The sequence below is a fragment of the Electrona antarctica genome (genome assembly GCF_951216825.1).
Source record: "Electrona antarctica genome assembly, chromosome: 5".
NCBI lineage: Eukaryota > Metazoa > Chordata > Actinopteri > Myctophiformes > Myctophidae > Electrona > Electrona antarctica.
In genome coordinates, this window is record NC_136810.1 from 28,992,713 (window position 1) to 29,064,325 (window position 71,613).

Genomic DNA, 71,613 nt, shown 5'->3' on the forward strand with positions numbered 1-71,613 from the left:
TTGTGTTACGCAATGTTTGTGTTTAGACAAACACTCAAAATTGTCCATTTATTGGCAATGGCATTTAATGTTTGTGTAGGACAAAGTTTGTGTTTGCACACACTAAAATCTGGACATATCGCCCCTCAAAAAATGTAAACGATTTCTGAGATATTTTTATTAGACTATTATATATTTTATTCATTGTTTTATTAAAATATATAATAGTCTAATAAAAATATCTCAGAAATCTTTTTTTTTTTTTTAAAGATTGCAGTTTCTCAAAGGATGCTTCAAAAGGTCAAAGACTCTCCCCACCTACCAATCCATGCAGACATATTCAACTCACCCCATCAGCTGACTTCACCATCCAATCAGCTTGGAAAAGGGAATGGGAGTCCAATGAGGTCCCAAACAAACACCTGGTGTCAGACCCCAACCAACAGGTCCCTGGCACCACCTTCCCAAGGAGACAGTGGTGTTCAGGACTGGCCATGGCCCCTGCTTGGCCAACCTTCACAAATGGGGCAGTAGCCCAAGCCCACTGTGTGCGTGTGGTGAGGAGCAAACCATGGAGCACATCATTGAAGTTTGCCCTTTCCAAAGACTAGAAGGAGGATTAGTCACCCTCCATACAGCAAACCAGGAGGCAACCGCTTGGCTTAAGGACTTTGCATTCGCTAAATACATTGTTGTATTTATTTTGTGTACGAAAGAAAGGTTAAAAGGGGATATGCAATGAACCAAAATGGGTCCCTCACACACAACACACACAGATGGACAGGGTGGGTGTGTGCGTGTGCGTGTGGGGTGGGGGGGGGTTGACCATTATTTGACCGATCCGATTGGTTTTGGCAATCTGGTGGTAACCAACCAAAACCATCTAATTTACATGTTAACAATGCATCATGGGACATACTGCGGTTGGAATGATGCGGTTAAACTAAGTTCATGTTAAAAACAACGTTTATCAGAACTACATTTAACATAAGTGCCATGGTCAACACTATACACTTGACTACAGTCGATGTATATATTTTTAAATGGACAATATTTAACCATGACCGGGAGTAGTTGGAAGGTCGAGAGGCATAAATACCTGCGGGACGAGTTCCTTCGTTCGGATGTGAGGGCGATCTGGCTGCGACATCTGTCACCTCTTTGATGCTAGGGTTTATTCAGCTCATCTGGCCATGGGTGTCCCCTTCCTCCCTCACCGCACCACGGGCGTCCCCTCCCGAAGCTCCGCGCTCGGCGATAGAGGACGCGATTCCTGGCGCACACATCGTTGGTATACCAGTAGCTCCATTCCCTGCCCTCAACCTTCAAGTAAGCTCAACAAGCCCATTGTAGGAGACGTAGGGAAGTCGAGTTCCAAGACTTCAACACATCCAAATACGGCACTGCACGTGGCAGTCTGCCTTTCTTTTTCATTTGGAACTAAATTGCAAGTTTGGTTTTTATTAGTAACAGTAGGGAGTAGGCGGGTAGACGGGTTGCAATGTTGCATCTAGATTTACAGCTTGCTTTAAATTATTCCATCATGAAAAGTTTGGATCGCACATGTCAAACTTCCTCTCACGTGACTGACGTTACGCGCAGGACAGGACAGGTTTAATCAACCAGAGCTACAACACAGCCTCATCTGAATTGAAAACACAGCCACCTAGGACACTATAAGGACAGGTGTTTTGTTTTTCTTGCCTCAAGTTGCCTGGCGGTCAAATCTGGCTCAATGATAGGCTTGTCAATGTGGTAAATATTATAAACAATCACACCCGTGTGAAGTGAGGGGCGCTTTACCAACCCTTATCATTTTACATCATCGAGGGTTCGCGATATAACATAACATCATATGCCGCTTTGCTCAGTGACAGACAAAACAAACATTAAACTCTGTTCATTGTTAATTGCATTTAATGATTGTGTTAGTGACAAAACAAACATTAAACTGTCCATTGACAATGGCGTTTTTAATGTTTGTGTAGGAAAGACAAACATTAAACCTGTATATAGGAGTCCCTCAACAAACGAACAAATAAATAAAAACTACAATATCTGTTAGGCCTATCCTCAGTCCGTTGTATTACTTGTCTTTTATCTTCTAACAGGATATTAAACTCGTAAATGATATACTGAACATATTAATGTAGAGTCTACATTGTAGACCTATGAGTGAGCAGACATGAAACTAATTGGACACATTTCCTACTAGAAAAAGTGCCCCTCTGGGCACAGGTCTCCACCAGGATAGGAGCGTTTGTGATGTTTGGACAAAATGTGCACAGTAATATAGCCTAAATTGTTTTTTATTTGCAATAATATGTCTCCTGGTGGTTCTATAACAGGGCAATATTAAAGATATAACAAACAGTATATGCAGGGCTTGACATTAACTTTTTGCCTAACTGTAAGTTGATTTTGTTGAGTACATGTTTGAATATTAGATGAATATTCTCAGTTTACAAGTTAACACCCCTAGAATGTGATCTTACATACATTTCATGTATTCCAAATACACAACCATACATTGATCCTATCCGAACACGGTTACTATAATGATCTCATCAGCATTTAAACTTGTACCACTGTGTCTGCAATCACCCAATAATGAATTCCTAAGATTTGGAGTAGTTTTGGGGACTAGTTTCATATTCATTTGAAAGATCTGGCAGAAAACGTGTAGTCAAATAACTCCACTTTTCCATGAGCATGTACACGGACGACATTCTCTCCGGTGAGGGGCCCGGAATGAGTGCAGGACTGAACATATCAAAACTTCCTTTAGGAATCACAAATGTATGGGACACACAATATAGGCACATGAAAACGCAACACACCTGTCAATTGTGTGCCCCATACATTTGTGCATCCCAAACATCAACTGTTCCCAAAGGACGTTTTCATATTTTCAGTCTAGCTTTTCCTCCTGGATATGAAACTAGAGGACAATATCTGACTCCAAGTCTTTGGAATGAATTACTGGGTGAGTACACACGCAGTGCTACAAGTTTAAATGCCAACGTGGTCAGTCTGCTAACCATGCACGGATAGGACCGATCTGTGGCTGGAATACATTTGGAATACATGAAATGTATGTAAGATCACAGACATTCTAGGGCTATTTACAGTATTGGAAAGGTGATTATTAGGAAAGCCAGATAATAATGCCAGACAATATTGTTGGCTGCTAGGAGAGCCACAGAAACACGGTGTACCCGGTCGCTGCCCGCACAGAATACAAAACTCTGATGTTGGCATTTAAAGCAACCAAAGGTATGGCTCCCCCATATCTTGCCAGCATGATTGAACCCTACAAACCCTCCCGCGCACTCAGATCAGCCAACGCAGGGAAGCTGGAAGTACCCTCACTAAAAACGCCGGGACAACGCTCCACACGTCCCAAACTCTTCTCCCTTCTGGCCCCAAAACTGTGGAATGCACTTCCCGTTGCAATCAGAACTGCAGCATCACTCCCGATCTTCCGCCGTAGTCTGAAAACCCACCTTTTCAGACTCCATCATGGCCCATAGCACTTACCCTACCCCCTTAGACAGCACTTCTTAGACTTATATAGCATTTGAAACAGACTTATAGCATGTCATGTAGACAGCACAATAAGTGCATTGTATGTAGTCATAGCACTTCATAGTATATATGTACAGCATAGTATAGCACATATGTGTAGTTTATATGTATAGTGTCATTATATAGATATGTTCTAGTTATAGTTTATATGTATAGTGTCATTATATAGATATGTTCTAGTCACGGTCTTAGCTTACGCATGTTTCGCGATAAATGCATTTTGTTACATATGTGATGTATTCCCATGCTTTTTGTTCTTGCCTATTGTAAGTCGCTCTGGATTAAGAGCGTCTGCTAAATGCCTAAATTGTAATTGTAAATTGTAAATTGAAACACGTGAAACCAAGAGTCAAAACCAATTTTAATGCACTTGTCCGGAAAGATTTATTACTTGTCCCGGACAAGCCTTAATGTCAAGCCCTGATATGCATAATGCTTAGTAAAGTTATAAAATATAAATTAATGCATGTTGTGTTTTCAATAAATGACTGGCATACATTATACATGACATATCAGTCTTGATTACATGTTACACATGATCATGTGTACCGACTTGTGATATTTGGATAAAATCTGAAGGACTGATAAAAAATGTGTTGCACCATAAGTCGGCATCCTGGTGGCGCTCTAAAAGGCAAAATTGAAAAATGCACGCCAGATGTTTTTCCTTGGCCTCTAGGGAGTGTGCATAAAAAGGTTTACGCAGATCGGTGCAGTTATAGGAAAAGGTTTTTAAAAAATCTGACACTACCACCTTGAGGCTGATTTGGAAATGTTCAAGTGGCATTTCTTCCTCGGCCTAGTGGAAATGTGCGTGCAAAACATCTCACGCTGTGGTCATGATTAGAGGGTCTTTGTTCAAAACAGAGTACACCTGCAAACTTTGGAAGCCAACCTTAGCCAATCAGGATGGAGAAGGCTATGAAAAATCTGAAAGACTTGTTTCGTTTAATGGCTATAGATATAGAGAGCTGAGAGACTGTGTACAGATTTGTGTGATGTTTGGACAAAATCTGTATAGGTGGACTGTCAAAACTGTCCATGTGAAAAACTTGGGGCGGAGGTTCAGCTCTGGCATCTGTGTGCAGAGTTTGGCTCTGATCAAGCCAACGGTACCGGAGACTAGCTGTTCACAGGTGGACAGACACATATGGACAGAAGGAGTGCAAAACATACTCTCCCGGTCTCCCCAGGCCTTTGGCCTGGTGGAGACAATAAAGATGACTCAACCAGGCTATCTGGTGCACTTCCCCTTCTTGAGATATCCGCCATTTTATTCTGAGGAATTCTGACAACAAGCACCTGACCTATGTGAACGCGTACGTCCGAGCATAGACATGGTAACGCCCCGCCTGCCTCTGATTGGCCTACCGACACTGCCGGCCTTACCAGACTTTCCTCTGAGGTGGATAGCTATTTCTGCCGCCAGGTTACTCCGTGGTGGGAAATAAATAAATAATACAAGTACTTGTGCTGGGTGGAGATACTTGCAGGGACCCCTTTTCTTGAGATTCTATTAACTCCCTTTTCTGAGGAATTCTGACTTCCCAGAATCAGCGTATCTGCTTGTCCTGCTCTCTGAACTCAGTGAGATAAGATCATGTAGAGATAAGAATAGATAATGTCGTCTTGGGAGGAAGTTCATCTTCATTGATTTGACCTTAGACTGAAAATCGAGAGGTAGAGAGAGGGCTTTACCTGTTGAGGACCATACATTTTGTATTAATACGTAAAATAGTTAATATCATAAAACAACAACATTGAGTATTTGGATACGTAATTTAAGTTATTGCATAGGGTATTATATAGAGTATTCATCAACAGGGCTACACCTGAACAAAACATTACAAATACACAACAGTCAAAACATTCTGGGGAACAACCAATTCCAATTGACTTTGATAGCTTTATTTATGTTAACTTTAACATCTTGTGATGAGGCCAGGGTAGTAACACCCAGGGGAAAAGAACAAAGGAAAAGTGTATGAATAAAATAGTTATTTAAATCAAACTTACAGAAGGCCTCCAAGCTTAAATCCGCCTTTAAAGAAAGACGGAAACTAGCACACATACATAACAATACAACATATAGAGTTGCCACCAACACAAGGGCAAAAGTCCACACAACCACACACTGCCTCAACTTCCCCAGATCTTTAACTATCAGGCCCTGATGAGATGAATGGACACCAGTGTGATTAATCACTCAGTGCAACTTTACACTGACTAACATCATTGCAGAGCAGACATAACAGTAGTAAATTACAGTGACCTCCGGCCTCCTGAACCAAGGTTCAAGGTTATCTTTATTATCCTACTATGGAAGAATTGTTTTGCAGACACAGTTAGTGACATAAAGATGTCACTAAATTTGAACATATAACAGGAGGGCTAAAATAGCCATGGAGCCCAAAGGTTAATCATTTATATTGATATTATTTTCATTCCGCTGAATAATTTGACTGCCATATATTAACTGAAGTTAATCAATTTAACAAAGTCCAGTGTCAGACACTTAAGTGCTAATGTATACTAGACTCCGGTTTTATCAATCCGTTATCATTTTGGCCATGTTGAACAGTGGTCATAAACTATAGAGCAATCCTAGGAACATAGCTCCATAAACTGAAAACATAAAAGGATTATCAGACCGGTATAGACTTGAAATGATGAGTGGGTCAAAAGCGAGTCATTTTCGATCTGCTCAGCATTCAACTTGAAACACAGAACCAAAGATGCTGGGATACAAGCAAAGTGTGTTTCTCCTCCGCTCCTGTGGACGGTTTCTCCAAATAGAATGCACTGGTTTACATCGTAGAGGAAATGCCAAACTGTTTGGTCTGGCTCCTCAAAGGACTATGACGTACAACATGAACATTGTGAGTATGCATGAGAGCAGGTTTTCACCATAGTCATTAGTCTAAAATCAAGATTTCTTCATCTGCTACAAGTGTAATGTTTCATACTTTAATAGCTGTTTAAATAAGCTGATCTGACTTGATATGGATGGTTTATTGTGGTTTGAAATATCTCTGATCTGATTACTGGATATCACTGTGGTTCGAAATATCTCTGATCTGATTACTGGATATCACCGTGGTTCGAAATATCTCTGATCTGATTACTGGATATCACAGAAGATTGCCTGTTGAACTTTAATGGTGTTGACAACATAAATGCCATTGCTGCAGTATCAAAAACTAAATTATATTACTTTATTTGCTGATGATGCCAATCTTATTTCACATGAATAATAATGAAATGATTATTAATTGTTAAGAAATCCAACTTCATCATTGTTGCTGGTTAAAATAAATACAAAACTCAGCATTGAAGAAAAACACATTCCTTCAGTAGATTCCTGGGGGTACTTATTGAACTTTATTAGAACTAGCATATTGATTTATGGAATCCATTGTACTGTAGGCTTTACTAGGCTATAAGGAATTTGCTCTCTAAATAAAACTCTCCTTTTAACGTTTTACTGTAAGTATTAGTTGCATATCATTCACAATTTCACATATACTGTATGTACCCCACCTTCAAAAATATTGCTAATCCTTAAAAACAAGGAGAAAGAAATGTTAACTGCTAACTTCTCAAAGATGTCTCATGTCTGAACCACAGAAATTTAACTTCCTGGCAAATCTTGATGTCAGCATCTTCCAACATGTGTATTTAAGCCCCAATTTCACCCCTATACAGTACAAGACCCTTAACCTAGATTAGAAAACTGCAAGTCATCTCCTAACCTGACTCCGCCAGATGGGGCAGCAGACTTGATGCCCGGCCACAAAACGGCCTGGCCAATCAGCAGCAGCTAAAAGCTAGAAGCTGCTGCTAGAAGCTGCTAGAAGCTGCTGCTGATTGGCCAGGCCGTTTTGTGGCTGGGCATCAAGTCTGCCTGAGAGTTCCCAGATGGGAGCAGGAGGGGGGAACCCAGTGTACTCTCTGCTGCCCCATCTGGCGGAGGTTAGTCATCTCCCACCTTAAGCCGAATTTGTCGAACCTTAATAAGACCATTTTAAATTTGATATGGTCGAACTTTAGAATAAGTATTTCTCAGACCAAATATCCTGCAGATTTATCCTATTGCATGTATGCATGTATAATGTGTACAACTTCATAGACAAAGTATTTGTGATCCTACTCCTACCCGCACGCACGCGGGTTCTGAATCCACAAACCAGTATTACAATACAAAGGCCGGGCCTTTGCACAGGCTACTTTTCAGCCTTTCAATTTGCATATTTGTACAACTATCTTCGCTTCTCGGCTGAGGGCATGAGAAGAATTGTCAGAAAATTAGCAAGATCAGCTTATTGAAGCCGACTGATGCCACAGGTAAGACACTTGTGTGTGTGTGTGTGTGTGTGTGTGTGTGTGTGTGTGTGTGTGTGTGTGTGTGTGTGTGTGTGTGTGTGTGTGTGTGTGTGTGTGTGTGTGTGTGTGTGTGTGTGTGTGTGTGTGTGTGTGTGTGTGTGTGTGTGTGTGTGTGTGTGTAAAAAAATCTGGCTATATTCTAATATTACTCATACATGGGTTTAATGATTATTAAAATATGCAAGCATCAGTATCAGTTATTTTGTGAATCTTTGCTCAATTTCTGCTTACATAGACATTGGTTATGGTTATGTTTGCCTCATTTCAAACGACTGTCTTGCCTTCTCAGTTGAACACCGTGAAGACTGAAGTCTGCAGAGAATGAGCTGGATCATATCATTGGACATGATTGGAGCCACCCAAGGGCACAGGTCAGCTACATTGTTGTCCTATTAACCCTGTAATACATAGAATGCACTATAGTCACATGTAGTGCGTGGGTAATCAAATCCACATTTCACATAGCTCTGCTGTCTGGAAGAAACCACCTAACTCCAACATTTTTCAGGAAATGAAAAACAAACATTTTTCAGGAAACAAAGAAAACCTTATATTTTGAAAACAAAGCAATACTGCCTCATCAAAGTTGGTGTTGTGACTTTATATATTGTCTTATTGCTTGCATGAGAGGGGAAGAGGTGGTGGAGTTAGCTGCTTTAGCAGACAGTTTGAGTTGAGAATTTTTGCCCGAAGCACTTTTTAATACTTTCCATTGGTTCAATCTTTTTTTAACCAACACACAGACATAAAGGGTGTTCAATAGCACAGATAGCATAGATTTGTGCAAAAATAAATAATCAAAAATTGAGTTAGGTGGTTTCCTCCCGACAGCAACGATACTATATGTAAACATTTTTAAGGTTGACACCTTCCCTGACCTCCAGAATGGATATGGTGACAAATAGAACCTTCTCAGAGGCAGTGTATACACTCCTCTGAACAAGGGTATATCAGAGAACATCAACAACAGCTGCTTGGCTGAGTTCCATGGAGAATGTACATTCTACTCTTCAGCTGACTCAATTATGTTCCTCAATTCACTGACACTTTCTGGAGTCCCTGGCCAGAAAATGAAGCTGAAAGTAGGAGCAACAGTCATGCTACGTAGGAAACGCCAAGCCGGTTCTCCTGACCGGACTCTACAGAATGGCATCATAATGGTGATGGTGCAGCTGATGGACAAGGTGGTTGAGTGACTGCTGAAGAGACAAAACAGGGGTGTAAAGAAAATCTTCCTGCCAAGTGCCAAGGATCCCTGAGTCACCACCAGGTCAGGTGCAAGAGATGAGTTGGAATCTCTGCCTATATGTTCACTCATGCCAGGTTTCCACAGCCTTCTCCAGGGGAAATTGAACCAGCACCATACGTTTTCGTTGTGGGTGATGGGGAGGAAAAACTGAAAACATTGGAGCTCCTGTAATTATCTGTACATGATCTTCAAACCTTATATTTATTTTTATGATAAAATAACGTAACACTGTGCATTCGTAACTATTGCTTTTCTATGTTAATAAAAACATTCTGCATTCATAACATTCCCCAAGTATAAGGCCTTTTTTAATACAACCACATTGCTTGCTACTACAGTATGTTTACAACTTAGCCATCTATACATGATCAATATAGGGGTTCATATAGGAAGGGGGCAAACCATAATGGTCCGACTCGTACAAGGCTTTTTTCTATTTCCTATAAAATGAAGAATGACCTGGCTGTTGTAATAACTAAAACTAGACAGGAGAGGGGGCTATTTAGATGCTGTTGCTTCAGCAGAAGTCAGAGATAAGGCCATAAAGTTATGGATAAGGCATAAATGCAGCCACAATCTCCATCCCTGAGAACGTTTCATTTACAATAACCCAGTTATCTTCCACCGACCACACGGTCCACAGTCAAGTAAACAGACAAAATAAAAGGAGCAGCATTTGCCTGGGCTAATATTTCATTAAGGATAGATTATAGTCTTTAATATAATATCCTATAAAATGTTAAAATCTTGGAGGGATTTGAAGCTTAGATTCTAAGGCATGTTGCACTTTAAGTTAATTTAATATAGGCTCTGTTCCATAGCTCTAATGCCTTCATTCTTCACTCTAATGAAGGCATATGGATCAGAGCTAGGCCTAGGGTTATACCAGAGTTGGACCAGATGGAATATATTGAAATGCATTGCATAGTATAGTCAGTTAATGGGCTAAAATTACATGCCAATTTTAATAGGAATCTAATCAAATTAATTCACAATCAAACATAGAAGATATTTCACTCACACATTTTCGAGTTCCAAATAGGCCGTACTGTACTCTTTGCTTTAATCATGTTAGCATTTACAAATAAAGGATTTTGAATATTCAGCATTTACAGTTGAGTAGGCTAACTAAGTGCATTCACTTGAGTAATATATTTAAGTAATTTGTTCTGTGCTGTATATTGTTTATAGGACTTACATTTCAATGAAAATATTGTAGCCTACTTTCGACTCCACAGCTCCAATACATTTCTACAAAATAATTATGAATTAAGTCAATTAACCACTTAAGCCTATTTCACATATTGTGAAAATAGCAGATCTACAAGCTCACACTATCCAATTTGTGACTGTGAGACAGATTTGGCTTTCAGATGTCGATCTTGATGTTCCAATGAGTGGAAAATGTTTTTTTTTTTTTTTAAATCAAACTTATTTAGCCATTGAGACCTTGTCCAGTCCTTGGTTAGAGTGGGTGACAATGTTATCACACGTAAAGATGAAATTACCTACCTAGGTTCCATCCTGGAGGCTAATCTTTCCGGTGATAAAATGGCCACCAACGTAATCAAAAAAGTCAACCAAAGAACAAGATTCCTTTACAGGATCTCCTCACTGGTCAACAAAAACACCTTGAAGACCTTAACAGGAGCCCTCGTACAAGGCTTCTTTGACTATGCATGCACCTCCTGGTACCACAGCACCTCAAAGGCCCTCAAAACTAGGCTCCAGACTTCCCAAAACAAACTGGTCAGGCTCCTACTTGGCCTCACCCCCGAACCCACCTCACCCCTGCCCACTTTGACAGACTGGAATGGCTTAGGGTCGACGACAGAGTACAGCATCTTGCAATGGGTCTGGTCCACAAGATTCGATACTCCACCAAGATACCCATGTACCTGTCTAGATACTTCCTTAATGTTAACGAAGTCCACACCCACAACACCAGAGGGAGTGCAACGAACCATGTACAACCCAGATTCGGCACAAACGAGGGACTAAAGTGCAGTGGAGTGGGGTGTGGGATGCAAAGCTCTGATGGTGTCGTGTGATGTAGCTATAATCGCACATGTAAAACTTTAACTGAAACGTTCTAATGACATATCCAAGTTATCCCGTAAAACTTTCGTTTCTTGACTATAGCCTGATGTAGCATCATGTATTGTACTACTACTATTGTACACTACACAATAGACCGGTGGTTCTCAAACTCAAAGTGGGATCCAAGCCAAGGCAAGGACCCTCCTTGTACACTACACAATAGATCGGTGGTTCTCAAACTCCAAGTGGGATCCAAGCCAAAGCCAAGGCACGGCAAGTTTGTGCTTGAAATGTACTGTAATTCTGCAAACTGTTAATAAATTCTTCAATCAATCAATCAAAAGGACCCTCCGGGTTCATTGCATCTACAGATCTGCATAACTCTGGAACCAAGGGTCGTTCATCTGGTTCCTTGGGGGGGGGGGGGGGTCCTTGAAATTATGAGAAATGTTTGAGAATCACGCACTGCACTGCATAACAAAGTATGCTACAGTACACAGCCTGCTGCCATGATCGTAGTGCGCTTAACCGCATCCTGCCGTGGCAGTGCAGTGGCACAGTCACGTTGCCTCGAGTTACGTGACATTTAACACGACACGAGCCGGCCGCGGAGACCCACCCCGCTGCGATGCATGTCAGCTCTTTAAAACCAGGGATCCACCTCCACGCGACTCACTGCTGCAGAGTACTGCATCTACACACAGCAGACAGGCTCCAAGACATTCCAACTCACATTCACTGTTTCTACATCCACATAATAAACCAAAACCAAGGTAAGACATCTGGATGATAATAATTAGCTTATAATAGACAATGGAAATATAACAATTTAAAATGTTGTGCATAATTTGGCTACTGTTGGATATATGTGGTATAGGCTACTTTTACCAACGCAACAAGTTATATTTAGACTAGGATGCGAAACAAGGGTTGGGTTGTTGTTGTTGTTTTTTCAACGTTTTTCCCCCTTTGCGATATTATAGTAGCACGTGAGGACGGATGCTGCAATATTGCATAACAGAATTCATGGGCAAAAAGAGTTGTGAGCTTGTGACTGTGAGGTTAACGTTAAGCAAAACTATGAGCAATATGGTATTTACTATTTGCCCATTTTTGGGGCTAACTTACTACACTAGGCATGTTACCATGGCAAGACTCGTAAGAGCCTACGTGACTACTGTAGCATCCAGCCAGTTTCTCATCAGTGCATAAAACCACACCCACCTGATGACTGCTGTAGCCCTATCACCCCTATGTAGTACGATAATGTTCTTTTTTTGGCAAGCGACACCGTAGGACTTAAAGTAGATAAAGGTTAAGGGCATACAAGGATTAAATAGATCATAAGGTCATACATTTTTATAAGCATCCAAAATGTCTTCATAACCGTAGCCTACTCATAGCCTACTCCGCCAGATGGAGCTTCACATTTTGTTTCACAACGTGAACTCAATACCGCCCCACCTGGCGGAGTCAGGTTAGGATCTTCAAGCTTAATTCATTATTAATCTAATATAAATATTATTATGATTGAATATTTAATTATATGATACATTTAATACATTGTTCACAGTTTTGTATTTTTAATTTTTCACAATTCACCACGACCGGGGATTCATTTGGATTCATTCATTTCTCAGTGGTGCCAGAAAACCACGGCCACCCACTGCTATGCCCTATAGTTCATACAGTCAGACTGGCTGTGTTTTTGTTTTGTTATTGGGTAGATTAAGACCTACCACTTTTGGAATCGTACCAGTTTCACTGTTAGATTTTGTCTAACCTAGTGGTGAATCAGTCCCGTCTGTCCTGTTTTTTGAGAAATGCCAGCCTGGAGGTGTGGCTGACCATGATGCGTTTTATTTATTTATTTTAATCTGTCAAATGAACGTAAAACCCAGTTATCACCTCTGCCAGTGTGTGAAAATAGTTCTGATTCTTCCGAATGAGAAATCCTACATGATCAGGTGGGAATGACCTATAATGAACATCAGTCACTTGACACTTGAGACCCCATCAGTGACGGAGCCCTCACTCACCCCTTGGTTTTTAGACTAAATGTCAAAGTGTCTTGGGAGACATGGTCTCCCCCATGTCACACAGGCGACATAACAAGTTCTTTGGTGTACATGTTGTACAGTAGACAAGGTCACAGAAATGTGAAAAGAAAGACTATCTTCTTCAAAATGTGTATTTGCCTCAACCGGGACAGTCCCAGTTACATTCCTTGGCTACTCAGAAAAGACATGATGTGTAGTAGTTAGTTTGTTGAGCACCCAGTAGTACTAATAACCCCTGCAGTTAGTTTGTTGAGCACCCAGTAGTACTAATAACCCCTGCAGTTAGTTTGTTGAGCACCCAGTAGTACTAATAACCCCTGCAGTAATCCTAGTCCATCCATGACTCGTTCTTACAGGTTTTGTGGCCATGTTTCCTCGGCAGTAGAAACGGGAAGTAACCACAGATATGAACATGTTGTCCTGTTGTAATCCTCGACGATTCAATTCATAGGGCTTAGCATGAGAACATAAACATATGTTTACATTGCCATTTGCCAAAGCAAAAAGTGGAACAATACAATTACAAAAACTTATGTAGGCTACAACTGAAAGTCAGAATCTTCAATAAATCAATTTCTATGTACTGAGATAACTCGATGCAGATGCAGGAATACACACACATGGTTCGTACTAGTCTTTAGGGTGGTTGTGTTCCATTTGATGATGATATCCTTCTCCTGTCACAGCAGCTCACGAATGTTGCTGCTGTGTTTGCACATTGTTGTACTTCACCCAGCAGATATGGAAGGTTTTATTTTGTCATTTAAAGTCATGTTTTCAAACAATGGGAAATCTTGCAGCATCCCCCGCCCCACCCACCCATGTGGCTCTGATAGGGGGGTAGTGGTGGGGAAAGTAACTTTATTTACAAGTAAAATTAGCAATAGCCCACCACAATGTAGAAAACAAAAGTAGCAAAAGTATTAGCATCAATATACCAGATCTACAAGTTTAGCTTGTAAATTGGAACTTTTATAAAATCGGTTATAATTGGTTAATGAATGTAACTAAAGTTGTCAAATAATTGCAGTGGAGAGTGGAAAATTACAATATGTTCCTCTGTTATGTGATGTAGTAAGCAGAGTATTGAAAAATAGATGCTCATGTAAGTACCTCAAAATTATAGTACTTGAGTACATGTACTTAAATTGCACTTAGTGCAGTATGCTGCTTGGGTACATCTACTTAATACACTACTGACTAGGGGTCAGGTGGTTTACAGCATGCATCCCTCTGACGGAGCCAGATAATTGGATAACTGGATGTGTAGGTGTGTGTGACTGTCCTACTTCATGTATCCTAGAGCCTGTGTGCTAAGCCATGTATAAGTGGTCAGAATAACCCTCCCTAGGAAGTATTATGACAAATTAATAAGGACTGCTAATCTCCACTATACGTGCCTGTGTCCACACAACGGCAAAGCACACAGCGGCAAAGCTGCCTAGTCATGACAGTGATGTAAGTTGGCCTGTGAGAACTCAACCAGGAAGTACAGTACTATAAACAGCAGTGTGAGTGATGTGCTGTGCTGCACGGCAACAGGCTGCCGCGCTCCGCCAGATAGCCAGGCACAGGTTGCCATGGAAACCCGTCCTGCGCGCAGGAGTCTTGGTGGATGCAATAAAACAACATTGTACGTCTTTCCTGTTTGGGCTCACGTGAAGCCTGTCTGGCAAGGGTCTGAAGTATTAAGACACCAAAGCTCTTCTGCGGAAAACTCCTTAGAATGGAACTCCCCCTGTGGAAGTGTCAAGAGAACACTGTCTTAAGTGTGACTGAACTCAAGAGTGAGTAAAAGAAAGGAAGGCAGAATGAGAACGTGGAAGGGATGACTGACAGGAAGTCATGTACTGTACAGCCTTGTCTAGGCCTGTTAGCATTGCGTTAGGCAACAGCATGCCTGTGCCCACTGGCATGCCTTGCTTAATACTCAATTTCCTTATACACAGAAGAGTGTATAGTTTTTTACTCATCTGTTTTACCAGTCTCTCACCTATCTCACTGATAGGTCGCCAGAGTTATCCACTGAATATTGGCACCGTTGAGCCGATTCTACTCTATGGCTCCGAGACATGGACACTTTCAAAGAAACTAGAGAAACGATGGCACTTACACCCGCCTTCTAATGAGAGCGCAAAATCTGTCTTGGAAGAGCCACCCATCGATTAATCCAATATACGGCAACCTTCCCCGTTTTTCTTCACTAGTCTGATCCAGAAGAACACAGTTTGCCGGCCACTGCTACAGAGCTGACAATTAGGTTATATCTTCCCTTCTCTGGAGTCCTGCCTCAAAGCAGACCAGAGGTAGAAAACTGTCGTTCCCTGATGTCATCGCTAGGGACACAGACATCAGTAAGCAGGAACTGGGGATGGCAATGAAGGACCGGGAAGTCTGGCGTCATATTGTGAAATACACTATCTCGACCGCCGTCAAAAAATGATGATGATGATGATTGGTACTCTATATTTGGAGATATCTGACATATCTTACTAATTATCCCAGTCTGACTGGGATGGCAGAGACATTTAGTGCTGACATCATGCCAATGTAGAACTCCCATTTATGGATATAGACGACTGGCATCGTCATCGTGACAAGCACCAGCCAAGCCCTTTATAAAGAGTGGCCAAGTTGCCCTTGAGTTGAAATGCAAGCAGTAGCATTGAGTAGTGTTTTATAGCCAGTCTCTCACCTGTCTCACCATCCTTTTTATGTAAAATGGTAAGTAAAGTATGGTGCATTCATATATGGTGCCTTTTACATTCACACACTCACAGGGGAGGGAACCGTGCGAGCCATGCAGGCAATTGCGGTCACTTCGGTGGTAACACTGGGGGAGCCAGAGAGCACACGTGGGAACCTTCCGTTTCCCCAAGCGGCCGCTCTACCTCCTGAGCCACTGCTACTTCATACAACGCTCGCATTTACGTCTCTGTCTCACCCCCCCACTCTTTTCTGCCTCCTCTGTTCTTCAGATGGCCACCAAGGATAAGCTGATCACCCATGTGATGAAGGAGGAGCCTATTGGCTGCAGGAGCAAGGTGACAGTGGTGGGCGTCGGCATGGTGGGCATGGCCTCCGCCGTTAGCGTCCTGCTCAAGGTAAGACAGCAAAAAACAAACAAAATACTGTACTGTGCTATTGTTATAGTTTTAGTGGTCAGTATGAAGCTCAACAGCTGTACTGTAGCACTTTAGGCTGCTCAACAGTGCCACCTTAGGTCACCAAGCGGTATTTCCATACTCAAACAGACACATACATACATACATACATACATACATACATACATACATACCGCTCAAAAACAAAACAAAGTATATTTGGGTGGATTAACCGCAGTGTAAATAGTGTTACTGATATGACCAAAAGGGATTGTACAAAATGTTTATACATCAAATATTGACATTTGATATGTCTCAACGTTGTCACGTTTATCTCCCTGTGTTGTATTTCTTTATTTACTCAAATCAGACTTCTGATTTAGTGGCGCCATTCATGGAGGTTGTTAGGTCAACCTCCCTGAATGGAGCAGGATATCCAGAGTAGCATGTGCCCTTATTATATCCCAAAGATCGTGTGAGGAAAATCACCCCTTGTGGTTGATTAGTAAAATAAAGTTGTGAGTTGTCGAGGCCTATGTTGCGTTCACAATAGGAGTGACAAAACGACAATAAGCTGCGACAAATTGACCCCTGTCACTGGTGGCTGAGTGACGGGTGTGACAAAAAAAGAAAGATTGAGCTTTTTTCAACTTTTTTCAATGTTCCAATAACGCAGTGAAGCATCCGTCATGTTTTTGTTTCACCATTTCCACTCCTCACAATTCCTGCTCTGTTCTGCAAATGGAAGAAAAAACTAATTCTCAGAGTTAACCAGTTCCCTGTGATATTTAACCCTACACTTTTTATTTACCCAAGTGTAGCTTGAGCAACGCTTACAATGGCGAGTCTGCAGCAATATAGTGGGCGAGATGTTGATGTTTTGTAGCTTGTATCGCCGCTAGTGCGAACACAGCAGTAGAGGAACCAGACCAACAGATCTCAATGTTACATTTACAATGAGAAAGTTTGCAAAAGACATTGCGGGCTAGGTTTTGGACATGGGTCGGCAGCGCGGTTTAACGTAACCTTTATACGTAAGAGGTTTGTCCGGCCAGAGATCAGGACGACTGTCTGTATGTGTGCTCATCAGGACCTGTGTGACGAGCTGGCCCTGGTTGATGTGATGGAGGACAAGCTGAAGGGTGAAGCCATGGACCTGCAGCACGGATCCCTCTTCCTCAAGACACACAAGATCGTCGCCGACAAAGACTACAGCTGCACCGCCAACTCCAAGGTGGTGGTGATCACCGCCGGAGCCCGCCAAAATGAGGGCGAGAGCCGTCTGAACCTGGTGCAGCGCAACGTCAACATCTTCAAGTTCATCATCCCCAACATCGTCAAGTACAGCCCCAACGCCATCCTCCTGGTCGTCTCCAACCCAGGTGAGACAGAGGAACAGTAGTCTCGGTACCCAGGCTTTTGTTTTCGTTTGGTATGCGCATTCGGCTCAAAAATAAATGTTTTGTTGATGGCTTTCTTCTAGCTCCAGTTAGCTCATAACATAACTTCTGTTGCCACTCGCTCCGCGTTGCGGCGTTCAGAGTATAGGTTTTTATGCCGTTCAGACTATGGGTTTTATGGATAAGTCTCCCATTGGCTTAGAGGCAGCCACTCATGAAAAAGTGTCCATTATAGTCTTTACGGTCATCAGTAGTGGTGCGTGCAAATGTAGTCCAGGCGATTTTCAAGCACCACAAAAAAAAGTTAAAAAAACGAATGTAAACTAAAACTAAGCCTTTAGAGAAAAAAAACAAGAGAAATACGGATTGCTAATGAAAATGCTAAACTATATAGCCGATCCTAAACCGTTGTCTCCTTCTGTCACCCTCCACAGTGGACATCCTGACCTACGTGGCCTGGAAACTGAGCGGCTTCCCCCGTCACCGCGTCATCGGCTCCGGAACCAACCTGGACTCCGCCCGTTTCCGCCACATCATGGGAGAGAAGCTCAACCTCCACCCCTCCAGCTGCCACGGCTGGATCGTCGGAGAGCACGGAGACTCTAGTGGTACGCAAAAACACCTGTGACCGACTTTCTGTCATTCTAGTGCACGTCATCAAATCTACTGTAGCTGATCTCCTGGCAGATGCACTGTGCTCGTCTGTAGTATATTTAGATACGTGAATGAAATCATGTTCATTTGCAAAAGGTTTTAGTTGTATAGTCATAGATGACTGATAGTTAAAGGAATTTGTCCACGAATTGACTAGCTGATTTAGTCGACAAATCTGCACATACAATCGTGCACAGACCAGCCTGTTCAGGTTATTGAGGAACTTTCTAATGTATCTATTCTAATCTATTCTTCTAATGCTCAGTTTACAATGGCTACTGGCTTTTGGCAATTGGCATTACATAGATAGACCTTCTACCTTGATAAGTACTTGGAATTGTAGGAATTGAGGCATTACATTTAGTTTGACTCTTTTCCACAGATAAATATTGTGAAAATAGCAGATCTACTGCAAGGCGTTGTGAGCTTGTAGATCGTCTATTTTCATGCCTATTTCTTATATTATTCGACAATTTGGCCAATGTTTGACCAGTAGTTATTATAGTTTGTTGATTATAACTTTTGATGCAGTAATGGTCTTTTCTTTTAAATCTAAAAGGTCACTTCAGTGCCATCTAGGGACCCCCTAAAATCATGTGGGGACCTCCCCTGAGTGTCCCGACCCACAGGTTGAGAACCACTGTACTAATCAACTAAGAAATAACTCATCATCATCATCATCTCTCTCTCTCTCTCTCTCCATCAGTGCCCGTGTGGAGTGGTGTGAACGTTGCCGGTGTTTCCCTGCAGGCCCTCAACCCAAAGATGGGCGCAGATGACGACAGCGAGAACTGGAAGGCAGTCCACAAGATGGTGGTTGACGGGTGAGTTGAAACCATGCGACTTCACATTTCGTTGTGCAGGGAGGCCCTATTACAGCTTGTATTCCTAATGCATACACACACCACACGCACGCACCCACGCACACCATCCTGAGATCTGTTTCTCTCAGCCTGAAGTCCTACATGGAAGTAATTTCTCATCCAGCCACAGTTAATTACATTTTCAAAGCAATCATGCGCGTAGTACATCCTGTCTGATGCAAGACTGTGCTGTCCACTTACGCGCCATAAAGAAGACAAATTACATAAGTAAATATTTAGGGTTGAATTATCTGGGTCCACAGTGTGCCATTATAATACACAATGTAGGACCTTGCCAGAGACAAAATTGTCAGAGTCCCAAAGGAATCCAATGGAGTTAGATTACATAGATTACATGAGGAATTCATACCTGGGCGCTGAGCCAAAAGGCGTGAAAGGACTGGTTTACTTTACAGTGCGTAAGTAAGTGCAGAGTACTGGAGGCTGATCAAAGGCAAGTTTACTTTTTAACCCAGAAAGCGATTGTTATTGAACCAGTAGTCTCTCGAGATAGTGACTCAAAGGAAAAGAGGACGCTGTTTTTCCCTTATTTGCTGAACAGTAGTCACTCACATGTGGTGGTGAGTGATGGGTTTGGTTCAGCTGGCATGGCCTCACCTTCTACAGTGATGCAGTGAAGCATCAATCAATCATAGGTCTTTGTTTCACCGTTTCCACTCCCCGTCTCGCTCCACACAATTCCTGCTCTGTTCCACGGAATGGAAGAATAAAAAGTCTACGCCTTTTCATGTACGCAGTCGCAGTGTGGCTTGAGCAACACTTCAAACAAACCGCTACTTTGAATGCAGCACAGGAATGAAAGAATCATTACGTCATACATACCTGTACATTACATACAATTACAGCAGCTTCATTTTCTCCCATGGCCGGTCAGATACTTGCTATTCTCAATTCTAATGTAACGATGTGTTTGTTTTTTTCCTTTTTTGTGTGCACCAGAGCCTATGAGGTGATCAGGCTGAAGGGCTACACTTCCTGGGCCATTGGTATGTCTGTGGCTGACCTGGTGGAGAGCATACTGAAGAACCTCCACAAGGTGCACCCTGTGTCCACCCTGGTCCAGGTGAGAAGACACTCTCTCTCCCAACACTTAAACCATACACGCTTTCTCCATGTCGGGTCCGGGGACCCGTACCAGGGGTCAGAATGGACCCTGTTTGGGTCTGTACAAAATCCATGTATACACTTTCAGAGTTAACTAAATGCAGAGTAGATTGGGCTCCTAAAGATAAACAAAGAAAAAGAAGAAAAAACATGAAATTGGGGTCCCGTGGCCTAAAAAAGATTTAGGCTAAGTGGAAAATATGGTCTCTTGACGGGTGGAAACCTCATATGTCCTAAAGTGTTACTTTTCAGGATTCTAATTCTAAAGTAGCTAAAGTAGCAGAGCGCGGTGCAAAACCACAAGTTTTTATGCTTTTGTACGAGTATAGGACGTTGAAATGACGGGAACGGGGCATCATACATCTCTACGGGAACGGGGTATCATACATCTCTACGGGAACGGGGTATCATACATCTCTACGGGAACGGGGTATCATACATCTCTACGGGAACGGGGTATCATACATCTCTACGGGAACGGGGCATCATACATCTCTAGGGGAACGGGGTATCATACATCTCTAGGGGAACGGGGTATCATACATCTCTAGGGGAACGGGGTATCATACATCTCTACGGGAACGGGGTATCATACATCTCTACGGGAACGGGGCATCATACATCTCTAGGGGAACGGGGTATCATACATCTCTAGGGGAACGGGGTATCATACATCTCTATGGGAACGGGGTATCATACATCTCTAGGGGAACGGGGTATCATACATCTCTACGGGAACGGGGTATCATACATCTCTACGGGAACGGGGTATCATACATCTCTAGGGGAACGGGGTATCATACATCTCTACGGGAACGGGGTATCATACATCTCTACGGGAACGGGGTATCATACATCTCTACGGGAACGGGGTATCATACATCTCTAGGGGAACGGGGCATCATACATCTCTAGGGGAACGGGGCATCATACATCTCTAGGGGAACGGGGTATCATACATCTCTAGGGGAACGGGGTATCATACATCTCTAGGGGAACGGGGTATCATACATCTCTAGGGGAACGGGGCATCATACATCTCTAGGGGAACGGGGTATCATACATCTCTAGGAGAACGGGGTATCATACATCTCTAGGGGAACGGGGTATCATACATCTCTAGGGGAACGGGGCATCATACATCTCTACGGGAACGGGGTATCATACATCTCTAGGCGTTTCTCCTACTGACCCCAACATGTCTCCTCCATCTCTTCTTCTCCAGGGCATGCATGGAGTGAAGGACGAGGTGTTCCTGAGCGTGCCCTGTGTTCTGGGCAACAGCGGCCTGACAGACGTCATCCACATGACGCTGAAGCCCTCCGAGGAGCAGCAGTTGCTGAAGAGCGCCGAGACCATGTGGGGGGTGCAGAAGGAGCTCGAATTGTGAAGAGCCCTTGACCTCTGACCTATACCCCCCCCCCCCCCCCCCCCCCCCCCCAAAGTATTAATGTAACTCTATGTATCCCTGACAGCTCTAGGCGAATGGGACCTCTGAATATCTAAAACGGTGTCTGTTCAGCAGTGTGGCTAAAGCAGGAACCTTTACAAAAATTGTGGGATAAAAAGAAAAAGCAGTGGAACCTAAATATTACAGTTAAGGCGATTCACAGGTGTCATTTTCCTAAGCTGTCCCCCGCCCCCTCCCCTTCCTCCATGACTGAATTTTCTGAAACAGACCTCAAAAACCTATATAGCCTTATAGTTCAGTCTGTTTCTCTTTTGGAGAGAAGGAGGGGGGGCGTCTTTGATTGTGACGTTTGTATACAGATTGTAAGGCCTTTGCATAATGGCCTAATATTTGTGCGTAAATATGTCTGTGTATGTATCATCGTGTACTGTTGCTGCTTCCATGCACTCCTTGTACGTAGCTGGTATTTAATTAGCAATCTGTGATTGTCACTCGTCATGTTTTCCGTTTTGTTTTTCCTCGTTTTTGTCTGGAGTATAATGGAGGCATTCCATGGTCTATGCAGAGGACTTCTCTTCCACTCCCAGCTATAACAACACTGCAGTTTATCACTATCCTGTGACACCAGAGTACCTTACTCCATACCATTAAATACACCCAACTCTGCATCTGCTGGTTGGCACTGACTGAAGCCCCTCGTGCACAAAATCAACAGTTTGTGCACTGATAGTCTTCTATGAAGCTTTATAGAATTGGCATGATGTAACATAGGGTTAAGTAGGAATAAATGTAATGTATTGCACCAAGACTGATACTGTACATAACCTAACCCTGCCAATAAGGTGAACAACTGCCATCACAGATCTCAACAAAAGGATAAAAAACTGCTTGCAAAGAATTTACAATCCTTCCTGATTGGTTTTGTGTGTGCTTGTGCACATCAAATAACACTCTAAGATTATTTTGTATTATTTAAACAGGCTTCACCAAGATGTGAAACCTAGAGTATTTGTCCAATATAGCACTACCAGAGTTGTCATGATGGCTGGATTTTGACTTGTGCTCTACCACCAAATAAATCAATGACCAGTATGATGAATGATTACAAGTCTCTTTTGTCTTTTCAACCTGTACCAGCATGTGCATTATGTGTCCGTTTAGAATGCACTGACTCGGCTGCTCTCAAATCTATACATACAGCAGACATAGGTATTTTTCAGGCAGGTCACAAGCCTCTGTAGACAGAGATGAAAGCGAGGCCAACAAACACCTGTCTCATCACATGAATATAACGCATGGATAAGTAACATCACTGTGCAATGTCAGTCTACGTAGACTTGGCAACGGCTGGATTTCTCAACTGCATAGCAGCCTTGTGTCGAATTCCATTTGACTTGTACAGTTTATTTTGCCTGATGGGTGTGGTTCAGCACATTTTGCTAATCAACAAAATGTGTCCATTCAGTAATTAATTACAACTGCCAGCTTACGTGAACTGCTCTGGCATGGTGGAAAAAATAAACACACAGTTGGTCCAAATACACCCCAAGTATTTGTAGTGTTGACGCTGTAGAATAAATAGGGTCCAAATACACCCTAAGTATTTGTAGTGTTGACACTGTAGAATAAATAGGGTCCAAATACACCCTAAGTATTTGTAGTGTTGACGCTGTCGAATAAAATAACATGGTCCAAATACACCCTAAGTATTTGTAGTGTTGACGCTGTCGAATAAAATAACATGGTCCAAATACACCCTAAGTATTTGTAGTGTTGACGCTGTAGAATAAAATAACAAACCGTAACATCAAATCAAATAACTTTTAATTGTATTGATTTACATAAATCTACAGATATAAAAGAACAAGGGGGTCTATTGAACTGGAAACTAACAAAAACAGTAGATGTACTATCATACAATTCAAAGTGCATTTAGTAAAAAGCTAATTTAAAGGAAAGTTGACATAAGTTAACTTATTATGATTAGTACAAGTCATTTATCTGTTGTACCCTCTGAACCTTATTCACAACGGTTATATTTGCTGAAGAACTCCCAATCCCAGAGTTGGTAGTAGTAACAATACAGAAATAAAATAATCAGAAAGAATTTTAACATGGGGATTTCCTTTGCAATAACCTTGAATCAAGTGTCAAGTACAGAGACACTAACAGAGGTATGAGTAACGACAAGAAATGATGGGAGCCACGGTTGTGTACATCTGCTTGAAATCTGATCCAGGGTGCTATGGCTACTTAAACCACTTAAAGCAACCCTATATACACGGAACGAACAGTCAAAATAGCTGATCTTCCAGCTTGTGTGTTGTGATGTGACTCGTGAGCTTTGCCCACAATGGAAACATTGTGGCTATTTTTTGAAATCAGGGTGGTTAACTCATTAACTTAAATATGGCATTCAATCCTATGGTTGAACTCCTCTCCCTGCTCAAAGGGTCCTGGTGCATTTATATCAGAGGCCAAACATTTCTTTATGAGAGGGACTCGGACATAAGGGGCTTATTTGCCTTTTTTTTTTTACCATTTTGAAGTACAAATAGCCGATCTACAAGCTCACAAAATGTCGATGTAGATCGGCTAGTTGAACCATTTTACAATGTTTTTCAAAATAGTTAAAAGGCAAATACGTAGGGATAAGGGGTGGTGCAAGATAGGGCGCAAGGAGTGCTTCACCTTACTTTATCTCCGTTTGTGCTTACTAGACAGACACCCCCTGCCTGTCAAAGCCTTCTGTGGGTAAACCAGTTGCAAGAGCGCCCCGCAGAGTGAATGAACGTAAGACAAGGCATAGACACACACACACCTACTACCAATATGGTAATGAGTTACCAACAAAAACATCTGTCATTTAGAGTGCCGACACAAACTTAGGGCAATTAAATTCATGTTTTGTTCTCTTACTTGACAAAAAGGCAATGGTACAATGTCCCAAATTTGGTTCATGACCGTTACTGCCTAACATCAAACCAAATACGTTATGATATGACGATATGACAAAACTACAGTACAGCTGCAGGGTAAACTTTGAGGCTCTTGTGTCCCATTCATAGGCGTTTTCAGGTGGGGTTTTTGTACATTATGTTTTTTATTTTTTTCAAAGAGTGGTGGTTTTTGGGTCAAGCTTTGGCCAAGTGTCAAGAGTTCAGGGGGGAGGGTGGATGGTAGGAGTGAAGCAGGAACAGGGAAGGGATTAATAAACGGGGGGAGGATCAGGATGTGCACGACAGAGACAGACGTGTGCATTTCCAGGGAGTTGGTGTGTGTCAGTAGAGGTCGCTGAGGCCGGCCGTCTTGCGGGCTTTCTGCATCAGAGCACGAAGCTGGAACTGCTTCCGTGACAGGAGACGCACATGCTGTGGCGAGAAGAGAAGACAAGAGTCTGTCATGGTGAAAACACTCGAGCACAACTGGAATGGAAGATTGAGTCAGTGTGTGTGTGTACGTGTGTACGTGTGTACATACGTACGTACATACATACATACATACATACATACATAAGTTGCACATAAGTCAGCCTCCTGGTGTCGCTCTCAAAGGCAGAATTGAAAAATGCAGGCCAGGCGTTTTTCCTTGGCCTCTAGGGATGTGCATGCAAAGTTTTACATGAGGCTGATTAGAAAAAATGTCAAGTGGCATTTCATGTTGTTTAATGGCTATAGAGACTGTGTACCAATCTGCACGATGGTTGGACAAAATCTGTAGGTGTAGTCAAAAACAATATTTTGCAAAAAAAGCCTCCTGGTGGCACTATAACAGGCCCATGTGAAAAGGTTGGGCAGAGGTTCAGCTCTGGCATTCAGGGAGTGTGTGTGCGCGCAGAGTTTATCACATCAAGTCAATGATCAAGCCAACGGTGCCAGAGATTCGCTGTCCACAGACGTACGGATGGACACATGGACGGACGGAGTGAAAAATACACTCTCCCCATACCTTTGGCCTGGTGGAGACAATTAAGTTGGTACTACAGAGTATCTCTTTTTTGACCCAACAACGGTCACGTGTGGTTACACTTTTCCAAACTTGCAGATAATGCTCTTTGCAATATTTGTGGGATGAAATTCAGAAGTTACTACTATTAATATTACTGTTCTTCTCATCATTAGTTATCACCAGCTCACAAGTGGTGTTTACACTTGACAGCAGCAGAGGTTATACCAGTCACCCTGCCGCAGAAGATGTTACTGCCACAAGGCAGTAACTTTGTGGGAAGGGATGTTGACTAGCTCAATGGTACAGGCCCCATGGTTTACACACTGCATACATAACATGAGTGATTATGTGTGATGATGAGTAAGCTAATAGACCGATAATACAGTATTGCATTCATTTCTATTGTTCATAACTGTAGCTAATTCGAGCACTTTGGATATTAAAGGAGCATTCAGTGATTTGGGTGATTTGGAAAACCCCCCGGTCCGCCCCGGTAACAAGATGTGCACATGCACATGCTCTAAAGTGGGGGGACAGGCCAACAGCACGTGCACCAAGGCCTAAGGCTGAACGATTTTGAGAAAAAAAATCTAATTGCGATTTTTCTGACCAATATTGCGATTGCGATTTGAGTCGCGATATTATTTTTTTAAAATCACACCTGTGTGAAGTAAGTGGTGCAACTCCGTGTGGGCGTCCCCGGGGGGGTCCCCGAAACTTCCAGACCCACAGGAACGCGCCCAGGGTGCCGGCCCGGTTCAGGCGAGCCGCCCCGCGTCCGAAACGGTCGAGAAATGACAGTTACCGTGTGGTAACCATGGGGTCCCTATACTGCGATTAAAAGAAAATCGCAGCCTTTGTGATTTGACTCGCGATATTTAAAAAAAAAAATCACACCTGTGTGAAGTAAGTGGTGCAACTCCGTGTGGGCGTCCCCGGGGGGGTCCCCGAAACTTCTAGACCCACAGGAACGCGCCCAGGGTGCCGGCCCGGTTCAGGCGAGCCGCCCCGCGTCCGAAACGGTCGAGAAATGACAGAGTTACCGTGGGGTCCCTATACTCTACTGTACAGTCACTGTACTGTAATGTCACTAGGGTTGGGATTCGGAACCGGGTCCATTTCAGACCCGGTTCCGACATTGCGGATCCGGAGCCGGTTCCATCGTTTTTTTATTAACGGTTCCCCAAACGGATCTCATCAGTCGTCATTTAGCTCCGCTGTGTCTGTGCATGCATGCAAGCAGAGCCAAGTTACTGGGGTGACGTCACCCAACCTACATGAGTGAGTTAGTGGGGTCGGGGAGGATACGCCCACTATTCTGTGCATTCAGCGACCGCCGCGGAGCGACTGGGACAGTATGTCGAAGAGATCTCCAAAGTGTGGTTAACAGAGAGGGAAATGACTCTGAGGCTGAGCACGCAAGTGCAATAAATGCGATGCTATAGTTCCCTGGCTGCAAAGATTGTTGCAACTTGTACCAGTTGCAGTTTTGCACCACGTCCACATTGAGGAAACATCTCAAAATCAATATGCCTACACGAGTCCACAACTCACGAGAATAATCTAGGCACATCGCGTGTGTGAGCCATGCGGAAAGCCGTGCCCGCTCTCCCCGCAACTCCACCACAGCTAGCCGGCGGGGGACGAGGATGATGCAAGGCTCGTTCACTTTCCCCAGGCTAGTAACGTAATAGAAAATAAAAACTACTGTCGTCTACAGAGCTTTTCATTAGGCCGCGGCGTATTGTACAACTGTTGTTAATGGTGTTAATTTAGAACGCCAATGACTCGACGTCTTTCTGTCTGATATTTTATGAATCACGTTAACTATAGTATAGAGCCAAATCAATTTGTCTGCACTTATAAGCAACTCAACTGCTTTTGATTTGGTTCTAAATTAATCGCGTGGCTGTTGAGAGCCCAGCGTTTAGGTGCATACCTCCAAAGATTGATTACTTTATGAACAGTTTGCAGAAAAAAGCACAGGAACGTAGCCTACAGTTCAATACAAGGTCTGCTAAAACGATTTTATAATCCAAGAAAGCACTATGGCTTGTTTCCATTAGGGTAAGGGGTCCTTCATATTAAATTAATCTGAACATTAAAGACAACATTTGTCACCACAACAATATCATTATTGCAATGTGTACTGTAGGCTATATTTAATATACAGTACAAATTGCAATATACAGTACAAATTGCAACAATGATATTGTTGTGGTGTCTAGCTGGTGGTGGTGGTGGTGAAGTTTAAATAATAGTGCCACACTGCCACCTCATAATTGTAAAGTGTATTTTCAATAATTGAATTAATGAATGTGTGTTTATTATGTACTTGGTTAGGTTAGTTATAATATCAGCATAATCTATGTCAGAAAAAAAGGGGAAAAATAATATTAGGATCCGTTAAGGGAACCGTTAGGAACCGGAACCGTTAAGAGGGATCCGGGAAGGATCCGGAACCGTTAAAATCCTAACGAATCCCAACCCTAAATGTCACACCCGAAATCATATAGGGCCTATACAGTTAGTATGTGTGTGTGTTAGGCTGTGCAACAGTGACACTTGGTTGTGAAAACCAACCAAATGCTATTTCCGTGCTCGTACAGACCCAGCCAGCGAGCCAGCCAACCAGCCAGCCACCCATCCCCACAGACACACAAAGCTCCGTAATGAAGTGGTTGCACCACTTAAAAGGTAAAGCTTCAATTTAGTATTCACTGTGTCCATTTAAAAAGTAATGAAACATTACCAAATGGCATACCATTAATTTACTTTATAGTCCAGTAATTATGTAATTTGACCTCAAACTAATTGCAAAAAAAACAAACTCAGCTGATTTTGTATCTTCAATATATCATGAATAACAGAAACAAAGTTGCCTGGAATTGTCTGAGGGGAAGTGTTGAAAATGGCCTGTACAGTATGGCCACCATAGACATCCAATATAAGGCAAATATCTTCTAAATTTCCTTTTGCTTTAAGTAGCATGTGACATGTCAAACTAGGGTGTTTTCATGATGTTGAATCCATTCCAAGCATTAGTTTTGCATAAAAACACTCCTTGGCTATGGCCGTTATTAGCCCAAGGAGTGTTTTTATGCTAAACTAATGCCTCTCAGACAATTTCAGGCAACTTTTTTTCTGTTATTCAGGATATATTGAAGATACAAAATCAGCTGAGTTTGGTTTTTTTGCAATTAGTTTGAGGTTGATCCTGTATTTTCTATAGAGTTCCTGTACTATTACCAGGCAGTGATGTCAGGATTCACATGATGTGAGACAGCTCAAAATAATGTCTAACGTCTATAATGTCTAATGTCTATAATGGCTAACTAACCAAATTGACCTGTGTTTAATTAACTACAATAAGAATGTGTGTTAAAATTGTAATGTTGTAAATAGCTCTCTGGATACAGACCATAAATGCAATGTAATTTCCAGACTTTCTATTTAAGTGCAATTGCTATTAGGCTACAGTTATCTAATCATCAGAGCACAATATTGTGATTCTCATTTAATATTCACATTTAGATATTATGTTAAATTGATTTATTTGTTTTTGAGGGGCACTAGGCCCTCCTAAATCCAGTGCACGTATGTTCACAAACTTCCTACACAAACATTAAATTCCCATTGACAATTTTATGTCAGTGTCTGAGCAAAGAAATAGGCCTAGTGTCTATTTTACGTCATGATGATGTACGATGATAAAAGCGCCCCTCACTTCACACGGGTGGGATTTTTTTAACCAAATAAAAGCATATGCATTGCATAAGTGTAGGCTAAATTTTGACAGATGTGATGACATAATTAGGCTATCAATTATTGTCTCCACCAGGCCGAAGGCATGGCGAGAGAGTATGTTTTGCACTCCGTCCGTCCGTCCGTGTGTCCGTGTGTCCGTCCGTCCGTGTGTCCGTCCGTCTGTGAACAGCTAATCTCCGGCACCGTTAACCCGGTCGATGCCAAATTTTGCACACACACTCCCTGGATGCCAACGATGAACCTCTGCCCCAAAATTTCCAGAATGGCCTGTTATAGCGCCACCAGGAGGCCGCTTTGTGCAAAACAAGTTTTTGGACAGTACACCTACATATTTTGTCCAAACATCACGCAAATTGGTACACAGTCTCTCTAGAGCCATTCAACGAAACGGGTCTTTCAGATTTCTCAGACTCCATCCTGATTGGCTAAGATTGGCTTCCAAAGTTTGCAGGAGTGCTCAGTTTCAAACAAAATGCTGCAAATCATGAACACATCATGTGATTTCCGTGAAATTGTGCACGCACATTCCCACTAGGCAGAGGAAGAAATGCCCCATGAACATTTTCAACTCATGGTGGCGCTATAACTGGCCGAAAAGTGTTTTTACCTCTAACTGCACGGATCTGTGAATAACTTTGTATGCCAACTCCCTAGAGGCCAAGGAAAAACCTTTGCCTGGAATGTTTCACATTCGCTCTTTATAGCGCCACCAGGAGGCCGACATATGTAAAACACATTTTCTAATATTACTCCTTCAGATTGTATCCAAATTTCACGCAAATCGGTACACATGCTCTCCATAGTCATGTGATCAAGACGGGTTTGTTTGATTTCTCATAATCCACCCTCATTGGCTACGATTGGCTCCTAAACTTTTCAGGAGTAGCCCGCTTTGTACCCGTTTTGTACAAATCGCCACAACTACTCAACGCAGCGTCCGATTGTGGTGAAACTGTGCATGCATATTCCCACTAGGCTTTGGAAGAAATGCCACTTGACCGTTTTCAAATCAGCCTCATGGTGGCGCTACAACAGGCCAAGCCGCGACACACACACACACACACACACACACACACACACACACACACACACACACACACACACACACACAACACACATTATATTGCTCCTAAACATTTTGCCAAACATCACACACACACACTCCTATCCTCCTGGTGGAGACCTGTGCCCAGAAGGGCACTTTTTCTAGTTAGAGATAATTTTGTCTGAGGTTTAAGACAAGCTCATAACTTTAACTTTAATGTTTATGAGCTTGTTGGCCGGCTATTTCCCCACCACGGGTCCTGGTGTAAGCTCTTTTTTAATGACGGCTCTACTCGGATCAATTTCACGGACCTCGCTCAGACAAATCATTGCAAATGTACATGCACCACACCACAATGGGGACCTGTTCACCAGAATCGGGGACGACGACGACAATGTAGCATTAAAATAAACAGGGGACAGGACAGCAGGACAGCGCCCGTGCCATGCGAAGGTTTGTGGTGTTGCCGCGGGATGTTTTGACTGTCGCTGTACCATGACAGGTCTTGCACAAAAACGTCAAAACCAGACAGAAAGTTTATTCGGGCTCTGCAGACGCTATGCATGCATCTGCTCCTCAGCTGCTGCTGACTTCTAGCATGATAGCATTAGCATCAACGCACTGAACGCAGAGCAGAGTAGACGTAAATGATGACTTTGTTTTGGGCACTGGGCGAGCGTGTACACATGCACTGCAGTCACATGCACTGCAGGGACACTTCTGATTGGTTAGAATAGAGAGCACAGTCCAGCCTTGTTGTAAATACTGGATCAGATTCGCTCCGGGTTGAAAATTATGATTAAAAAAAATCGCAGCCTTTGCGATTTGCTAATCGCGTGGTTTCAAATCGCAATTTCGGTTTGAAAACGATTAATCGTTCAGCCTTACCAAGGCCCGCCCTCAGTCGACCATGATTGGAGAAAGGCCCCTCTAGCCAAAAACAAAACCTAGTCTTTTGACCACAGGGGTTAACTGGGGACAGGGAGGAACTCCTTATATGGTCAGCACACTATAGTAGGGAGGATTATATATATATTAAAAAAAGAGTGGTGCAAGGTCTTATATAGCCTGATCAGCTGTGGTCTGACGTCACACACTAACCATAGCAACCATGCTCACCTGTACGTGGGGCCACGTACAGGTACACACATACATAGACACATAGATACAGACAAAGCTGGTTGTTGGAGTGGTTTGCACCACTCAAAAAAAAGATTTAAAAATACGAATGTTCAGTAATTCCAACACTGCACCCTCCTCCAAAAGTTGAGCAAGTTTCTACTTGAGGCGACTATGCCTGGATGCTGCGCCAAAACAAACAAAAGCCGCCAAGAGCACTGAAACGCAAGGAGTGGCGCTGGGAAGACGAGCACTGTCTCCTACTACGTCGTCGTCTTCTTCATCATAGATATGCATGTCAGAAAGGTACAGCCAGGCAGTCGGGCTGTTGAACAGGCACTGGGCCTGTTGCCATGTTAGTCTTGCATGCTCCCATCACACTAACACTATTGTTGCGTTCACAAGAGGCATATGCAAAGATACAAAGACATTATTTGTCGCTTTCTATCTACTGTTTATCTGTTGCTCGCGGACGTTGAACTCATCAGGCGTGCGTAGACTGCGTACATAGACGCTGAAAGTTTTTGTCTGGGGACTGACTGGGGACTGGGGAGGGGGAATAAAAAAAGAATTCAGCTACAGTTGTAGCTTTGCATCTGGAAGTTGAACCCAGCTCAGCTTCAATGTGTAGCTTTTGCAGCCGCTTCCAATGAATGGTACTGTATCTTTGCATCTGCCCATGTGAACAGTGAACACACCATCACCATAACTTTATGTACGTACTGTAACTATGACTGTGAATACACTCCATTCATACATGTGATATCTGCTGCTACGTGAGGTCTTCTATTTCCAGAATAGACTGAGGCAATCTGCTTTTATTCTCCAGATTTGATATCTGCTGCTACGTGATGTCTTTTACTTGCACAAGAGACAGTGGCCTTGTGGTTCGAGTGTCCGCCCTAAAACTGGGAGGTCGGGGTTCGATCCCCGGCCGGGTCATACCAAAGACTATAAAAATGGGACCAAATGCCTCGGCACTCAGCATCAATGGGTTGGATTGGGGGAATCAAATCAACTAATCAAATGATTCCCGAGCGCGGCACAGCTGCAGCTTACTGCTCCAAGACATGGGTGAAATGCGGATAACAAATTTCACGACTTTGACTTAGTAAATATTTTTTTTCTTTTAATTTATTTTGTAACTGTAGTTTGTGGGTATAAGTAGCCTTGGAAACCAAATGTTCCCAAGCTATGTGCCACATAGGTCAGGAGCCTATCTCCTGTTTCTGTTGTGTGAGTTCAAGTACACCTCCTGGACATCACGCAAATATGCCAGAGGGACATTTATGAGGGGCGCTAGCTCCTCCAACGTCTGGCTTTTGAAATGACATCATATGGCAGCCAAGTCTATGGACTTGTCTGGTTTGTTTAGGGCCTCGTGGTAAATGGTGCATTTATATAGCGCCTTTATCCATTCACACACACATTCATACACCGATTGCGGCAGAAGCCATGCAAGGTACCAACAAGCACATCGGGAGCAATTTGGGGTTCAGTGTCTTGCCCAAGGACACTTCGACATGTAGACAGGAGGAGCCGGGATTCGAACCGCCGACCCATGGATCATTGGACGACCTGCTCTACCTCCTGAGCCACAGTCGCCAGACTACGAGGATGGGTTTACAGTAGGCATGTGCACAACAACTTTTGACATTTCACGACACGCTTAAACAAGCCATAAGCTCGAAAACAAACAATTTTCATACTTTTTCCCCTAGTCTACTGTGCAAACGGGTGTCGACTCAGGAACAATTTAACCACTTGCCATAAACAACACACCACTTGTGAGCTTGCAGATCTGCTATTCTAGCCATTTTATTTTAACCTTTATAAATGTTTTCCCCTGTAATGACAAGCCCAAACACTTCATTAACACTTAACTTTTCCTGCCAGCATTAATTAATTCGGAAGTTTAACAGGTTTTTAACATTTTCTTTCCACTGAACTGAATGACCTGGTGACCTATGATGACCGTCCATGTAGTCATTTTACTGACAGAAAAAGTGAGTTAGAAATTAGAATCTCAAGAGGGGGAAGTGCACTGGATTGTGTCATGTTGAGTAATTATTAGTAGTGTTACAAAAGCACTAATCTTAGCCCATATCCTCACCCAACACATAGATGGACGATTTTTGAGTGGTGTTAACCACTCCTTTAGACAGCAATGTGTGTCCCTATGTCATTATGTGTACATGTCCAAGCACGGAAATCATGTTTGTTGACCACCAAGTGTCACTGCAACACACACACACACACACACACACACACACACACAACCCAGGGAACGATACAGTACAGTACACCACCACTTAGTTCAGACCGGTATGATTTTTTTCTTCCGTTTACTTTACATCATCACCTAGCAACCCAGTGCTTATGTAAGTAGCATTACTACTCGATCCATTATAACCACTATAAAAGACCAATTGGCGTTGTTGATCTACGCCAATGGCGGGTGCTCAGATTAATTCAATTGGCGTAGACCTACATCAATGGCGGCACGTGTTAAAAGCAATAATTACCGTTACAGTAATTGGCACAGCTTACGTGTGGCTATGTTCAGAGCCATAGAGTAAGACAGAGTTACGCAAACTCCGTTCACTTCATGGGTCCAGTCCAATGGCGGCTCTTCTACATAGACTTCTATTGGTTTGTCCCCATTTGAAGGCTTCAAATGGGGACCGGAAGTTTACGGAATGCATTGGAGTCTATGGGCTCGTGAGAGTACATGAATCACGTGACCGGGCTGTTTTCTGCCCCCTCAATAACGCAACTCTTCTATTAGATGGCTCTGGCTGTGTTTACCTTGAGGAAAACCTCCAGGTCGATGACTCCCCTGCGGAGTGCCTCTCCCAGGTAGAAAATGGTGTCCTCGATGGCGTTCTCCTCCGCGTACAGATTCAGGATCTGCTTGTAAAGCGGCGCCGTGGGCACGATGACGTCATCGATGTCGTTGTTCTCCGATTGGTTCTCCATCTTCTCCAGCGCCTCACTCAGCTCCTCGTCCTTCCTCTTCAGCAGCTCAATGTTCCTGTCCACGTCCGTCTGTGTGCAAGAAAGCACACAAAGTGTTATTTCTTTCAAAGAACATAATTATTTTATTTAACCCGTTTCGACCCGAGGACGATTCTACAAATGCCTTCTAAATCATGACAGTTTTCTGAAAAACCCTATGTTTCTGTCAGTCGTTCTCCAGTCTACTATTCCACAATCTCCGAATGCTATATAGAGTCTGGACCTATAGCCCCCATGGGCTGAGTAACGGAAGCTGCCATTTCCGTTCACGAAAATATATTTTAAAATATCTTTAGAGCTTATTTTTTTATTTCCTTTTCTGCTAAGCAACAAGCTATATATGCTTAGATGTTTTCTATTTATATTAGGATAAATGTGCGCGACTGTAAAGACGAAACGGAAGTGGGGAGGAGGCTCCACTACCGCTTTATAGTTACTCATGACAGCTCTTCCGTTGGTCCAGACTGTACGATGAAGCGTTTGGAAATCGCGGAGGCAACAGTCTGGTAACGCGAGACTAGTCGTTCTCAAACATTTTCATGTCAAGGACCCCCAAAAATATATGTAATTGGCCGCCGACCCCCATCTGAAAATATGTTGTCTGAAAGAAATCTATCACACGGAACAAGGAACCAGTTTTTTGTGTCCATATCACTACGCCCAAAAAAGGTTCCATGTTGGTCAAAGCTGAACGAAAGTTGCGCTAATATTTTAGAAATAGGTCAACAACACAAATGACGCTAGTTTTGTGGATTAATTTACTTTTAATGCGTGGCCCCAGTGCTCCCCACAAAATGACCGCAACTACTAAATATTTCACCAAAACTAGAGCAGAGCTCCCACCACGGGACTTGGGCAATCAATTAATATAGTTGCAACCACTATATAAATGGCAAGTATTTCATACAACTTAAGTTAAAAAATGGTGAACTATCCCTTTAAAATATATAGTCCTGTATTAATGGCATTTGTTGCCGGCACGCTTCTGCAGGAGTCTAGCGTCTATAACAATGGTTCCCAAACATTTTAGCCCTGTGACTCAAAAGAGAAATTAGACGTTTGCCCGGGACCTGAGCTAGTGGAAATAGCAGATCTGTGAGCTTGTAGATCAGCTATTTTCACACTTCTAATTTTTAATGTTTTGAAATAATAATGAAAAGCTAAATCGAAGAAACAAAAAATAAGGGGACCATAACAATGTGTCTGCGACCCACAAATGGGTCCCGACCCAGTGTTTGGGAACCACTATAAGATGTCTATCTCACCACTTCCTGGTCCAGCCGTGAGATCATGTCCTCTAGTTTCTGGTGTCCTTTCTTCAGGTCCTCCTCTGTCCTCTTCAGGGCGTCCAGCTCAGCCTGAGCTCTGTCCATCTCCTCCTTCATCCTCCAGCGGAGCTTGTCACTCACGGCCGAGATCAGAGACGCGCGGATGGTGTCCTCGCCAATTGTGCCGTCTCTGCTTTGGCCTGGCGGGAGTAGTCAAAGGGAAAAGGAAGGAGAGGACATGAGTAGGGGCTGGGAAATTTGGACAAAATATCATATTGTTGGCCAAATTCCAATACGCTAATAACAACAACATATTGTGGTGATAATATACAATTTGCTTAATTGTTGTGAGGCATGGCGCCACAGACTCCCAGCGAATGGTCCAGCGGCTCCAGCACGAGGCTGTGGGAATCCTGTCTTAGGTCATCATCCAATCTAATGCTGGTTATGCAGAGTGATATTTAGAAATTTGATCTAGGAAAATGTCTTTAGGTCATGAATATAGATATTACACCCAAGACAGGAATGATATATGTTGTTTAGCTGCGTGCCTGTCATTAGGCTAATTTATCTAATCTAATTGTTTATTGACTACGATCGATGTAGTCTCTTGTGTGTTGGCTGTTTTCAAAGGCTTATGCCTAAAAGTCTGTACTTCAGAAGCTCTGAAAATGAGCAGAAAATAAAAAGAGAAGACAAGTAATTTCTCCACTTCCTTTTTGCCTGTGTACGTAGTCGTGTAAATAACTTCTACTGGAAACACTTTGTGAAAGCCTAGCAAGTCGCTGAACAGAAAGGGAAAACATCCGGTTCTCAGCATTTAGTTAGTAACAGACCCTCTGTTGTAGTGCAGCACAATTCTTGTTCAAATGATCACTTTAGTCTGTAGTTGCTGAACATTACTACATTAAAAATGTGTTTTTTTCCCTGAACGGATTAATTGTGCAGCACTACTGTTATATTCAAAGACTGTGGAAGAGACAGTCTGCCTTGAGAGACTACATCAGATACATACAGGTACAGTGAGTGGTGGGGGATGGGAGGGACAGTCAAGGCTAACCTCTGTACAGTCTGGAGTCAGCAGTGTGAATGTCAGTCATTACCACTCTGTGGTAAGCATCCACCATCCCTTTACCACTTGAGCCTTAACTGGCCAGAAACAGCCTATCTACAAGCTCACAAGCTGCGAGTAGATATAGGCTATTTTCGGTGAAGAGATTTTTTTGGGGAAAAAACGAGCACACCTAGTACAGAGCCAACCCAGTTCCGTTTTAACAAGTAAGGAGGGTTTAAACACACTGATCCTTGACCAGCTTCAGATTCACTCAGGCGGACTCCTCACTCCTGATCAAAAATCTTTTCTGGTGGGAGTTTACTGTTTGTTCCCTTCCTAAATATAGTACTGTGTGTGTGTGTGTGTGTGTGTGTGTGTGGGGACAGGCACTTTAGGTCCATCACCCCCTTTGGCCTTTAATGCTCCCCACTCTGGTTACACTGGTGACCTTTTAAAGCCAGGCCAGCGCTCCATTGAAGCCACAGAGTGGCAAGAGACCCAGCTAGAAGGTCAAAGGTCAGAAGTCAAAGTCAGGGCGGTTAACTGAATGCCACAGGAAGGTGGAAAAGGCCTACTAAAGTATATTCTAATGTAAACGTAACAATGTTTACCACAGTAAGCAAAATATGACCACCATGTATAAAAAATAGATTAGAGAGCTCAAACAACAGACTCTGAGCCCTGTCAGTGTTACATGCTGAAACTAGAAAAAGTGCCCTTCTGGGCACAGGTCTCCACCAGGAGGATAGGCGTGTGTGTGATGTTTTGCAAAATGTTTAGGAGTAATATAATCGTGTGTGTGTGTGTGTGTGTGTGTGTGTGTGTGTGTGTGAGACACAGCTTGGCCTGTTGTAGCGCCACCATGAGGCTGATTTGAAAACTGTCAAGTGGCATTTCTTCCTCAGCCTAGTGGAAATATGCATGCACAGTTCACCACAATCGGACGCTGCGTGGAGTATAGTTGTGGCGATTTGTACAAAAGGGGTACAAAGCAGGCTACTCCTGAAAAGTTTAGAAGCCAATCATAGGCAATGAAGGTGGATTATGAGAAATCAAACAAACCTGTCTTGATCACATGACTATGGAGAGCATGTGTACCGATTTGCGTGAAATTTGGATAACATCTGAAGGAGTAATATTAGAAAATGTGTTTTACATATGTCGGCCTCCTGGTGGCGCTATAAAGAGCAGATGTGAAAAATTCCAGGCAAAGGTTTTTCCTTTGCCTCTAGGGAGTTGGCATACAACGTTATCCAAAAATCTGTGCAGTTGGAGGTAAAAACACTTTTCGGCCAGTTATAGCGCCACCATGAGGCTGAGTTGAAAATGTTCACGTGGCATTTCTTCCTCGGCCTAGTGGGAATGTGCTTGCGCAATTTCACGGAAATCACACAATGTGTTCATGATTTGCAGCATTTTGTTTTAAACTGAGCACTCCTGCGAACTTTGGAAGCCAATCTTAGCCAATCAAGATGGAGTCTGAGAAATCTGAAAGACCGGTTTCTTTGAATGGCTCTAGAGAGACTGTGTACCAATTTGCGTGATGTTTGGACAAAATCTGTAGGTGTACTGTCCAAAAACTTGTTTTGCACAAAGCGGCCTCCTGGTGGCGCTATAACAGGCCGTTCTGGAAATTCTGGGGCAGAGGTTCATCGTTGGCATCCAGGGAGTGTGTGTGCAAAATGTGGCATCGACCGGGTTAACGGTGCCGGAGATTAGCTGTTCACAGACGGACGGACACACGGACGGACGGACACACGGACGGACGGACGGAGTGCAAAACATACTCTCTCCCCATGCCTTCGGCCTGGTGGAGACAATGACACTGGCAGCGTGACATGGTGTATATATCACTGAATACACTCCATTCACACACATGTCATGTACAGAATATATGTGCCATGTAGCGTCTTTCATTTGCACAAGGAAATGAGGTACTGTGTCTTTAGCATTTTGTGTACACCATATATATATATATATATTTGGGGGATGTTTGGGGCGCTACTAAAGCCCCTCCTATGTCCAGCTTTGAGGGTGTGTCTATTGTAAACGTAAACATTGTCCTAACACATTGAATGCCATTGTTTGTCCCAACACAAACATTAAATGCCATTGAAAATGGCACATTGAAGTGAGGACACAAATTGTGATTGGACCGGAATGAGATGATGTATGATCGTGTAATGATGATAAGAGCGCCCCTCACTTAATGCAACTGCAATTCATGTGTTTACACACTGGTTAGAAATGTTCCACTTGATTAATGTATTCAACGTTTCGGTCAAATCAATGTTTTCAACATCCTGTATTCCAAACCTGAATAACGATTAGACCAAAATGCTGAATCCAATAACAAGTGAAGCATCAAGCCAGTGTGCAGACATTGTTTTTTTTGAATGGCCCATCTTGTTGGTCCTGCACCTGGATACTTGCAGTCATATGTGATGCATCAGGTGAGGTTCAAGTTATTGTAGAGTGCACAGATGTCCTTTTCTCTCTTTTTTTAAATCAGTTGATGGGATTAATATGTTGTTGTTACACTTTTTTAGGGTATGATTGAGCATAGTCTTCCTAGAGGTGGACAACTACAATATCCAGAATGCTTTGAGTTGTGTTACATACCCACAGTGAGGACGGGAGTCTGAGTGGGGTACTGTGCATGGCCCGCGTTGGCTGGATAGGAGTTGCCCCCAGGGTACTGGTATCCGGGGTAACCACTGCAATGATATATGATCTTATTACATAAGCATTACAACTAGGTATTGTAACTATTTTACACAATCCACATATGGCTGCAATCCTACACCCATTCTAAAGACATCCGAGAATAGGGTTGGTGGAAGCATATAGTTTGCAGAGAAGGCTGATGACATGATCTCTTCAACCTGGAGAGCGTCTTACCCAGGGCTTGGATTTGGTCCATAGGGCGAGACTGCAGGTATCCCAGGCATGTATGAGGCTGAGGGAGGAGAGTTAAATACAATCACTCATTATGTCACACAGATTATACTGCATACATACATACATATGCTTTTTATTTCAAATTCCTGTTTTGGGCTGTAAAATGGCGTGTGAGCGCCATCTGGGGTTGAGAGATGTAAATGCATCATGAAGAAAAGACTGAGCTGAACCCTTATAGTCAAAGACTTGATCGATTAGGTTTTATCAGTGGATACCCTAAGCCCCTGGGGTCATGGTGATACCACTCAAAAATGCACTCTGTGTGAAAAATAACATTGAAAGGTGTTACTGCAACCTCTTTTCAATCCTACAGCTGGTCTCAGCTTATCATGAATTACGTGCTTGTTTTCTTCCATGTTTCCTATAAGAATTGGTCTTAATTTTGCTCAAGACTGCATTGCACCACCAAGATAAATAAATGACATTTCTGATAGTACGAGTGTGAACCTTTTTCTTTACTTTGAATTTAAAGTGTTACTTACTATAGGGCACGAGTTCCCAAACTTTTCAGCCCATGACCCCAAAATAATGCTGCCATTGACCCGCGTCCCCAACCTAACCGCGGATGTTAATTTTATGCACATAAATATGCACGTTTCTGCACATTTGCCCGCACATCAATCGCACCGTACACAATCCATTCATATTCATGTGTGACTTAATCCTACTTGAACTAAAACTGAAGTCTGCAACTGAACAATGTCATAGATTCAGGAAATGATTACATTCATTTCCAACAGTGTAAGTTAATTATTAAAACAGACAAATGATGTAATACCAAGACTATCATAGGCCTAAAGGCACTCTATTTCTTGGGATATGTACAGTAAAACTGTACAACTTGGTAGATCTCTTTTCAAATATAGGGCGTTCTAGGGTATGTTTGATCCAAACTGTTTTTTACACAGACCACTGAAAACCATTACAGCACTTGTTTTAACCGTTACATAATGTGGAATTGATAAAAGCTCACGGCTAGACAAAGGCGTGATTCAAACAAACCAAAAAGTGATTATTTCTGCATCATGTCAGTACAAATTACACAAGCTGCAATCCAAATATTCAGCTAAATATATCCCCTACTCAACCAATCTTACACCACAAATACAGTTACCTTACAGGGCCTTATATTCCTGAACAATGCTTGTGCGATGGTTTCCACGAGCAGCCTGATTCATCTTTCTACTGAATCTGTTCGGTACACAGTCATGCCCCCACCCTCCGAGACATTTTCATGTCCCAGAAAACATGCATAAGATAAGAAAACTTTGTCCAACATTTACATAAAATGTTCTTTGGCACACCGGCAGTCAGTTTACAACAATAAAAACATTACATTGGATAAACAAATGCATTAAATACTATATAAAATGCATTCACATAACACAGCAACAGTGATCATGGGCTGTGGGGATTAGACTATTTAAACATTTTCTTATTTAAAATGTCCACAGCAGTTACAGTTAATTTCGCTCTAAGCCTCCTGCCTGATGGTAACAAGTCAAATTCAGAGCGAAGAGGGTGGGTAGAATCTGAATCGACTATGTGGTTATGACACTTAGAAAATGCTCTTTGTGCAAGTTCAATTACAATAGTGTTTTTAAACAGAAAGCCATCACTCACGTGTAGGGGGTCCTGCTGCCTGGAAGGCTTGGTATGGGGCTTGAGTTGTGGGCCGAGAGAAGACAGGGGGCTCCTCACCAAACACCACGATCATCACTTGGATCAGACCATACAGATCTGACACTGGCTGCGTGTGAACACACACACAAAACAATCACATGCTTGATAAAAAATCCCACCCGTGTGAACTGAGTGGTGCAAGGTCTTATATAGTCTGATCAGCTATGTCAGTGACGTCACACACTAACCATAGCAACCATGCTCGTTTTTTTGGTACGAACACGGGTATACAGGTACAAAGCCAGTTGTTGGAGTGGTTTGCACCACTCAAAAAATGATTATAAAACAATAACATTCCTCCACTAGGACCACTACCAAGTTAAAATATTGTATATAAGCATTTTAGTCTGACAGATTATTATATTACCGTATATTATATTGAGGGCCATGAGAATGCTGTCACATTCTCAGTCTAAAGCATTTATCCCCTTCATTCAGGGTAAGAATACGGTCAACATATATACAGTCTACAAAACTACTCTATCCATTGCACAACAGTGCCACTTGCCAAAAGGAACTGATCTACAAACTAACAACAACACAGACAAGACGCATTGTTAGCTTGTAGTTCAGTTAGGAAAAACCTGTGCCAGGGAAACCGTTGCACTCTGGAGTTGGAGAATATAAACAAACTTTGGACACTAATGATGACTATGAGCAGCATAGTCAGCAGACTTACGTGTTTCCACTCGTGTAAATAAGGCAGGTAGATCTTCCCGTTGGCATCAATGTGCTTGCCAGTTTTGATCATCATGGCACTTGTAGGCTTCACAAAACAGATCGGAGGGTTGTAGGGGTATGTGTCCAGCAGCCACAGACAAACCGGGATGTTGTACACATTACCTATGGGAGAAGTATACGTTTTATTTCCTTCATTGAATTTAGAGTAGCCATCAATTTTTACACCTTTGTCCTTCCATCCTTTAGTCATTCTGCCAATTAATCCTCCCCACACATTTCTCCAACTGGCCAGTTGCCACTGCCATTCAACAACACCTGCCACAGGTGCTAACCCTGCATGCACTGTACATGTGTATGTCGCTAATGCAGCGACAGAGATTGACCTCCCTGCCCATTTGAGGACGTGCATGATAAAGTATCTGCATATTGGCTTTAATCAGTGTACTTTTTTTCAGAATATTATTATTTAGTCGTAGTCTGAATAACACCATTTAGTTTTAGTCATATTTAGTCTTCTAAAACGTAGTCTTTTAGTATTAGTCTTAGTCAACAAAATTAACACTGGCTTTAATAAGTAGAGTGGCCGCCTGTGAAGCAAAAGGTGCCAGGTTTGATTCCCGGCCCCAGCAATGTGTCCCTGAACAAGACACTTAACCCTCTCTCAGGCTAACTGATCCCCCTCCTACTGTACCCACAAATCTGACCACGTGGGCATCAATCAGCTAGGTGAAGCTGAACCACAGGATCAAACGGGTCTAATTATTATAACTGATATACTGTACATAAAGTTCTAGACTGAATAACTAATATTTTGTATCATACCTCTGTAGCTGACTGGGACTGTTCCTGTCAGACTCATCAGGTCTCTTGTGGAACCATCATTGAACACTGAAAGACACACATGTCCCGTCACAAGCAGAACAAAACATACAGTAGATATCACATTACAACCCGAGGGAGAATTAATAAAAAACAAAAGAACGTAATCATGCTTGTGGAGTAAATATAATATTGGTTTACCATATGCATCCATAACAGGCTTCAGGTCCTTGTAATTGGTGATGACGTTGGTGATCTCACGAACAGTCAGATCTCTGTATTTATATTGCTATCAAAAGAGGAAATGCAGTTATAACCTTTTGTTAAACTAGCCAGGGCCAGTTGATTAGAAAAAGCAAATAAGTGTGTACAATGATATCCTAACTTATCTAATGTAAAAATAAGTATTATGTTTAGATTTTTTTTCTCACAGACTTAAAAAGGGGCAATTGAACTACTAAACGCTGTGGACTTCCCAGAATATGGATGCTAAGAGTTCATGTAACCTGACCTCGCGTCACCAGGCTTTACACCGCGGAGGAAAGGGTTACGTGTTAACTTTGCTTCTTAGATATTGAAAAGTTATGTGTTGAAAGTCCTAATTAAACCGTAATGTTAGTTAGCATCATGTGAGCTCACTGGTAGCCAGGTATTGATTGATTGATTGAAATATGTATTAACAGTTTGCAGAATTACAGTACATTTCAAGCACAAACTCAATACAAAGACTGTTAACTGTGAGTGGACGACCCAATTAAGCATTACACTTGTTTACAAGAGGGTCCACCTTGTTCAATTCAATAAATTGTAGCATCAGCTAGTTGACCGTTGTTACCTTCAGCATCTTCTTCAGGGCACCTTCGTTGACAACAGCCATGGTTGACGACAGACGGTTATAAATCTATATTAACAGATTAAACGACACTTTTCACTGTTCGGACAGCGCTAGCTAGCCAGCTAGCACTCAGTTTAATGCTAAGCTAACGCTAGCTCAGCCCAGTCCAGGGCGCAGCTACACGTTAGTTATGACAGGGTCCTAATGACGAACGCCTCGGTTAAAACACGAGACGTTACAGACGTTACGTGTTATTATGACAGGCTTGTTAAAACTGCGTCTAAACACCGACAGACACCATGATACAACACCGAATAAATAAGCTGCTGCTGCGACGTGAGCGTCAACAACACACACACTTCCGCTATACGTCCTCTTCTAGTCTCAACTGTCTGCATCCGGTGACACGACACGAATCAGCCGCTTGTTGTTCCGGGAGAAAAAAAGAGAACTACAACAAAACAAACATCTCAACCCCAAACACACACACAAAGCAAAGCAAAGTTCTTTGTTTGCCCAGGGTAAGTGGACTAAGCTCGATATGCTTGTTTACAGCCACGCCCTGCTCATAGAACATTTCATGGTTGGGGTTCAATGCCTTGCTCAAGGGCACTTCAGCGGTGGTAATTTTAACCTGCCGGTCCGGGGATTCGAACTGGCGACCTTCCGGTATCAAGGCCGCTCCGCAAACCGTTCGTCCACCGCTGACACGCACGCACGCACGCGCGCGCACACACACACACACACACACACACACACACACACACACACACACACACACACACACACACACACACACACACACACACACACACACACACACACACACACACACACACACACACACACGCACACACACAGCAATAAATACAACCTCCAGATATTACATATCAATATTGACCACAACGTTATTGTGTTGTGTATAATATAGATATAATATTATATAGATATATATATATATTAGAAGAAGATGCATGGCTTTGGATTTCATTTTCTTTCATGGTTAAATGTCGCCCTCTTCAGGACAAATTGAAAATTGAATGATTTATTTCCAGACAAACGTGTGGTGCAGATTTTGATTTTAGATAATGGATATTTATTTCCTGTACTATAGTCTGGAAAATATCACCCGATCATTTAAAAATACAATGTGTGAATTCATAATGAAGTAATGTTATTTTTTTAAAGGACATATTTATCCACATTCACTGATCTAAAACAAGACCAAAATTTACAAAATATAATTTGAATAGAAGAACAAGGCATGGCGACAAGGCAAGTTTATTTGTACAGCACATTTCAACAAGACAATTCAAAGTGCTTTAACACAAAGTATTAGTATGCCTAGCCTATAAAGTGTTCCCTATTTATAGTCGTTCACTGCATGTTATTATTTTTATTTTTAGCCTTTAATCCCCTTGTGTATTTCGTTTCTGCCCTAAGAGTGTTGCTTGCTTGTTCGTAGAGATTGTATTCAAATTTTAATCTACTAGTGTTGAAAATTGTAGTCTGATATCTGATCTTTTTTTGCACCTTGACAGCACCTGTTGGCAGCAGCTGTTACAGCTGTTACCTACTGCTGCCATTCTCAATTCGCAAAGCTCTTTGAACCTGATTCTCAGCAGTCAACTAAATAAAAAAAATCACACTCGAAGTGAGGGGCACTCCTATCATCATACATCACATTCCGTGCTCAGCCAATCAAATCATTTCCGGGGTACAAACACAGACACACAAAGCTGTTCATAGGATCAAATAAAAAAGGGCATCCAAAGTGCTCGACACTATGATTCCAAAACCCAGGGCCCAGAGCAGAGCATCTGAATGGTCTCCCGCATGGACCTCCTCAGCAATCTGATGAAAACACCCTGGCTTTGGAAATGTTGACACGGTGAACTAACCCCTCCAGTCTCAAGTTGACGTCGACGTTACATTGTTTGGGAAGTGCCCTGACTAGTCCACCTAGTCTGATCATATTCACTAGCCTGGCGCGGCCAGACTCAGTAGCGAGGGTTCACTGATGTTTCCTCCCCGCAATCTTCAGTGAATCCCCGCTATGAGGCTGGCCAAGCCAGGCTACATATTCACAGCAATAATACGTACTACCATGTAAATCTCTGCTGCTGATCGTCTTTCAAAGGTCAACTCTAGAAAACTCCATCCTACAGATCCCAGGTAAAATATGAGGACCTTGTACCAAGGCAGGCCATAGCCTCTGCCCTGTGAAGCGTGCTATGCATTATCCTTGATTTTGAATTAGGTCCATGCAGCCTGTCTCTCCCCTCCCTAACACATCCCCTTAGCCTTATCCCTGTCCTTAAAAGACACAAACAGATTTTTTTTGCAGATTAAAAAAATACTATAGACCTATATAGGCCTACAGATAAGTAAAGATAGGTGAAAATAAACTAAGAATTTATGTGGATCTCGGGTCCCACAGAAACGGCATGCATGACTGCAGTATAATGTGGATATTAGGACTTCACATGCGAAGGCTGTGACACGGCCATCTAAGTCTAAGACGTCAGTCATCTATGACGTGTGGCATGAGACAGACACTGCCATAGTTGCGGAGCAAAACTGTAAAACTAGAAACAATCATTTTGGATTAAAGGAATCTGAACTGATGTACCGAGATCAGCACGTCTCAGTCACTGAAGTTCTTTTAACACAAGCTGGCAGCACTGTCCCAGCTTGGGGGGTTCTGAGATTGCTGAGTACTTAGAAATCTGAGATTTCACGTCCAGGCTGCGGGCGAGGTCCTTGACCGTCTGGTCCGAGGCTAAAGTTGTTCCCAGGGCCACCAGCAGTCTGAACACAGCCTCCTTGTCCTGCACTGACTCCAGGGTAGTGCTGGCTACGGTTAGGCACTGGACCTTAGCATCCAGGTCAGACTGGCCGTGCAGACAGCCTGCGTAGTTGAGCAGCAGAGTGGCCAAGGCGATGTGGATGTTCTTGTGGCACACGGAGGCCAGCTCAGCGGCACATGTCAGCACAGTCTCGCGCTGCGAAATGAGAAGCTCTCTGCCATGCCTGCCACTGAAGCAGTTACACAGAGTCCTCAGCGCTAGCACCTGGTTGGTGGGCTGGCCCTGGCGTCTCATCAAGCTCAGCAAGAGGTTGCAAAGTTGCACCCCCTGCGCCTCACCACACAGGTTCTCGTTGATCTGTGGGTGGCACACTGCCAGCCTCAGAATATCCAGGACTGGGAACACAATGTCCTCAGGCCAGTGAGAGGCTTTCCACAGCAGATTTATCTGCTGGGGTGTAGGGGGCTGCTCCGAGCTTGGCACCCCTACACACACAAGCAGCCTCTCCAAGCAACCCAGCACCTCTTCAGTCAGCTTGTGCTCCTGTGGGGCTCTGCTGTTCAGCTCCTTGAGCTTGGCGACGATCTGTGTGATGTTGGCTTGTGCAAAGGTCACTTCATCCGTCTTAGGGAAGTAGATGTTTGTTGATGTCAGAGCCTGGTCCGGACCAGAGCCTGCGGAAGGAGGCTGCGACGAGGCGGGGATATAGGCACCGGACCCGGTGAGTGGGTCAGCGTTGGCAGGCTGGGCCGTTTCTAGCACATGTCCTTTGGTGTTGTCTATGATGAATTTGGCAACTTCGTCCAATAACCCAGCATCAAGGTTATTCTTCTGCAGAAAGTTATGTGCTGTCAGCCAGGGGTCTTCCGCCAAATTATAAGGGAGCTTCACAGTTCGACCATTCACTTCAATGTTGAAGATGAAGTCGTACTCCTTCCCCTCGTACATCACCCTCCCGGAGGTTTGCTCGTTTGCTTGTCCGACCATGTCTCCGATCTTCATCCACCGATTCTCAACAATGCTCCACTGGTACACCTCCACATTTCCAGATAGGTCTTTAATCAGACGTGTCTGACCGTCGCGATTTCCAGGCTCGTTAAGGTGTTCCCTGCCAGGCAGGTCTTCCATTTTTATGTCTCCCGGGTCGACAGAGGCTGCGGAGCATGCAGAAACCTCGTCATCGAAGGCCTGCAGGTCTTGTGGGCTGGCCATGCGATCCTCAACCTCCGTAAACACACGAATGACGCCGTCATTGGCACCAACAGATATGTCACCGTTGGGCAGGATACAGCAACACCATACTGACTGAGCAGGCAGGGGAATGACCTGGGAGCATTCCCCATTCCTCCATATCTTCACTGTTCCATCCTCTCCTCCGATCACAAAGTCTTCGCTGTTGGGGAAGACAGCCATGCTGTAGATGTAGTTGGTATGGCCTTGATAGACCTGCATGCATTCTCCAGTTATGAGCCACCTCCTTACAGTACCATCATTGCCACAGGAGAAGAACTGAACATCGCTGATCAGTTCTAGTCCCCGTACACAGTCTTCGTGGCCTGTAAATGTCCTCTCACAGCGGCCATCTTTCCAAAGCTTGATTGTTCTGTCTGCAGATCCAGACAGCATGAGCTCTTGTGAATCAGGTAGAATTCTCACCACCCACAATGCTGCAGAATGACCCTGCAAAGTCATCACGCACTCCTGATCGAGCCAGACCTTCGCAGTCGTGTCCCAAGAGCCACTCAGTAAAGTGCCAGACTTCCCAGATGTCAGAGTGGAAACTGTGTTTGTGTGTCCCTTGAGGGTGAACAGGGGCTGTGGGCTGTCCAGTGTGAAAACACAAATATTGTGGTCATTTCCACCTGTGGCAATGAGCCCTCTGGGATATGTCTCGCTAGGTGCGATGACACATACACAGCCGATGTAATGTGAATGGCCGGTCATGCAGTGCGCCTCCGTGTAACCTATTTCCGGGCTTGCTTTGGGTACCCAGACCTTTCCAGTCTTATCTCTGGAGACGGACAGAAAGGCTCCGTCTGGAAGGATGGCTGCTGTAAGCCCCCTAACATCCATCCCGTGTCCTGGGATAGAGCAGCTGAGTTTGTATGATGCCATCGTATTGTTGTCAAATCTCGCTTCTCTTCTCTGTTATATTATCTCTATCTACCAACAAACGCAGCCTTCGATTCAACCACAAACAGCTGTTTTTCTCGCTCTACGAGGTTCTATATAACTGGTCAGAGCTGTGATCTGACATCACACACAAAACTTTGTGATGGAGTGGAGTTGCCATGGTATGACTAACTAATATGTTGATTTGCGCAGACATTGTTGCAGTTTTGTATGTTCAAAATTTAGCATTGGATGCCATGTTTGGACGTGGGACAATTTCAAATGGCAATAGCTGGCAAATTGTATCAATCAATAGAAACCTGTTGCTCACAATTGTATTTTTCCCATTTCTAATCAGAAAAGGTTTTGTTGAGTCCTATACTGTCATGTGGTGAAAATAGCTGAAGCTCACGTCGTGATGTGACACATTCTGAGCTTGTATCTCCTATTTTTGAACATGAAAATGTAAAATAGACAGGCACAGCTAAATCCTCTTCTACATTTCATTCTCTGATCTCAAACTCCTGGTTAATCCCCCTTGAAATCACAATGCATTTCTCGCAGAAATTAATGCAATTTCAAGGGGTGTGGTTAACCAGGCTAATCGACTACCAGTTTCTATATTAAAACTATTAACCTTTTTTTGTCTACAGTATAGATGATGATTCAAGTTTCTTTATTAGGAAAAAGATAGATGAGATTACAACCACTTTATGGAGCAGGTACCGTATCTGAAAAGGGACTTCATGTTTGTCTCAAATCAAAACTGACTAGTAGCAGGTTGGTTACTAAACTCGGTGACTATGTGATCACCATACCATACCAATACCAGTAAGACGCCAGAGGGCGAGAAGCATGTGTGCACTGGCCATACAGTACTGTATATGGAGAATGTCTTGAGTGTACAGGGTTTGATGAGGTCATATCAACATATGGAATGTCAGAACAGGTTAGCTCCATGATCTAAGGGTGGCAGCGGGGGCAGTGTCTTGAGTGTACAGGGTTTGATGAGGGCCCAGGTAGGGCCGGGCCTTAATTTTCGGGCCTGTTGAGAACTCTAGTTTTCTCTAGCTGCCGGGCACGGCTACACAAATAACTTCGGGCAGGCCGTCTAGAGTTTAAATGGACAGGTATCAATCAAAAGGGAGACATCAAAGCGGAAGGATCAACAAATGGAATCTCAGAACAGGTTCTGACATATATCCATATACTAATATTGATGACATCAGGGATCTCCATATATGGGCTTAATTGCGACAGCAGGTCACATTTACTATGACATCAGGGATCTCCATTCCTGATGATGTCACGAGACCTGGGCACCATATATGGATGCCCCATGTATGGGGATTTTGAGTGATACACTGACGGGAAATGCACAATTCCAAGGTTAACTGCGACCTTCGGTCACAACCAATACCATACCATGTTGGTATGCTTGAAATGCTTCCATGTGACAGAAGTGGGCTGGGCATACACACGTGCGCTGTTCATTTAGGAATATACAAATACAGAAATGTTTCCTTTTTGTTTTTTATTACTGAGAAAGATTGCTTAAGCTGCAAAGCTCCCTGAAGTCAGATGTAAGCAGTTCAATAGGTAAAACATAGGTTTCCTGCTAAACCAGGCCTATGGCATTAAGAATGTTACAAAGCACAACTTTTCAAAGGCAAATCATTCAAACAGTATAGAGGGCTTAATCATGGGGTGGAAAGGAAAGTATGGCAGCTGAAACCCAACAGTTATAGAGAAACAAATAAAATGCGACTGAAAACGACATTGATAACATCTTAAATATGAACGTGTTCCTCCACAGGTTGATACAAAAGTGCTGACCAGTGGTTTGAAGTTATTCTGATTCACTATCCCCAGACAAGTGCACTTAAGAGTAAGATTAAGAGCTACTAGGCAGCACCATCAGGCCATGAGGAGAGACAGTACAGACACTTTGCACTTTGAGCCATTGTGTTGTATAAGTGATTGTGAACCTATTGTAATGCAACTGCAATCTATTTGTATACCATTATGCATGTCACTCACTCCACGACTCTGTACACTGCATCAAGTCACAACACAAGTACGTTCAAGTATGTTCAAAGTCAGTCACTTCTCTGCGTTACATTTATGATGCATGACGATATAAATTGATGCTCAAGTTTGGCATGTCACGGATCAACTATGCACAACTTCAAGTTGTTACAACTTGACTTCCAGTTTTAAATTAGGTAACTGGAAAACCAGAGGCCATAGTTTCACAGGAACAAAGACAAGCAACCTATGCCAGCCCTAATTAAACAACAAATACATTTCAAGGGCAAGTATCTAAGAACAGAGACTTCAAACAGACATTTTTATGCTTTGATTAAAACCAACTTACAGTAATTATACATTGGTTCGGCTACAATATTGCATGGTAACCTCTTTCCAGCTTATATGTAGTCCAGTAATAGAGTGTAATGTTGACATTATAGCACATAGGACAATGAACCAATACATATAATGGACCCAGATATCTTTACAGCTCCTGTTCAAAGGACAAGATGATATCAGTCTACCAAAACCTGGCTGATAGGACTAATTGTTTAGATACTATGCCAGCACACTTAATCACGTCATTCAGCACTTCTAGCCAACAAGTATAACCCAGAAAAGTTTATTATGCAAATAATGCAGTAATGTAATATGGTTGGAATTGTTCTTTCTGTGCAACGTTCACTGACTGTGGGCAAAATGGAAAAGCACCTGAGATGCAGCCTTTTGAATTCTGTGAAGTCCTTAAAAGCAAAGCTAAAATCAAGTGAGGCAAGCTGCCTTACAAAACAAGAAAATGTCATATTGTCATACTGCAGAGACATGGGTTTTAGTACAATGCAATTCGGTCTAAATAAAATGCTGCATGCAAATATGTGGGCCATTGAAAATAATTATAGTGCCATAGAGCAGAATATACTGTATAGGACATCTCTTTTAAGCACTGTGCAGTACAGACAGACATGGTGTACATGATAAGAATCAGAGGCACATACAAGGTTGCTCCACAAACACACCATTCGGTCCACTTCTCAGGTTGGGAATAAATAAATAAATAAATACTGTAGCTGTTTGAGGTACAACTCTTCAGTCATGTGACCTGTTAGCATGCTGCGCCCGAGAGACACCAGTGGTGGAAAGTAACCATTTACTAAGTACATTTACATATGCACAATTCTGAGGTTTGTACTTTACTTGAGTATTTCCAATTTCCAGTACTTTTACTCCACTACATCGCGGATCCAAATATTGTACTATCACTACATTTATTTGACGGCTTTAGTTACTTTGTAGATTTTGCCCCATTATTCATTTCGACCATTTTAAAATAGCCGATCTACAAGCTCACAATGCATCGTGGTGCGATGCATTGTGAGCTTGTAGTGCTTGTAGATCTGCTATTTTCAAAAGATTTTTATACATTTGAAAACTTGACCTGGGACATTCTGCATAATGAGTACTTTCTACTTTTGGTACTTCAAGCTCATTTTGAGACCCATACTTTTGTACTTTTAATCAAGTGCATTTTGAATTCCAGACTTTTACTTGTAACAGAGTATTGCTATATTGCAGTATTGATACTTTTACAGTACTTAAGTAAAACATTTGAGTACTTTTTCCACCACTGCGAGACACTGAGGTTGTACTGAGGTGAGGTGATAGAGAGAGAGAGAGGCCATTCAAAGTGCATGTACAGAAGTGGCTATATCAGACTGTAAAAGCCCCATGAGGGCTTAACCATAACCCAGAAGAGATAAAGAACATTAGCCAATAGTGGTTGTGGTTTTTCAGGGAAAGAAAAGAAAAGGTGACCTGTAACTCATACTTCGTGGGAACAACCTCGCTGAACGACCAAAAAAATAAATAAACAACGTATGTTCGATCGAGGAAAAGTGTTTGACACGCCTTGTTCAGTTGAAAATACATTGTTGGAATCGATCCACGCGGTTGTTTCGACGTATGCTTAATTTATATGTGGTTGCGCAGCACTGGTGTTGCGTGCTGAAAACACTACAAGCTCACAATGCATCGTGGTGCATCGTTTGTTAGCTTGCAGATCTTAGCAACCAACAAGCATAAATCAGGGTTTAGTATGAATTATCCCGTCGGCATTGCGTTGTGTGTGGGTGTGTCGGGGTGTGGAATTTCGGCGAGGGCTGGGGCAGATCATGATGTCCAGGACTGCATGTTGCGCAGCATGGCCTCGAAGCGCTCCATGGTCGGGGCATGAGCGTGCGCTAGCTGGTCCGTCAGTCGACTATAGAGGCTGAAGGACTTTAAATCCAGCCAGATGAAGCCAAAGCGGTCCTCGTCAAAGAGCACAAACAGCCCCGGGGTGCGTTCTGGGCTGGTGAAGCCGTGGCCGGCAATCAGACCTGTCCCATAGAAGCTGGGAGGAAAGGATATCAAAATATTAGTGAAATAATATATTAAGCTGGGCCTGAATATGAACAGCTTTATTACAGAAGCCAGCAGCAGTAAAACAATACCGAGGAAACGTGAGATGAGGGCATGCATTTACAGTTTTAAACAAACAAGCACGTTTTACATTTTAGATACATCTATTTTTTGTAATCTTTGGCATTTTCCTGCTTTATTGGCAGCGGAGAGAGCCTGGAAACAGAGGGGAGGGGCAAGACACGCAGCAAATGGTCCATCCGGCCCGGGAGTCAAACCAGGGACACACCATAGAAGGCATTCTGCGCCCATATATGGTATGCGCCATAACCACCACTTTTGAAAAAATATTTAACTTTAGTGTTAGAATAGAATTCAATTGAGCTCTGATCAGGCTGAAATCTTGGGAGTCCCAAATTTGGAGTCATATATGACTAATATGTCATAGATGAGTAATCGACGACCACTGACATCGATGACTGACGTCATGAAGTGTGAGATCCATATTGGAACCACAGCGTTCTAAATGTGCATCTCGCTATCCACATGATCAGACTTATTGAGTTACAGTAGTGGTTAAATGATACAGAGGACGTGTAAGTTTACACAAATTTAAAGTTTACACAAATTAAAAACTCAGCTTGATTTACTGTCGTTTCGTTTCTTTTTTTAATATAAGGAGTTAAAAAAAGTCCTTCACCAGTCTGGCACACTCCCTGGACCCCCCAAAGATAAAAGTATCAGGGTACAACTAACCCTCCGCCTAGGATTGTAGTCATCTCACCCTACCTACCACACCACACTGACCATGGCTATCTGATCACCACACACACCCTTTCATTCTACCGTAAATTAATTAAATCTATTTTGTTTGAAGGTGCAGTCTTTACTAATGAAGTATTAGTGATTTATATAGTCATGGTAGGCATGAGCCTCATTCCTACAAATTACACATCAAAGTTAAACTTTGATAGTAACTATCAAAGTTAACCACTTAAACGCATTTTTATAGTTTGTCAAACGTTGGTTTTACGCAGCGATAGTGGATCTACAAGCTTACAATGCGTCACGATGCAAAGCACTTTACAATATTTTCGAAAATTTTCTCTATGACATGCCCAAAATAGGGATGCCAGGTTGAAAGTGGTAAAAATGTGTGATTTTAATTTATTTAAATCAAGAAAATAATACAAAAATATCAACATGTTAGTGTGTTTAATTCTACTGTAATTTAGATAGCATTTTATGTAGACATAGCACTCTATAGACTAGAGTATAGTGTATATTCACAGCCCTCCCCCTATCCACTAGGAGGAGGAGTGCACCAAAGCATTATGAGAATTGTAGTCCAGGAAGGAAGTGAGCCCAGTGTTGATGACATCAGAGACACTGGGCTCACTGCTAAAATCTAAAATATCTAAAACCACATATTACACACATAAAGACCCCCAGGAAAGTGTTCTAAATCTTGTAAATTTCATTAACATATATTTTGTTGCAAAAAGGGTGAAATTTCCCTTTAAGTGGAATAGGAGCCAACCTTGATTAATTACAGATGAGTTATATCTCGACTATAGACTCACCACTTCTTGCAGGTGCGAGGGTACACCTCATTGCGGGCCATAACCCCCAGGGGCAGGATGAAGGGCTGGGCATCAGGGTGATTGTTGGTGGTGCTGCTGCTGCTGAGGCCAGTCTGGCAGTTCCCTGAGCAGGCTCCAGAGTCGCCGTCGTCCTCCATCCCCTCTGCTCCGGCAGCACCACTGCAGGCGCCCTGCTGCGTTTCCTCCTGCTGGTCTATGGGGGGCACGTCCGGCATGTCCGCGGGCGGAGCGTCTGTGCCTGGAGCTTCCGTGGCTGGAGCGTCCGCAGCCTGTCGTTGTTGTGCCTCCCTCTGTACCTCCTCATGGATGCCCTGTACCAGACGGGACAGCTCCTCAATGCTGCGCTGCCGCTCCAGGTCTGGGAGGACCACGGGACGGCTCAGGTCCACGTCCAGTGTTAGCTGGCCCGCTGGAACATTAGGGTCGCCCTGTAGGAAAAGGTGAAATGTACAGTTTGCACCACTGCGAGCTGGATCGAGTTGGGTGGGCCCATACAAGCTGGTCATGAGCTACAGGACATTACCTAGATCAGGGGTTCGGGTTCCCAAACCTTTTCATGTCAAGGACCCCTAAATTGTCACCAATTAGCCGTGTGGACCCCCCATTTGAAGAGATATGCCAGGTACCCCCCATAAGAGAAGAGTTTTACGGCTCTAGCAGTGATTCTCATTCAACCCGTTTAATTTCAAGCACCCCCAGTTTGACATGCATTAGTCCACTGTTGTTCTCAAGGTTCACGGTTGTACTTTATTGGTACATCTTGTGTACCGGTACATAAGAGTAAAACCGATTTTTGTTTAGCATAGGCCTGTGCAGATGTTGTTGATCTGCCTATATATATACCTGTCAGTTGGTCAGGTATAGTTACTTGACACATTCAAGATGGCGCCTGCCCATACTAAGGTGTGAGGTTTGGAAGCCCTATTAAGAAATTAAATTGATAACGGCTGTCCTTTATGTAATTTATATCCAATTCTATGGTTTCAGAGTTATGAGGTTCTGTAAATGCACTGTGAAAACAATACAGCAAGGAGTAAGATCTATACGTAGTCTCAAGTAATGGGTAACTTGCTTGCAAGTGATCCCTTAACCAATAGTAGCAACTGAAATAGTTAATCAGTCTGAATATTTCACCTAACCTGTCTTGCCAATGAATACATGGATGGATCTACACTGGCACTCACAGTGAGTTTAGTGGCTCTGGCAGTCATCTGGTGGAAGCTAAGCATGACAATCTCCAGGCCGTGGCTGCCATAGGTGCCCTTGAAGAGGCCTGGCTTCAGCAGGTCAGTGGGCAACAGAGGCGGCAGGTAGATCCGCCGGTACGTCAGGCAGTTACTGTTGAACAAAGCAGTGTGCGATTAGGGCTGTTTTTTGTTAACAATTGTTTTTTGTTAGTCTGGCATTATGAATTATAAAAAACACAGGATACATTGTGTACAAGGAGTAAGAAAAATAAAAACAAACCCTCCAAGGACCAATGATGTTACGAAAAGCATACCTGTGCAAAGTTCTTACCACTGTGTAAAGACAACCTAAATCATACCCTTAGTTTATCTGCAATGCTAGACTATAATTATGTCAACATTTTCCTCTTTTTCTCCATGCAATCTCGCCATTGACATTTCTAGGTAAACTATGATTAGGGCTTTATGTTACCAACAGTTTTGAGACTAAGAGCCCTATTAAGCAAGACGAAAAACCCATGCGGTAATACAGATTTCGCCCTCGCTCTGCGCCTTTTCGTATTATGGAAGCCGTGGTGAGCGCTCACTCATATGGAATACCACGTTCCTGCATAATTTAGCATTGGGGGAGTGTCCATATGTTAATTATTTTCGCTTTGCGCTAATTTGCTATTAAGCCCCTTGACCTAAAAACACTCAGCGCATACCGATTCCGCCTGGGTCTGACCACGTCTTAAAAGCAAAAAGCACTGTTTCATTTTACACTTGAGCGGCTCTGGAGTGCTGCTGGAGTGTTGCCATGTCTGTTTATTATAAGCGGCTTCTTTTTCTGCAAAGATGCTTGTAAATATTGGTAGTTGTGGTTGCTTTTCTTGTTTCTAAAGTGCTTATTTGGGCTTTTCTCCTAATGTTGTTTAAACCAGTGATCCTCACACAGCGACATTCCCATGTCAAGGACCCCCAGATTAATGCATTTGCCCAACTAAGCCAGTGACCCCCATGACAGATTTGTGTTTTTAAATGTTTCAATAACATTTTTCAAAAATATTCCACAATTGTCACTTTTTTCAAACATTACTTTTGAAAATAGCAGATCTACCAGCTCACAATGCATCACATTCATTCATTAAAACAATGAACTCTGACTGCAGGGGGATATATATTTATAATGATCATTCTAACAATGTGCAAGAAAATATGTAAAAAGAAGGAAGAACTTTATATTTGTGGACAATCAAAATATGCTGGAAATTTTAATGTGGTGTCATTAAAAGGAATCTTGATATGGCAGACTCACTATCTAGAAAATAAAAACATGGCACTTCATTTAAAATAGGTTGTAGACCCCTGTTATATGCGATTCTTTTGGGAGTATGTTTATAGACCTATTTACTTGTTTCTATGACACATGGCAACAGCGAGTTTTCTGGCTTTCTCGTTGAGATTATAAAGGGTCATATATCGCTCATTTCTCAACCTTTTTTAGAAATTAAAACATCTCCATACTCATTGGGAGGTTTGCTTTCATACGCTGTATCACACCCGACTCAATTCTTCTTCAATAATATGCTACGAGCGAAGACCATAACATTGGGGCCGCAGCAATACGCATGGCGCACGTATGGCATTTCAACTCATTCCTTCGTCGTGACTCGAATGAAATAAAATAAAATAAACGTTATTTTACTGGTGTTTTTCAATAGAAACAAATAAAGAGCGTGTGTGCAACAGTCAGTGCATATACGTGCATGCACTATAGGCTATATTTCCTCCTTGTCGGGATGGTGAGCTGAGCTCTTCACAGCCCGTTTGTCTTTCATATTATTCTTATAATATTTGATATTATAAACACTCATGGTTCTCTCATTTCTCAACCGTTTTTTAAAATGTAAAAATCCCCATATTCCTTAGGAATCTTGCTTTCATTCGCTGTATGGTACATGGTTCTATTTTTATCGAATTAAACAATATCAAACGAACTTGTATGTTCGGGGGTTAGACGATTCTGGGAACATTACGCATGGATTGCCAATTTGCCAGCCAATGCTGCGTATCTACTCGCAGTTCCATTCCGATCTGAAAGGTATAGGTAGGTGCCATTTCAAAGTCTTAGTTATTCATTTATGAATCAAATGAACTAGAATAAAGATTTTTACAGCTGTTTTTCATGCTTAGAACAGAAACAAATTAAGTGACGATGTGCGTATATCTCCCTCCCTTAGCATATGGCTGCGCCGCTGTAATGACTTTCCAATGAAAACTGCAAGTTACTTAACAAAATAGAGACATAGGCCTACAAGCTATGCACATCATGGCTGTGACAGCTTGTGGATCTGTTCTTTGGAGGCATAAAGGTGACAGCATGCAGTGCAATATGAATAATTAACCCAAATGTGACAAAGTCATGTCATGTCTATGGTGCCAGTCTGCAGAAATGTAATACCACTTGCCGAAAAGGGCGCATCATCAGCTGGTGTCGTAAAGAGAATAGTACGGACATGTTCATTGGGTAAGCCTCAAAACTCCCTTAAACACTCCCATGACTAATTCAAGGTCGTTTTGCTCACACCACGGGGTGTCGAAAGCGCTTCTTACCTGGCCCATAATTGTAATATGACATTGCACCCGCCCCCACGTCTTAAAAACTGTAAAATTATATGTAATTAGATTCCACTTGCTTAATAGGGCCCTAAGAATCATACTCATATTGGCTGGTATTGATTAACTTCATAAGAATCATACTCATATTGGCTGGTGTAGATGAACTTCATGAGGATGAGCTCCTGCATGTGCTCATGGAAGATGTCCTCCAGCGTTCGGCCCCATTCCTCCTCCAACCACGTCCTAAACTCCTACAAACACACACATGTTTTGCATGAAGAGTATAGGTTGCTGCCATCAGGAAGGAGATTAAGGTCAGACTGAAGAGGTCTTTTGACAGATCAGTCGACTCTGAGGCTTAATCAGGATTTTGGCCAGGACTAGACTGAGCTGTGGACATTGCTCTCTGCCCTTATGTTTCTGTATGTAATTGTATTTTCGTTTTTTGTTGTGTGTTATGTCAAATGTGTGTATATGTGTTGCATACAAGGCCGCAAAACTAATTTCAGTGCAAACTGACAAAGTACTATATCATATTATATCACACACAGTACATGATGCCACCTGAGAACGCTGAGAACACTCATTCATTCTCTATCTCATTCTAATCTTAACCAATCGGCTGATAGCTTTCAATACCCACTTGCAATACTCCCTCATGGCCCACAGGTTAGGTTACTTGGAATCACTGTTGTTGTAGTAGACACAACAAATACACAAAAAAAAGAGCCCAAACTGTCCCAATTCACCTCTTGTCTCCCTCCTGGCATGCGGTGATGATCAGTCTGGTTGCATTTGGTGGAGAACTCTTCGTTCTTCACGGCCTGAAAATGGCATATTTGATTGATGTCAGAAAAGACGCCATGTTTACAAATTAAATCACTAACCTTGCATTCTAAACACATCAGTTATGAAACAATCATTATTTGAGATTAATACACCCTGGCGGTGACACTCAAGATTCTCTCAAGGCGTCACATCTCTGCTGCCGGGAAGAAACCACCTAACTCCAAAATGTTCATTTTTCAGGAAATGAAAAATAACCATTTTTCAGGAAATAAAGAAAACCTTATATTTTAAAAACAAAGCAATACTGCCTCGTCCAAAGTTGATATTTCAACTTTATATATTGTCAATTACTTGCATGAGATGGGGGAGAGGTGGCGGATATACAGATTTGATCATTAAGCCCGGCTTAATACCTCAGCATGCAACAAGAGAAAAAAATATGCAAATCGCTAAACTTGCATTCTAAACATTTTAGGTTATGAAATATTAATGGTCGGTGCTGAATACACTTGGCGCTGCCACTCAAAATGATCTCAAGCTCTCTGATTTCATACAACCACTTAAAACATTTATATTTCATCATACAAGGACTTGCGTCACGTGATAAGTGAGTGAATATTCTGGAACACTTGCCTATGCCCAAAATAAGGATGCCAGGACCTAAAATCAGGACCTGAAAGCCCTATTTTGTGCACGACATTATAGGCAGAAAGCTGAGGTTTAAAAGTGGTTAAACTAGAAGACAATTCCCCCTTGATGTCCCCTTTTTTCTTTCTTTTTGGGGGGAGTCACCTGTATGTCTCCTTTGTGGGGGCCCTTGTGTCCGTACATACACTCTACAGAGGCCTTTCCGGACTCCCACATGTGGATGCGAAACAGTGGCCGTCTCCTCATGGGGTCCTCCACACGAGGGTCATGAGGCGGCAGGTACATCCAGCCAATGATGAATAGCCCATCCACCTGACATGAAATGGTACAGGGTCACAACAATAACTAGAAAGATGCAATCCTGCGGAATTGCGAGTGTGGTTGCCTATCTCTATAGGAATTATTGTTCAATTAGAAGAGTTGAGTTGGGTATTTCACCGTGCACAAATGCCTTGGGAAGAGTTCTGAATCACTGGCCAATCGGAGGATTATTGCATGATTTTAACGTTCTTCCATGATTTAAACATTTTAAGCGCTGGAGTGCAATAACAATATTTGCTTGCCTATGCAACCACACTTAACAATAACTTTGGAAACAACTTTGGCATCCACCAGCCAAAAGCAGCAGGGGAAACTCTGGACAAAAATATAGGTACTTTCAATATTTCATGAATTTAAAAAAAGTAAGAAGTACAATTATGTTTAAAATAATGAATAGTTGCCTACCAAACACTTGCCTCCTGTGTGATGTCATACGAAAAGGCAAGCCTTTGGCTGGTGTTAATAATAATATTTCCTGCATTACTTGTTGTAGATCAAAGAGAGATTGTAATGTTTATCTTGAATGGTAAATATTGTCCCTCCTCCAACCAAAATGTGTGTGTAAATATGTTTTCTGTATACTCACCACAACATTGAGCAGTCCTCCATAGGGGCCTATGTCTGGTTGCCAGAGACCCAGGACGTTTCTATATGGGTGAAGCACTGCAATACAAACACTACATATCAGTGGGTTTCCCTCAGATCCCTCAATGCAGTGGTTCTCAACCTGTGGGGGTCAGGACCCCCCAGCCCCCCACATGATTTGTGAGTGACAAGTGACAATTTAAGGACTTTGACCTTTTTAATACCTCAAAAAGAAAGAAAGAAAGAAAGAAAGAACTATATTATAAAACTGGTCAAACATCGGCCAAAGTGTCAAATAATATAAGAAAGAGGCACACATTTTGAAAATAGGTGGTCTACAAGCTTCACCATATTTATCTGTGGAACAGAAACAAAATGTAATGCCTCAACTCCTACATTCCAAGTACTTATCAGGGTGGGGGGTCCCCAGTTCAAATATGATTATTTTGGGGGGTCACGGCCTGAAAATGTTGGGAACCACTGCTTCAATGTATGATGTTATGTGCTATACCATCAGTGGATGAAACAGAAGCAATGTTGACACAAACGTGTCAACATTGCAAACAAAATGTTGGACAGAGGCAGACCATGACATTAATTTGTCGGACATGCGTAGATATATGAATTGTGATGAGATGGTTACAACTGCCGTAACCCGTAACCACTTAAGCCCCACTTTATATAGCATTACGGTGTCGCACAATGTTAGCTATAATAGCAGATCTAAAAGCTCACAAACATGTGATGCATTGAGCTTTTAGATCTGCCCTTTTCAGAATAAAAAAATGACATGGTGGGTTGAAAGTGGGTGAGATATCCGACTCTCAGATGAACCTTTGTTTTTAAAGCTCCATCTAGGCTAGGGTTTGAGACGTGCACACACAGGTTAATCAAGTGTAAAGTAATCACAGCCTGCCCTGCAGCCCAGGATCCTACTGTAGACTGCTGGGCTCACACATTATCATCACAACTCTCATTTCAGACTGTACGTAAAATGGTGATGAAGACCTTTATCAGAACAACCATTTTGCTTCCGAACCAAGTAATTTTTTTAAAGAGTGGCACACAAAGAAATCCTCACACACTGCAGGCAACAAAATGCCATAATAGTTGAGGCACAGCACAGTACATACAGTACATGTATACGTCACGGTAGTCCATGTGCTCGTAGTCGGGAAGGAGCTTCATAAAGCGTCCAGACTTGACCCGAGGGTTGACACCTGGACAGGGCCGGATGAGTGAGTAGTGTACACCGCAGGTGTTGGTGGACCACAGGGGTATTGTGCTCTTATAAATTAATTCATCCTTAATAGTACACTGTATGATTGGGGCAGAAAGATTGAGTATATTGTTGCCATTGTGCCTAGTCCTGAGATCGTCTCTGTTGGGTGGAAACCTCATATGTCCAAACTTGTTACTTTTCGGCATGCAAATTCAAAAGTAGCAGATCGACAAACTTCGAGCATGTGGATCTACTACTTTTGATGAGTTTGTGTGACGCTGTAGGAATGATCAAGTACGGCAGCTAATTTACGGGGGGGGGGGCTACATTAAAATATGGATAGGACTGGAGGTTTCTTCCCGACAGCAACGATATGACAGACAGAAATAGACAGAGAGAGATAGAGAGGCACCAAGTGAATGAATTGATGCTGGGTGAAATGAGACATGGTACTTGACTAGAACAGTCAATAGGTATTTTTTGGCAGACAGACAGAGAAGCTCACGTTTAACATAGAGTTCCCGACTGGATACACCCCCCACTTCCATCTTCCGCAGGTCCTCCTTCATGCCAAACTCTACAAAGGTAAAATTACAGTCAAGCCATAAGTCAAGCTGGCCAGCCATTAGCCCCCCATAAACATATGCATGCACATGATGATCCCAAATGCAAACTGAGATTAGTGGCCTAAGCCCTAAATAAATTACTACTACTACAAAAGTGAACTTTCTTCCTGTGGATGTAATATTCTAATTTTGAATCATCTTAAATGGCATGCAAAGCAATAAGCAACAAGGAAATGAAGAGGCAGTTGAGATGAGAGATCATCTACTGATTCTACTCTGAAACTGTTCTGAACAATCCATACTGGTACAGTGACTATACATCATTTCAGTAGGCTACTTTGTTTGAAAGAACAGCAAGCCATGAAATACAGCAGCCAAGAAGACAACCAGTCTAAACTCGCAGTCATCATTATTATGCGGAACGGACAACAGGGACAGCTAAAACGAATGAGTCGCAATGTTCAGTAAATTATGTTAAAACTTCAAATGACTCAATGGCCTCTCTTCTTGCGTGCCGGGGCAGGCCTAGCCCCTTTCGGAACCCTCGGTTACCTTTTCTGAATTTACCCTAGGGTCCCTGATAGCTTATTCCAATCTCCATAGGACGCAGATTTACCCACTCTCTGTTCACGGAGGGCCGCGCCGCCGCTTGAGTGTTGGTGAGATGTTTCAAAGATGCATAACACAGCTATAGCAGACAACGAAAAATGTTGCTTCGCTGAAATTCTCTCTCCTCCTTATTGACTTCCCCTTGTACCACCTCCCGCACCAGGGCAGGGTGGTCGGTTCAAGGCAGTAACGCACAGCTAGCCAGTCGCCCCCCCCCCCCCCACTATTCATGTCAGTGGAAGTTGCTCAGTGGCGTTTTGAAGCACCCGGAAGGACCGTCTCAAAACGTCTACTTCCGCATTTGACCACCACATTTTGGTGGTCAAATGCGGAAGTGCAACCGAGCACGGGGTTTCCCGGTCATGAATCCACGGGTCCGACTGTAGTCCCTCCTCTTACCACTAGGGCCCAGTGCTTCAACGTTGGAGTGCCTCACTGGCCCCTTGCTCGGGAGGCGGTACAATGGGAAGTCAATAAGGAAGTCAAGGAAGAGAGAGAAGTTCAGCGAAGCAACATTTCAAAAAAAGTACATAAGTAAATACTTAACGGCATCGGCGGTTAATGCGGTTTCGCACACGTTTCCGTTTTCTCCTATAGCTGTGTTATGCATCTTTGAAACATCTCACCAACACTCAAGCAGCGGCGCGGCTCTCCGTGAACAGGGTAAATCTGCGTCCTATGGAGAGTGGAATAAGCTATCAGGGACCCTAGGCCTAGGGTACCACCGTACAAAATTCAGAAAAGGTAACCGAGGGTCCCCAAAAGGGGCTAGGGCAGGCCCAGGCCCATTCTATGAAGTGTCCTGCTTAGTGTATGCCATGAATGGCAGCATTTTCCTTCCATCATTTCCGTGCAAATCAATACAAAAGCTTTTAGTGAAATTCATATTGTAGTAGGAAGGAACCACGAGATGTACGGGACGGGATCTGTTGACAAGACAGAACAGATAGGCCTACTGTCTGTCTTCTCCCTGGACCAGAGCATAATCAGTAGCTATAGTGCAGGTTATGTATTACTTAGTAGCTATACACAATCATGTGTTCATTTTTATTTATTTATATAGCGATTATATATGATTGCGGCGTGCAGTAGCCTATATAAGTGCAAATATGTATGCGTGGCTGCATTATTATTCACCTGCCGTGCATCGCCGTCTCCAGATGGTCTCGGTGCTGAGGATCTGTCTGAACTGCTTGCAGACCAGGGCGACGCTCGGCAGAGCCGTGCCGGGCAGCAGGGAGAAGATCTCCACCAGGAGCTCCGGAGGCAGATCCAACAGCGACTCTGGATTAGGAGGACCCGCCGTGGTGTCGTTTGCTCTGCCGCTGCCATATTCATTGGAAGCGTCGCCGCTGGTGGTGCTGGGCCCCGCCGCTGCATTGGTGCAGCTCTCCAGGCCGCTGCCAGGGCCGCCGATGCGGGCTTGTTGTTGTTGCTGCTGCTGCTTCTGACACACGATCCGCTCCTCTTCCTCCTCGTCCAGGTCCATGTCCGAGTCGCTGCTTCCCTGGTCCGCTTGGTTGTTTCGCTGTCGCCGCCTGCACCTCCGCGACTGGCCCACTCCGCAGAGCCTGGCACACACAGCCATCCGTAGACAGTCACTGATGGACGCTGGGCAACATTACATTACATTACATCACCGCTGCACGACACAACACTACACTGTTATCTGCCTGGCTGGCTGGCTGTCGTGTCCTTGCGCGATGCGATGCAAGGGCCGAGGGGGCGGGACTGTTTGGTGGACGTCAAGTTGGACTAGAGCCAGAGTTGGACTCGTACACGTTGTTGCCAGATTTTGTGAGAGTGCGCACAAAATGCGCGCATCATTAAGTGGAAACTGAGCTACACGTCTTAACCGCCTCTGTCCACTCACTGTACCAAGACATCACAGCTTTGTGAGCTGTGATAGCAGAATGATTCAAGTATATCAAATGGAACACAATCACCTTAAACTATAAAATCATAATTTAATCAACTATTTAATGATCATTGTGTGTACTCATGCACTGTCTGCATCAAGACGAGTGACCTTGGTACATTGAAATTGATTTATTGGATATTCTTTATTATTCTATTTTCATAAAGATCTTGAAAAGAAAAAGTGAAATATTTGGAATATATATTTGAAACATTTTTTCAGGCGGGGGTCTGCGGAGAAATACATAGTCTACATTTATTGGCATGCAAATTGTTTGAGAACTGTTTTTTTTAAGAAATAAAAATGGAAACAAGCCCAAAATCGCTTATAATAAGCGGACATGGCAACACTACAGTGGTGCATTGAACTACAAACTGACGTCACTTCGCTTTATATTCTGCGAGGTTATTTTTTCCTAGCACTTGGGTTTTAAAACAGATATATGTAGATTGTATTATTATTGGTAACTTTGTGATTTTTTTGTTTTGTTTACAACATCATTTTAATGCTATTTCCTCCCAATTGTAATATTTGTTAAAAAGAAATATAAACCAATGTGAGTCTTTTATTTTGAAGTTCATCGACCGAAAGCTGCCATGGCCCATGACACTTTCCGGGTGATTGTGGCTGGCGCGAATGTTATAAAAGGAAAACAGTAGGGTTTTGAGGTTCATAACAACTTAAATATTATTTAATAAACAATGAAGAAAACAGGTAATGTATGTTTTTCATAGCTTCGGTTGAATGACTCATTGAAGAAAAATATGTAGTATAGTAGTAGTAGTAGTAGTAGTAGTAGGCTACTAGTAGTAGTAGTACTAGTAGGCTACTTGTTTCAAATCAATGAGGTTTTGAACACAATGAATGTTTGGTGTAATGGTTATTATGTAAATGCTGTGACATGCTGCAGCAGACAGCTTGTATGATTGATATTTCCATAGCTGTCATGTTATTATGGCCTGAACTGGAGAAGATCGTCGCCCTGTCAGATGGAGACGACACTGCCGAGCTGCAGAGCTACTTATCCAACATGACACATGACAAGGTGCTTTTTAGTGACACGTAACTATACTACAGTAACTTAGTTTTAGTTTAATACAGTTGTACTAACTATTTCAGTAGTAAGACTGTAAGACAAGTACACAGAAAAATGAGTGTTAATTTAACCCTGAAAGTGCACAAAGGCAGTGATGTAAATAGGTTTTCAATGTAATGAGTCCCCGGGATGCAGGGATGGTCTTTTAGATGAGTCCCAGGGACATTTTATGAGTTTTTACAAATTGCAGCATTTAACTCCCATTTCATTTTATATGGTTATAATGTGGTTATATTCATGTAGAAAACAGAAGGAAACAGAATAAATTATTATTATAACTAAAGCTAGCAAAATAAACTAGAATAAAATACAGTACAGTAGTGCATCCCGTGAATGCAGAGGTCGTTGTTTTATTGCGTCCCTTAATGCACCCTATTTTAATCTGCAAAGGTCTATTTGTTATGCACTCTCAGGGTTACAAATCTATCAATCTATCTAGTAATCTCAGCAAGGCAAATGGCTTCTTGGTTAGTGTAAGTGACAATGTTATCACACGTAAAGATGAAATTACCTACCTAGGTTCCATCCTGGAGGCTAATCTTTCCGGTGATAAAATGGCCACCAACGTAATCAAAAAGGTCAACCAAAGAACAAGATTCCTTTACAGGATCTCCTCACTGGTCAACAAAAACACCTTGAAGACCTTAACAGGAGCCCTTGTACAAGGTTTCTTTGACTATGCATGCACCTCCTGGTACCACAGCACCTCAAAGGCCCTTAAAACTAGGCTCCAGACTTCCCAAAACAAACTGGTCAGGCTCCTACTTGGCCTCGCCCCCCGAACCCACCTCACCCCTGCCCACTTCGACAGGCTGGAATGGCTTAGGGTCGACGACAGAGTACAGCATCTTGCAATGGGTCTGGTCCACAAGATTCGATACACCACCAAGATACCCATGTACCTGTCTAGATACTTCCTTAATGTTAACGAAGTCCACACCCACAACACCAGAGGGAGTGCAACGAACCATGTACAACCCAGATTCGGCACAAACAAGGGACTAAATTCTTTTCGCTCCTATGCCACCAAAATGTGGAACGCCCTACCAACAGTCATTAAGACATGTGAATCCCTTGACTCCTTCAAAACCGCTCTCAAAGGGCACCTACGGATGGCTGCAATTCGAAACTGGCCCCCGTAAAATCTGAATCCCCCCCCCCACCGCCCCCCCCTTTTTCCCTCACTGTATATGTTTATTTTCCCTTTTTACCTCCATTATGATGAATTCCTGTTCTGTTCTTTGTCTATATAGAAGTGTCTATTTGTACGTCTCTAAATGTTTTGATGAATTGAACATGGTGGACCCTGTTGGAAACAAGTGTAATGCTTAATTGGGTCGTCCACTCACAGTTAACAGCCTTTGTATTGAGTTTGTGCTCGAAATGTACTGTAATTCTGCAAACTGTTAATAAATATTTCAATCAATCAATCAATCAAAACCAACCACACAGTGTGATGTGTGCTTTGTTCCTTTCCTAGTTGGTCACAGTGGTCACTAACAATGCACTGAAGGGTAAAAACATAGGTGCCATGATCAAAGGCATATTTAAGGGTAAGTAAAGTAACCCCATTTTTTTTCCTTAAATCTTTACACCACTGAATGATTTACTTACCGTACTTTACATAATAATACATTATCAACTCAGTTGTTGTTTCACAATGTTTGCTGATTGTGGTCTCATCTTCTCTGTTGTTTTTCATGTCAGCTACTGTATGTTAGAATGTATGTTAGAACTAGAAGTCATGTGTTTGGTGATGAAGATTAGTTTTTCTCTAGGTTTATTTAAAAATTATCTTCTATTCTAGTTTCTTTGAGGCAGTACAGTACAGTGTACACGGTTCTCTCTGCAGTCTTATTTATTTGATTTACTATTTTTATTTACCTTATTTTTGAGTGGTGCAACCACTCCCTTACGGAGCTTTGCGTGTGGCTGGGTGGGTGGCTGGCTGGGTGGCTGGGTGGGTGGGTATATGAGCATGAAAACAGCATGGCTGTTTTTCACCACCTGTGCGCAACCTAACACAACCTGTACAGTACAGTACAGTACAGTACAGTACAGTACAGTACAGTACAGTACAGTACAGTACAGTACAGTACAGTACAGTACAGTACAGTACAGTGAGTAGAGGGTACAGTAGAGGGACCCCCACACGGTAACTGTAATTTCTCAACCGTTTCGGACTTGGGGCGGCTCGCCGGATTCGGCCCGGCCCCCTGGGCGCGTTCCTGGAACTCCCGGGGACCCCCACACGTTGCACCACTCACTTCACACGGGTGTGACTTTTTTTTTTATTGTAAGTCGCTCTGTGTAATGCCAAATGCCTAAATTGTAATAGCAAGTCCTCACATACAGTATGTTGTCTTTTTTTCTTTCTGTCAGGTTCTCCACCTAGTGCCCCTGAGGGATCGAAGCGCAGGCTTCTGTTGTATCAGCATTGCATCCCTCTGTGTGAGTCGGGTGACCTTCAAACTGAGGTGGCGGCGGAGATCATTGGACTACTCATGCTGGAGGTGAGATGACATTATTGTACTGGTTTAGTACTTTGCGTTGGGTGAGACCAAAATAAATGGAACCAGAAAATGTCTTTGCGACCCATAGATTTCAAGACTTGTGACCTGCTGGTGAATCAGACCAGTGATTAAAAAACATTTGTCTATATAACTTTTTTATGATTTGTTCACTCAAAACTGAAACTCCTTCTACTTGTATTTATTGATCTTGTTGCAGACTCATAATTTGCCTGGGCCCTCTCTTGCACAAATGGCACAACTTTTTGTTGATGCCATCAAGTCGGGCAAGATGGGTAGTGGCAAATCCCTGGAACTATTTCCCACTGTGCTGACTGCCCTTGCGGGCTGTGAGACCTTAGCGTATGGTAAAGGTATGGTAATTGCATAATACTGTGTTGGGGCTTTACTTAGATGGTATGGTAAATTACAGTTTTGTTGTGGTTTTACTTAGACATGTGCAAAAACTTAATAGACAAATTCCAAAGTCTGGTGCTGTACCTGTTGTACAGTGTAGGTCTCGTAAGTGCAATTTATTGGCATGTCCACCATTGACCAATGATATTTTGAGCTGTACTCTTTTTACACTTATTATGGTGATTGTTGGACTAGGTGTTTTATGAAAATCGGGTGAAATCTGTGCCATCAAAATCTTGAACGTCACCTGCTGTTTAATGTGAAGAGTGCACACTTCAGTCAAAGTATATAGCATTTAAGTGGTTATGGGAGCTATATAGCTAGACAAATGAATGCGTCTCTCATCGTGGTAGCTTATTTTGTTGTAACCACAGGAGAGCTTAGCGGTGAGGAATACAAGAAACAGCTGATCAACAGCCTCTGTTCGAGCAGGTGAGGATTCATAAATGAGTTCTGTTTGCTTTTAGACTACATTCCTTTTATATAGTACTCTATAGTCACTATAGATGATGCATGACTATTTTTATGTATTTGATGTATTATAATGTTTTTTTGTTCTTGCTTACTGTAAATCGATCATCAAAGATTTGGAGGCATTACCTACTTTGATTAAAGGACAACTTTGTTTTATTTATTTTTTTCAACCAAGGTTCATGTTTTAGATTGTTATTAGAGAAAGTAAAATATGAGTGTTACATTTTTTTCATTTGCTACTTTCTTCCGTTTTAGCGATTTTAGCTATTTTTGTTTTATTTATTTTACATTCGAACATGGGCTAAATACGTCTTTTTTTTAACAAAACTTTACGGCGATTTCTTTATTAATATTTACTATAGTTCTACTATACCCCAGGAAATTGCATCTGGCCACAATAGATCACAGGATCTACTGAATGTGAAGGTAGAGGTACTAGGGGGATGTGTGTCGTAGGCTCAATATGTCAGTTCTTCAATTTCAATAGATACTGTGATCTTTGTGGCCAGATGTAATTTATTGGGGTCTAGTCTATAGTAAATATATAAAAAAAAAAATCACCATAATTCTTTTGTAAAAAGATACATATTTAGCCACATGTTTGAATGCCCCCGCCCCCCTGTCAAAAATATCTAAAATCGCTAAAATATCTAAAATCGCTAAAACAAAGTTGTCCTTTAAGGGGTGAAATATAGGCCCAATCATTTGGCAATCACAGCGGCTATTTTATTTTAATCTTTTCCTTCAGATGGGACCCACAGTGTGTAATCCACCTGACCACCATGTTCAGGTAAGATCTTTGGTTATCATCATCTCCGTCACCTGTTTACTGCTCAATGATTTTTACAGAAGTTAGTCATTAGTCATTAGTGAGGGGTATGTGCCAGCCTCTCAAGGGCCTGTTAAAACATTTCTTACGTGTATTTTAAATTACATGACCACTGACTTTAATGCCAGGTTTTTCCACATGAAAGGCAAAAACAAATGGAATCTCTCTTGTTTTTTTTAGTACAGACTTCAGTACAGTCAGTGTTCATGTAATAACAATCATCACCTGGATCTGGTTGATATTAGTCAGAGTTGGATACTTTGATCAGGTTTAATTTGTTCAGTTTTGTGGGATCAGTTGTACGCCTGCTGTAATAAACTTTGTCTGTCACAGGGATGTGCCACTGTCACCAGAGGAGCTGCAGTTTGTGGTCGAGAAGGTTCTGAGAATGTTCCAAAAATTGGAACTCCAAGGGATCCCACCACTTGTCTACCAGCTGCTACTGTTATCTGCCAAGGTGTGTGGCTATTTCACAATTGAGTGATGGAAGTGATTAGGGATTAGGGGTGCAACAGTTAATATAACTAATCCATTTAATCGATAAAAACAAATGGGCATTTTACAAGCTGCTTCACACAGCACCATGATGTGTTGTGAGCTTGTAGATCTTCTGCTATTTCTTTGCATCACTGTTGTACGATGAAGTATGGCTCAAGTAGGGCACAAGTGGTTAAGAAATCTATTAGAAGTCTGTTTAATAACTGTACAAAAGAAAAGAAAAAAGAAACATGCTTCAAGATCATTTGATTAATCGACAAAGTAATCAATGCAATAGTAATAATAATGTAAAAAGTAATCGAGTGATGTAATAATGTGGAACTATGATTTATAT

General features: G+C 42.6%; 5 protein-coding genes across 8 annotated transcripts in view; 2 read left to right on the top strand and 3 right to left on the bottom strand.

Moving 5' to 3' along the window:
- Positions 1-1,111: 1,111 nt before the first annotated feature.
- Positions 1,112-22,951, top strand: ldha (lactate dehydrogenase A4). Of its 2 annotated transcripts, none has more exons than XM_079501930.1 (7): positions 1,112-1,308; positions 16,278-16,403; positions 17,494-17,785; positions 18,238-18,411; positions 19,164-19,281; positions 20,281-20,404; positions 21,671-22,951. In XM_079501930.1, exons 1-7 carry the CDS (start codon positions 1,144-1,146, stop codon positions 21,833-21,835), a joined length of 1,164 nt encoding a protein of 387 aa, XP_079358056.1. In that variant the 5' UTR covers positions 1,112-1,143; the 3' UTR covers positions 21,836-22,951. The 2 variants fall into 2 exon arrangements, with proteins under 2 accessions (XP_079358056.1, XP_079358057.1); XM_079501931.1 differs by lacking the exon at positions 1,112-1,308 and adding an exon at positions 11,859-12,012.
- A 714-nt stretch (positions 22,952-23,665) lies between these two features.
- On the bottom strand, positions 23,666-44,474 carry tsg101a (tumor susceptibility 101a). Its single transcript, XM_079500556.1, has 10 exons — positions 44,056-44,474; positions 43,422-43,509; positions 43,224-43,289; positions 42,400-42,563; positions 41,661-41,787; positions 39,978-40,035; positions 39,699-39,793; positions 36,020-36,222; positions 34,545-34,784; positions 23,666-25,227 (listed from the first exon to the last, which is right to left on the bottom strand). Exons 1-10 carry the CDS (start codon positions 44,095-44,097, stop codon positions 25,138-25,140), a joined length of 1,173 nt encoding a protein of 390 aa, XP_079356682.1. The 5' UTR covers positions 44,098-44,474; the 3' UTR covers positions 23,666-25,137.
- Positions 44,475-46,706: 2,232 nt separating this feature from the next.
- Positions 46,707-48,980, bottom strand: LOC306923593 (phospholipase A-2-activating protein-like; the record flags this gene model as incomplete). Its single annotated transcript, XM_079501778.1, has 1 exon — positions 46,707-48,980. One exon carries the CDS (start codon positions 48,978-48,980, stop codon positions 46,707-46,709), a length of 2,274 nt encoding a protein of 757 aa, XP_079357904.1.
- A 2,258-nt stretch (positions 48,981-51,238) lies between these two features.
- Positions 51,239-65,315, bottom strand: fbxo31 (F-box protein 31). 2 transcript variants are annotated; one of them, XM_079502502.1, is made up of 10 exons: positions 64,675-65,315; positions 62,868-62,939; positions 62,274-62,360; positions 61,142-61,218; positions 60,379-60,546; positions 59,547-59,621; positions 58,939-59,048; positions 56,194-56,347; positions 54,989-55,437; positions 51,239-53,397 (listed from the first exon to the last, which is right to left on the bottom strand). In XM_079502502.1, the coding sequence occupies exons 1-10, from the start codon at positions 65,123-65,125 to the stop codon at positions 53,175-53,177; spliced, it is 1,866 nt and encodes a 621-aa protein (XP_079358628.1). In that variant the 5' UTR covers positions 65,126-65,315; the 3' UTR covers positions 51,239-53,174. The 2 variants fall into 2 exon arrangements, with proteins under 2 accessions (XP_079358628.1, XP_079358629.1); XM_079502503.1 differs by lacking the exon at positions 62,274-62,360.
- Positions 65,316-66,120: 805 nt separating this feature from the next.
- fanci (FA complementation group I) overlaps positions 66,121-71,613 on the top strand; it is a gene marked incomplete at its 3' end in the record, with an annotated part of 27,657 nt that continues 22,164 nt past the window's right edge. Inside the window, exons 1-8 of one of the 2 annotated variants that reach the window (XM_079500435.1) lie at positions 66,121-66,169; positions 66,366-66,500; positions 68,032-68,104; positions 68,934-69,064; positions 69,282-69,435; positions 69,853-69,910; positions 70,701-70,742; positions 71,115-71,238. In XM_079500435.1, the coding sequence (XP_079356561.1) occupies positions 66,378-66,500; positions 68,032-68,104; positions 68,934-69,064; positions 69,282-69,435; positions 69,853-69,910; positions 70,701-70,742; positions 71,115-71,238 (705 nt within the window). In that variant the 5' untranslated portion in view covers positions 66,121-66,169; positions 66,366-66,377. The remainder of the gene's footprint in view (positions 66,170-66,365; positions 66,501-68,031; positions 68,105-68,933; positions 69,065-69,281; positions 69,436-69,852; positions 69,911-70,700; positions 70,743-71,114; positions 71,239-71,613) is intronic. The other variant, XM_079500434.1, reaches the window with a different exon arrangement.

What these genes read in the sequence shown, in the direction of transcription:
- ldha (XM_079501930.1), top strand. Translation starts at nt 1,144, where the DNA reads ATGCTAGGGTTTATTCAGCTCATCTGGCCATGGGTGTCCCCTTCCTCC. An exon ending in AGAGCACGGAGACTCTAGTG is followed by an intron (nt 18,412 to 19,163) that starts GTACGCAAAAAC and finishes TCTCTCCATCAG; the next exon opens with TGCCCGTGTGGAGTGGTGTG. An exon ending in CACAAGATGGTGGTTGACGG is followed by an intron (nt 19,282 to 20,280) that starts GTGAGTTGAAAC and finishes TGTGTGCACCAG; the next exon opens with AGCCTATGAGGTGATCAGGC.
- tsg101a (XM_079500556.1), bottom strand. Translation starts at nt 44,097, where the DNA reads ATGGCTGTTGTCAACGAAGGTGCCCTGAAGAAGATGCTGAAG. An exon ending in GCCTGTTATGGATGCATATG is followed by an intron (nt 43,290 to 43,421) that starts GTAAACCAATAT and finishes TGTGTCTTTCAG; the next exon opens with TGTTCAATGATGGTTCCACA. An exon ending in ATTTACACGAGTGGAAACAC is followed by an intron (nt 41,788 to 42,399) that starts GTAAGTCTGCTG and finishes GTTCACACGCAG; the next exon opens with CCAGTGTCAGATCTGTATGG.
- fbxo31 (XM_079502502.1), bottom strand. Translation starts at nt 65,125, where the DNA reads ATGGCTGTGTGTGCCAGGCTCTGCGGAGTGGGCCAGTCGCGGAGGTGC. An exon ending in TGCCAGGAGGGAGACAAGAG is followed by an intron (nt 59,049 to 59,546) that starts GTGAATTGGGAC and finishes GTGTGTTTGTAG; the next exon opens with GAGTTTAGGACGTGGTTGGA. An exon ending in ATCTACACCAGCCAATATGA is followed by an intron (nt 56,348 to 58,938) that starts GTATGATTCTTA and finishes TTTGTTCAACAG; the next exon opens with TAACTGCCTGACGTACCGGC.